At 35.1% G+C, this 68,598-nt stretch overlaps 5 protein-coding genes and 1 non-coding gene across 9 annotated transcripts; 5 read left to right on the top strand and 1 right to left on the bottom strand.

The window, feature by feature from the left end:
* Positions 1-5,955: 5,955 nt before the first annotated feature.
* Trnat-agu (transfer RNA threonine (anticodon AGU)) lies at positions 5,956-6,028 on the bottom strand. The gene has a single exon. It is a non-coding gene; the product is annotated as a tRNA-Thr (tRNA).
* A 4,158-nt stretch (positions 6,029-10,186) lies between these two features.
* LOC138321365 (histidine N-acetyltransferase-like) lies at positions 10,187-13,789 on the top strand. The gene is made up of 4 exons (XM_069265009.1): positions 10,187-10,375; positions 12,159-12,356; positions 12,647-12,877; positions 13,123-13,789. Exons 2-4 carry the CDS (start codon positions 12,186-12,188, stop codon positions 13,672-13,674), a joined length of 954 nt encoding a protein of 317 aa, XP_069121110.1. The 5' UTR covers positions 10,187-10,375; positions 12,159-12,185; the 3' UTR covers positions 13,675-13,789.
* A 2,691-nt stretch (positions 13,790-16,480) lies between these two features.
* On the top strand, positions 16,481-19,774 carry LOC138321366 (probable N-acetyltransferase 16). Its single transcript, XM_069265011.1, has 3 exons — positions 16,481-18,110; positions 18,404-18,634; positions 18,880-19,774. Exons 1-3 carry the CDS (start codon positions 17,940-17,942, stop codon positions 19,429-19,431), a joined length of 954 nt encoding a protein of 317 aa, XP_069121112.1. The 5' UTR covers positions 16,481-17,939; the 3' UTR covers positions 19,432-19,774.
* Positions 19,775-31,184: 11,410 nt separating this feature from the next.
* Positions 31,185-41,586, top strand: LOC138321364 (histidine N-acetyltransferase-like). Of its 4 annotated transcripts, XR_011208324.1 has the most exons (6): positions 31,185-31,849; positions 32,144-32,331; positions 32,681-32,911; positions 33,179-36,334; positions 36,639-36,881; positions 37,720-37,947. XR_011208324.1 is itself a non-coding variant. In XM_069265006.1 (4 exons), exons 1-4 carry the CDS (start codon positions 36,303-36,305, stop codon positions 41,511-41,513), a joined length of 999 nt encoding a protein of 332 aa, XP_069121107.1. In that variant the 5' UTR covers positions 35,719-36,302; the 3' UTR covers positions 41,514-41,586. The 4 variants fall into 4 exon arrangements, 3 of the variants coding, with proteins under 3 accessions (XP_069121107.1, XP_069121108.1, XP_069121109.1); XM_069265006.1 differs by lacking the exons at positions 31,185-31,849; positions 32,144-32,331; positions 32,681-32,911; positions 36,639-36,881; positions 37,720-37,947 and adding exons at positions 39,221-39,401; positions 40,445-40,675; positions 40,959-41,586 and having other exon boundaries at positions 35,719-36,334; XM_069265007.1 differs by lacking the exons at positions 31,185-31,849; positions 32,144-32,331; positions 32,681-32,911; positions 33,179-36,334; positions 36,639-36,881 and adding exons at positions 39,221-39,401; positions 40,445-40,675; positions 40,959-41,586 and having other exon boundaries at positions 37,243-37,953.
* An 813-nt stretch (positions 41,587-42,399) lies between these two features.
* LOC138321362 (probable N-acetyltransferase 16) lies at positions 42,400-48,744 on the top strand. The gene is made up of 4 exons (XM_069265005.1): positions 42,400-43,120; positions 44,338-44,523; positions 45,862-46,083; positions 46,661-48,744. Exons 1-4 carry the CDS (start codon positions 43,034-43,036, stop codon positions 47,210-47,212), a joined length of 1,047 nt encoding a protein of 348 aa, XP_069121106.1. The 5' UTR covers positions 42,400-43,033; the 3' UTR covers positions 47,213-48,744.
* Positions 48,745-52,922: 4,178 nt separating this feature from the next.
* On the top strand, positions 52,923-57,892 carry LOC138321361 (FMRFamide receptor-like). The gene is made up of 2 exons (XM_069265004.1): positions 52,923-54,703; positions 55,103-57,892. Exon 1 carries the CDS (start codon positions 53,206-53,208, stop codon positions 54,250-54,252), a length of 1,047 nt encoding a protein of 348 aa, XP_069121105.1. The 5' UTR covers positions 52,923-53,205; the 3' UTR covers positions 54,253-54,703; positions 55,103-57,892.
* The last annotated feature ends 10,706 nt before the right edge of the window (positions 57,893-68,598 follow it).

Here is a 68,598-nt window from a genome sequence, read left to right as displayed (position 1 = left end):
TTTGAGTTAGTAAGGCAATAGGTAAAAAGAGAAATTCATTTATATCAGTCTATACTATGAGATCAAAAAGGATTCTATGTAAATAAAAAAGTGAATACCAAGTTCCTTACACGATGGGGTGGGTGGCATTCCTTATTTGAAAAGGGAGAACAAATTTAAATCACATGTGATATGCATATTGGTCTTGTGTTGCACATATATTGTTTGTCACCTTAGCTATATATGTATGTTAAATTCATTTTATATCAATATAGTCAAGTGTAATACACATGCAATAATAGAAATGTATAGTGCCTGTTGTATGTATAGTGTAAGGTTTAGTTTTGTCCAGTATAACTGTGCTGTGTATGTTATGAAAATCAATAAAAAATTAAATTGTTTAAAAAATAATTTATATCATAGAATAACTGATAATGATTAAAAGAAATCTGTATTTTCTTATCAATGACGATTAGACGTCGTGTATTGTTTTGGTAAGGGGTTTAACTAACTACCATTAACCTTGACTATCTCTGTTGAAACGGACATAACGTTTCTTTATAGTCTATTAGTCGCATTCTCATCCATCAGAGTTACTTCCCTTCATTTCACTCTGTCAGTACAGTTGGTATAGCGATAGCTTGACAGCCGATGAGTGCCGAGAATGATTAGTCGTGTCTTGATCCATATTTTGGACTTCGATAAGAGAGCTTTTTCTTCTTCTTCTTTTTCTTAGTATCCTCAATCATCACATTGTTTATATAAATTGACATACCAGGTGTACACATTGTTGAAAAATAAAACATTTAAAAGATAAAAAAGGATGAAACATATGGTTCTAAGACAGCGAGGTGGACAACCTAGATTTAAGCATATTCAAATTATCCGAGGTGATGGTGTCAGCTGGTAAGAAGTTCCATTTTCTGGTGATGCGTGGGTAAAATAAGAACTTCCTCTAGTCACTACTACAAGTTGGTAGATGGAACTAAACACATTGTTGACAGTCTACTACAATACACGGGATAAGAATGCTAGAGCTTATGGTGGATTATGAATATCATACATAATCTAGGTCAGTATTGCCAACCTTTGGTGATGAAAAAGTGATCACCATTGAAAGTAATAGTGAAAGGCCTAGCCGGGTGACTTGTCGTCTGCCTTGCAATGATGTCCAGCCTAGATGTTTTAGCATGGTGGTAACGCTTGCTATTCCACCATAGCTGTTGACTAAATACTTGGCGATTCATAGTTGCATCATTTCTAATCCCAGACAATATTGGTCTTACTAAAGTGCCTTGGAGCAAATACATTCGGATGTTGATGTTTACTTTTTGTTTCAAGAATCCGATGGTCCGATCAGCTTTTCCGCAGATACTGCTGATATGCTGACTCTATTTTATATCATATGTGATGGTGCATCTTAGGTATTTGGCTGATGTTACTGCTGTAGTCATGGAAAGTGTACGTGTGGTTGATCTTCTTTCTGATTTGGGTGATAGAAGATACATGACATTTTCGGATGAAATTCCATCTTCCATTGTTATTCCAACAACTTCCAACATGTAGAGACCTTTCTGTATGGTGTTGATGTCAGTGCCTGAAGTGATGGCGAGATATAAAATTGTGTCGTCTGCAAATATTGCAAATGAACGCAGTTTTGATAGGATGTCAAGTGACATGTCAATGTTGCAGAGGATTTTACAAAACGCTGGGTCCGATTATTTTCTATTTGCAACTTACAGAGTTGTCTGCCCTTGCGGGTAGGTATTGATTGTGACGTCATGTGTTTGATATCGAAACGTCATACTTTTCGGAGAAAATGACGTGAATTGCGCTCACAAAATAATGACGTAACAATCGATACCTACATGCAAGGGAGCTAACTCTGTAATATGCAAAGACGGAATAGGTCCTTGAGATACTCCGGATGATTCATCTACAGGATCCGACCAACTACCACAGATTGAACTCGGTCAGATATAGTGGCGCCTCGATCCAGGTGTTAACTTCGCCTATAACGTAGTTTGAAGTTTACGGATGGACAAGTTGTGACAGACTTTGTCGATGACATTATAAAATCTCTAAGAACATCCTGTCTGCTTCTTATCTGCCTTGTGATGTCGAATTCTAATAGTTGCGCCTGAAGGATCGTTTCTTACTGAAACCATATGCTACAGGGGATGTTATGCCTACCTGCATGGTTCATAATGTGGCTGGTGACAATGTGCTCCAAAAACATACAATAGATACATGCCAAGGAAATGCAGAAAATTGTTTGAAAAGGTCAAATAGTTTTTAGTTGTTCCCCGTATTTTTCACAGAAATATATGAGATATAAGAATATTTCATCTTATATACCACAGTGACCTGTTGTTTTATATACATGTGAGGCATTATGCCTGGTTTAAATTTGTATGGTCTATGGCTTTTTCTCATTTTGTCATAGGAAAAACTTTCTACACATTTTTCTTCGCCTCTCTAAGTTTTAAACTTCCCATATTTACCGAGTCTTGTAAAGTTCGTATTCAGGCCCACTACCTTTCCAGAGCAATTTAAAGGTTTCTACCAATCATCGATAACACAAGAAGATATATATCGATGACCTAAGATAAGGTTACATCATGAAACTTATGCAAGATATCCTGCGTAATATATGATAACATTTAGGTTTTATTTCGCTGTTTTGCCTTCTGGCACAGTGATAATAAACTACCGCGCGGTATTTAAGACAACAGCGGGAAACATAATACGACCCGTGTTATGAAAATTAACATTTTATTTATTGGAATAAAACTGTGCAGAAAGTTATGATAAGTGTAGTATTAACGGTAAGTTCAAAACTTTTGCGACTCTATAAAATTATCGATCTCGCCATAATAAAATATATTTAATCTATAGATACTAAACCAGAGTTCAACTAAAGACAGACAACTCGTATTTACCAAATTTACTTGTATCTTACTTAACAGAAATAGATCTCAAATCCACACTGAATACCTTTCCAGAGGTAGTTACAACAGGAAAAGATGGCAAAGCCAAACTAGACTGTTTGATTTATTTTAGGTTGCATTATGGTCATTCAAAGACGTCAGGAATGAGATTTCGATGATAGAGAAAAAGAAGTTTACAAAGAAAAAAAATCCTTATCAAGATTTGACTAGTACTTGGCACAGCTTCATGAAAACATTTTGGTGAGGATAACGATCCGAACAACTGCAGACTGCACAGCATACTGATCAACGAAGAATTAGCCGTCCCTTAAATACCCAATCTATTGTTTACATGGTACTATGGTTACTGCCACTTTTATAGACTTTCTTGTCGAATAGCACAAACAATTTAAATACTTCCTCACAACTGAGATTAAGATATCTAAATCTCTGCTTACAGGTATCAACACAAAATGCGAGAGAGAGGACGGTTGAAAGGTAGAAAGTAATTAATATAGCCTATATTCAGTTGCCTCCAGTTATTCTCTACATAACCCCTTGTCTAAAAAAAAACTTTTTTCACTTCAATTCTAAAACAATTCCCTCACACTAATAAAGTCAGTAAGCTTTGTTTGCTCAAGAGAAAATGACTCAACAAGGTATTGGCGAAAAAATGGCTCATCTCTTGGACGGCCGTATATTTTATATTTACCAATTAGATGCAAATATTTTCATATTATCATTTTCTCGGGTAAGGTAAAAAAATCTGTTCGTGCCTTATAGCCTGAGTGCGGCAACGAAATCACAACCCTCGGGGAATCGGAGAATTCATGAATTAACACTTTCGAATGCTTCTTTTGAGACTGATCACTTCCTTTCTTTTGTATGTAGGAGAATACCATCTGTGTTAGCAATTTTTTGTTCGACTGACCAGTGGCAATATAAATCTGTTCTTTTCATTTGTTCAATGTAAACTATATTCAAGATATCGAGAGTGATCAAAATAAAGCAAACAATATAATTACAGTAGTACATTATTAAATAACACTCACACACAAACAAAATCATAGAAATGTTTCTCTTGTTATTCATTGCACATTAACCTACATGCTTATTTCAAAACACAGATTAAAATATCTATTTCACTTAATCAAAACACATTGTTGATCAAACATTTATGAGATTTTGATCTGACAACCCCAACAATGGCACAACTTTAAATCACAATCTTTAGTCTTTTTAGCAAAATAGAAACCCTCAATTATAATTTGTCGGAATTTTGATAATGTACGATTTCGGTGAAGGCATTATAAGATTTGAAGGAATTTAACGCAATGTCTTTTTCGTCGACCTTGTTGAGAAAAACAAAGCGTTTCAAAATATTTGTGTTGTAAGTTCGGTATAAAATATTATTTAATTATGCTGTATTACACAGCAGAGATGCGTAATCCATATGTAATCATAAGCATAAGCGATACTTTGAAATTTCCCAGTTTCATGAACATTCCTTAACTTTATGAAAGCATGACAGAGTTAAGGAAAACTCTAAGTTAAGGAGCCTTCCTTAAATCCGTACTGCTTTCCTATGGAAAGTTTAAGTAAGGAATGTTCATGAATCTGGGCCATGATAATTATTAAGATATAAATTGATCATAATTTTAAAAACATTTATTTTCTTATAATTCATTTTTATTTGTTTTCATGCTAAATCCAACTACTCTGATTGGCATATTCTTTTTCTGATATAGACGTATCAACATAACTTTTTTTGAGTTATCGCCCTTTGTAAAGCGATAGTGGCGCCGGGAGTAAAGCAACTTCCGGTTTACGTGGACAGAGCATTGCATGGTAGTAGATGTCAGCTGATCTTTTGCGTAAAACACTTAAATTACGAAATTTTAGAGGTACATGTATGTTATGTTTGGATTTTGAACTGCTGTTTAAACCAAGTGAAAGAATATAGTTAACTGTCAAGTCATATTCACTAGAAAAACTACCGACTCTAAGTCCCCGGTAACGTGATAATGGCGGTATTACACTGGTTACATACACGTACATTTCGCGTAGATACATTACTGTTGACGGTGATTTGACAGCTGTATTAAATGTACAGATATAACGTCTACATATCCTGTTTGTTTGTAAGCATATGTGATTTAATTCTAACACTTAAAAGTAGCCGTTTTCAGTGAAATAGGTCAATAAATATTGTGTCTTCGACCATAGCACATGAAGGAGTTTGATGTCTCACGATTTGTATACATCCTACAGTATCGACATAAATATACCACTCTATAAATTATTATTAACAAAACTTATGTTTTTGAACTGAATAAAGTATTTAATGTCACCGTAACAACATTTTGTTAATTTGTGTTATGTACTTTAATTGTATGTATGTAAATTAAAATAAACATTTCCCACTATCATAACCATATTGGAACAGACTACAAATATAAACCTGTAGACTGAATTTGTCTTCTAATAAACCATCTGAAAACATGCTTAATGTAAATAATTAAATGAATGTTGTTACTACATGTATGTACATCATAACATGTTCAAATGTAGATGTATACAACATTCAAAAGAGTATGTTTTTGTTTTTACAACAATTACATGTACATACAGGTATCAATCTAGCTCTGATTTAGAACCGTTTATGGTTAGTTCCCCTCAAGGATTGAATTCCCCTCTAAACTTTAAAAAAATCCCATTTGAAGCTAAAACTGAACACTTTTTATGACAAAAATCCCCCTTTGTCTTATTTTTCATCACATTTTAAGCCTTTGGTTGTAAATGTCTTCATGTTTATTATACATCTGCTACATATATCTATGATGATGGAGCTTAAAAATCTGTTTACTGAATCCTGCAATAACATTCTAGGTGTTATAACACTTCAAAATGATTATTTCTACCAAAATGAGAATGGTCAAATATCCGATAATGCAGCTATTATAAACTTTTCCCAATTTTGAAAAGGACCATAGTTTTCCCCACAACCTAGATTTGATCCCTGGTATATATACAGGAGAAAATGTAGCGGCCAGACCGGGATTCGAACCCGGGACCCTCAGAACACTAGCCGAGTGCTCTACCAACTGAGCTATCTGGTCACCGATGATCGCCCCAGTCTAATCCCGCTACAAATATATAATGCATATTTGGTTATTACAATGTACATGTATGTTTACTTCTAAGACTTTGGTTTATACTAGTCCTAAGACAATGTCACAGCCAGCTGAAAGCAATAAAATCTTCAAACCAAGGGCTTGAACACTTATAAACTAACCTGAAAAATAATTAACCATTTCTGGAAGAAATGGGTGGGAAAATGTCACTGATTAGAAAAAGATCATAGGTTATGTCTGAAAGTGTACCTAAAAGAATCATTTTCTCATAAATTTCTAATGTATTTTCCATCTGTATTCCAAATCAAATAACAAACAATTATGTCTTCAAATTCTCATACAATCATCATTATTTATGATGTTCGTTACATAATACGCATAGTGTAATTTTGTTTGGCAGTTTTCCTATGTGTCGCTGTCATGGCCATATCCCTTACTAAAGAGACAATGCAGTGAGGCTAGATACACAAGATTTCTGTCAGCTTGAAAAAATAATTGCAAATATCAAGATTTGAAGATAGTTTTCTTTTGGTTTGGGCAGTTTGCTAGCATCAGTAATTTCACAAGAAATTTACAATAAAAAATCTCCTAAGATGCATATCAATCACTAAAGAAGTTTGATTAACCTGAACCTGAGTGTATTGTACATGTATTTATATCCAACAAATAACAAATATATACAATACATGTAACGTGTATATAAGCCAGGTTTTCTTTCCAGTTTTTTATATATAGGATCTCCGATTCTGTGTTTTCTGAAGTTTGAAGGTACCATTCTGGCTAAAATGTGATTAATGTATAGATGGATTTCTAGCATAGTTACAATGTACTATGTTCTAAAAAGTAAAAAAAAAACAACTTTATTATATGCATTTTTACATCAATAGCTGCAGTATCATGCATCATCAAAGTGTATTTGTAACACAGTATGGTTTGATGTATATGCATTTATCATTTGTATATAGTTATCATCAAATTATAAATAAATAATAATTTGCTTAATTGCTGACAATCTACTCTAATATATAACCACATAAAATGAAAGAGATAACGGTTTAACTTCTTCATGAAGGCGGTGGAATACAATTCACATAAACAAACACACATAAGTACAAACATGTACATTCTTTCAGCTTCCTCTTCATTTAGACAGCAACACCTACCACTGATTACCTTTTGTTGTCATCAGCTTATCAACTTTTTAAGATTTACATGTAGGTCAATTCAAATTGGTTTTATTTGAAACTATGTGCACATAAGGATTCATACATGTATATCTAAATAAAGTGCTATGAAGTATGTGTAAAGAGTGCATGTGTATTTCATTTTGAATATAAATAATAATAATACATTTATCTACCTAAAGGGATCATGATATGGCATTAAATATTTCTGATTTGAATGAAAAGACTATCATCATTTACCAAGTCTTTCAGAAGAAAGCAAACATTTCAAAGTACAAGTCAAATAATCCATTTAAGATTTGTTTTCACATAAACAATTGTTTCAAACTATTCCAAGTAGCAGAAACATTGACAAAACAGTGATGGTAAGTTTTAACAGTTTTATTTCCAGATCCTAGGGTGCAGAAAAGAAATCTATGTATACACAAGTGTCATCCTATTTAGACTTTTGGATTGAAGGGTGCTGTTTATAATGAGAAAAAAATCCTTAATCTACAGTATATTCTCTCTGTGTCCACTTCAAATACAGCAACTACACAGTATTCATTTGTTTGAATGATGACACTTACAAGATATGGACAAGTTGTATTAGGTTTTGAGTAAATATAATTCCAAGTGACATGAAAGAATCCTATATTATAATAGCCATTAATTGCCTATAATCAATGAAAGGTACATGTCCATTTCCACAGTGCGTTCTAAGTTGTCAGTTACTAATTTGGATCGAATTATGGTAATCCCTTACCCATTCAATTTCGTACCCAAACAAACTCGTACCCACATTTGGCGAACTCGCAACCAATCATGGCTAACCCGTACTCATGGAATTTGGCGAACTCGTACCCATCATAAAATATATAGTTCATGTATTTGTGATTGATATATATAAGACTTAATATATTCGTGTTCGATCAGATACTACAAATAAGTGATAACAGCTCGTATATGTACATGTTCAAAAATATATGTTTACTCCTTGGTTTATTTGACTTCCTCCTTTGATAAAAAATGATGACCTATTTGCTTCATTGGATTTTTTGTTTACAAGAGTGTCAAACAAAATGGAAATCAGCTTTTATTATTATTGCATGTGGAGCATTTGTCGTGTAAAGTCACAACCGGAATATATGTTTTAGAATTATATTTACCAGGTAACTTTTACAAAATTATTACAGATGTTAAACCTTGTAAAATATACCAACTTGAAGTCCATGTGTATGTAAATGTAACAAGCTGATTAATTGTTTTGTAGTGTATTTGTGATTATGCACTTATAAATTACTTTTAAATGTAACCATCAACTTGCACTACATGTATAACAAAAACCAGTGACCATTGCACTGATCAATAGGCCAAAATAGTTTGCAGAGGGACATCATAATTTTCAAGTTGCTAGTGAAACCACAGAGTTCTTTTTTTAACGTTGATTTTTTACAGTGATCAGTGGATATTATCACATGCTAATTTCACCATGCTTTAATACAGTCTCGAGAAAGATGGAAGACGTAGGATAGGACTCATGAAGTCGAATTGACCCTCCACTAAAACTTTTAATATCGGCCACGCCCACTTAAAAAATGAACGAAAAAGTGGGGAAACTATCCAATATTTACGAGAAAAAAACACATACATATAAAAAAATATGCAGTCCAAACAGTATTACCAACAACACGTGTCACAAATCGGGGAAAATCGTTTCAAAGTTACTCAAAAATGCAGGTAGTTGTAAGCTGTTTCTATATTGCGCAATGAAAACCGGAAGTGTCTTTACTCCGATCAAGGGGAGGATAACTCTAAAATTTCAAGATGGCGGATTGATGTTGATACGTCTATATACTATGAAGAAAAACTTCGAGAGTGGCGCAAAAATCCGACGTAATCATGACGTCACAATAGAGACGTCGACGTTGCGGATTGATTTAGAAAAAATAATCCACTGGAAAATCAATGGAATCGTACGTTTAAACGTATTTCATATTATCAAGTAGTCTGAAAAATTAATTATAAGCATTGATGTAATAATGTTTTAATTTCATCGGATTATGAAATAAATTTTGTTTGCAAACTTTTTGTGAGAATCCGCTAAGCCGATTCACTGTTTGCTAACAAAATTTCTTTCATATCTCTATGAAGTTAAAACATAGTAACATCAATGCTTAATTGAACATATCCGACGAATTAAACATTCCGAACCGTCGTATCAATACGTCAGAAGCATTTGATTTCTATCATTGGTATCGATGATGATTTGATTTCTAGTTATACTTTATGGTATGTTATGATATTTTGGTCACGGCATGATTGCATTGAATTTTATTTATACACAATGTATCTAATTGAAAGAAAAAAAGAAGTTTTTAAGGATTATTGGAACTATTATAACATTTTGTTTCTTTTGTGAACGTGTTCTTGATTTCTGCTTGAATAAAATGTCTAAATACAACACATTTCATCATTGACAGATAAATCGAGGTGGATTTATCATAGATGACACTTTTCTAGCCAATTCAAAATTGTAGTGAGGACACAAAATAAACAAACCAGAACTATTTAATATTTTCTACATTCTGTACAAACTATAATCCCAGCCCGATCATCAACATATTTTTCATGTCTTTTCATTGCTGTTTTTATAAAAGATGATACAAGGATTATATTGTATATAATACATGTTATCATTTCCAGGATTATGGTAATTTCAGGGGTCAAAGTTCAAAAGTCTAATACCTAATCCTTTAATCTGACCAGAAAAAATCCGATAATAGCATAAAATATGCATTTGACCTTAAAGTATCTTCATACAAAATACTTTGGAAAAAAAACCAAACTTAACACTGTGTGACCGTAAAACGCTACCTCTTCTTTCACCGGATCGGACAGGGGTGCGGGCTACATAAAAGCTACCAACATACATTGTAGATGTTTGTATTCATAGATTAGATATTTTTAGCAGAGGATGTCCCCGAAAAGTAAACATGTGACATCGGGTAACCTGACAAGTCACAGCATTACTTACCTCATCAAGGTTTATTAAGACTTTATTTAGTACTGTGAGAAAGGTTTGGATATAGTTACTAACCACCAAATAGAGCACAACACTATAAGGAGAGAGAAACACTTGCTTGCCTGATTGGTATTTTTCAACGAGGTCAGTATTTACGAAAGGTATACGTAATAGGTAAAATGATTATCACCACAGTCTCGTAAACACACACAGCCATCACACACTGACTTAATGCTGTCTTCGAGATGGCTGTCTAGTAATATCTCGTTTTTATTTTGTTGTAAATAAAACACACCGACATATAATGTACAATTACATGTGAATATCTTATTGTCTCTTTGAAATGGCTGATTCGCTTGGATAGCTTTAAATTTACACAAAGTGCATGCAATTTTTATCATACTACACACGGTATGCGCCGTGAAAAGATTATTAAGTCGCGGTGAAAATTGACAATGAAATATTCTATACCTATAACTATATCTATGTTAATGATACATGATACATGAATATGTTATCACTGTACTTTGATAATGGGTCAAGGCCACAAAAACTAGTCTAATTATGTTGACGCAAGGATGTATATGGACAAACAGCATTTTGCAGACGATATTTGGCCTTATTGCACATTGTAGATACTTAATATATATATGCTTGATCAACCAGGACGGAGGGGGGTGGGGGGGGGGGGGGAATAGATATAAAGAACTATGCACATTGTCGCTGGTTTTCCATAGACAATGTAAACGTTTGCCACTGTCCAGGTTGAATGAAGTTTTCAAGTCCGGTCATTCATCACTAATTTTGAAGAGGGTCATCTCACAACTGTGAATAAAAATTGGTTAAGAAGTACTACGTTATCTTGCTATTGCCACTGTCCAGGTTGAATGAAGTTTTTAAGTCCTGTCATTCATCACTAATTTTGAAGAGGGTCATCTCACAACTGTGAATAAAAATTGGTTAAGAAGTACAATCTTGCTAATTTTTTATGCTGGGGTTCCACCCTTCGTTTAATTCCGCACTAAAATGTGACCATTTTTTTTATAAAATTCCTATCTTGATTATCTTCCCTGTAAAAACCAGAATTCAAAGAATTCCAAAATTTTATTTACATATTTAACATCTAAATATATTGCCCTACCCACAGGTTAAAGATTTGAAACTGATGCAACATTAATACCCAATCAGCAGGCTCCGAAACATTCCCTTCTCTATGAAATATCACTAGGGAATTTCCAGAAATCTATATTTGGTTTGATTCTGCTGTCCATATAAGGAGACATCTTACACATGATATGACAACGTATCATTTGTTTGTATAACATTTTTGTTGGTTTATTTTGTCGAAGGAGATAACAGAAAGCTACTTATTTACTTAATTAACACAAGCATAATAACATTTTGTTTATTCGACCTTCTGATACCACAAATGTATCAAATATAAAATCTAAGGCAGTAACATCCTCGATATTCCAGTGGTCGTTCGTTTATCGATCACTAACGATCTCTACACCCCTGGACTATCTCATAGTAAAGCTGGAGGCAACAGACCAGAACAGGTAATTTAGTCCTTTGGTGTACATCAAAAGAGCTGTGTAACGGTACACTGTGGTTGACTGTTGCTTTGATGTTAGGCGTCGCTCTCTCTGTGATCTTCAAAGGAAATCTTTGCTAGCCTGTGATTGGTCAAATGTTTTCCGCTGAGCTGCCTTCAATTTCACTATAAGATAGTCCAGGGGTGTAGAGATCGTAAGTGATCGGAACCCCTGGAATATCGAGGTTACCACACATAAGGAAATGATATCTTTGCGGTTCATCAATATATCAGGAAGTGCTTATAAAAAAATTGATACACTTTTTAATTTCAGTTAATCTTGGATTAATGTCTGACTTAATTTAGTAACATAAAATCTTTCCTCCAATTTAGTTACTAGGCTGATATGAGACACGGTACATGATGTCCGGCGCGGATGTTATTGAATGTCGTAAAGTTACCTTGGATGACTATGACGAGGTCATCAATATCCGGAAGGACGTTTACGACGGTCTGGACTACCTGCCCGCCCTCTATCGGACAATGATGACCAATCATATCGGATATGTTCTTACCCTTAATAAGAAAATAGTGAGTAACCAATTGTAACGATCAAAGTGTAATTAGATTTAGGAGAAGATAAATGAATCAATAGCAATTTAATATTATTTAACCTATCAATGATTTTATTTTCATTTCCCCCATTTTCTGAAGAAATAGATTTTTTGATGTACAAAGTAGTAGTAATTACGAAAAAGTGACACAAATTTCGTTATTGTCATGATTGTCACGGTAGCGCAAAAAGAATCACCAAATATGAAACTTTCTCATCGTCATATCACCTGATTACTTTCGTTGACATTGCTTACCCTTTTCCACAGATAGCATTCGAAAGCATTTCTGTCATCGATGATGGAGAGTCAATAGTTGGGCGAGCACTACGGATTAGCAAAGCATATGAGGGTAGAGGCCTGGTGCATCAGATGGAAGACTTCATCCGCAAGGACATAGCGGGGAATTCAAGACTCAAACATAATGTCTTTACCACGGGGAATAAAACAATTATGGAGAGAAATCTCAAGGTGAATAAAGGCCAACTCATACTACAAAAGGTAAGATTTAACTTTATAAAGATTACAGTATAAAATTTGGCTCTTTGTAATCAAAAGAATTATTAATTTGTATGAACAATTTTAATGTACGGACACAGAGAAACTGATATGATTTTCTTAAGTAATGTTTTATATTCACACTATGCTAGAAATATTATATTCATTTAACAATTTGTTTTTTGGCTTCGCACCTTTTACCTTAAGTTATCAACGTAATTATCATGATAGTCTAATGTCCTTTTTAGGGTATTCTATTATACAAAGGAGATATTTCGAAGGTAGTCCCTTTTCTCCTCAATGTCGACATGCTGACAACTAGGATTCTAAATAAGGACGACTTAAAGAAACTAATGACGTCAAAGTTAGACACAGACAGGTTGTTTCCACAGGGACGGATTATTGTCGACTGGGTGCCTTATCGTCTGCTCGCTTCTAATGTGGATCATTTCTTCAACGACTTCTGTCACATACTCGGCAGCGGTGACGGGAACTCCGACAGAATAGAGTGTATGACGGTAGCGGTGGGCTACACTGCACCTAAGGGGATAAGATACATTGTAGAAATGTATGGCACATTCACCGAAGAAACTTTCTCAGATCATATTGTGCAACATCTTAAAAGGTGTTCCACACTCGATACGGAACATATTAACTTTTCGTTGCATTACGAGACAGGGAAGCACAATCCAGACACCATCACAAAAACTATGCATCAGTTTAATATGAACAAGTCTGATACTCACTTCACCATTATGTATGGAGTGGAAGAACCACTCGATCTGTTGTCTAAGTATTAATTTGTCCAAATACTCATCACGAGATTGCGTCCTGAAGGCAAAGGGGTTTGAAAGCTATTGAATATTACTCCAGAATTATGTACCGGTATTTATATATTAAAATCATCATAAAGCAGTTAAGTTACGTTTTATTTTTCTCTCTCGCAATTCAATTAAAAAGCAGTCCTATCATACGATTTAAAATTGTTCCAACCTTATTTCTATGCATCCGTTGTCTTTTTAACAGATTCACATTTAAATAGGAAGCAGTTAAACTATTGATTCCCATGTCCGTCTTGTCACGTTACATCCCGTCGCACGCCGTCGCTATCTTATATATATGCTGGAGTAATAATGTCTTTACAAACATTTCCAGTTATGATGACATTTAATTATGAAGAAATAGTTGTCATTATGGCAAGCCAACATGACATTTATTCAAAGAGCAATGTCGATCCTTAATTTCACTGCATATATATAAGATATCTTGATTGAGATATAAGATATCTTATTTAGTATATGAGATATCTCATACAATATATAAGATAAATTACTTAATATATAAGATATCTTATATACTTTATAAGATATCTTATATGTTATATAAGATATCTTATATAATATATGAGACATCTCATATATTCTTTAATTTAATCTTATATATCTTATATCGTATATAAAATATCTCATTTAAGTTATCTATATAAATTATCTTATATAATATATAATATATCTTATATAATATATATAATATCTTATATAATTGAAATCTCGCTGCTTTATAAGATATCTTATAAAGGAACGAGATTTCAACAAAGGCCCAGAAATGAAGTCTCTCTACCCGGAAGTCGTAGGGAGCTGTACAGTATACATATACTACTACTCGTTCAGCCAGACTCTTGTTGGCTTCGCACGCTACGAAGTATCAAGTGTTTGGTTGTACGAGACAAAAGTTATCATGTATAGGTCACCATTATTCGAATTGACAACTAGAGTGATGGGAATTAACTGCTTCTGTGTTTTCAATACATCGTTGAATGCAACCACACAGCGGTTGATTCTCCCTTTCAATGCCATCTCTGTTATTGCGAACAATTCTAAGATGCGTTCCGAAGTGCTCCGAATGATGCTCGAGGGGGAATTTAGTTTATGGTTTTAAATGTTACGAAATCTCATTCTATATAAGATATCTTATAAAGCAACGAGATTTCAATTAGATATATATATTAATTAAGATATCTTATATACGATATAAGATATCTTATATAGAAAATGAAATAAGATATCTTATATACTATATGAGATATGTTATATACTTATACAAGATATCTTATTTAATTTCTATATGAGATATTTTATATGCTTTATAAGATATCTTATATAATATATGAGATATCTTATATAATTTATAAGATATCTTATATAATTATGTAAGATATCTTACATAATTCGATTAAATACGGGATAGGCCTTGCTCCTTCAATAAATGTTAAAATGACTTGCCATATGTCATTGTTGTGAATTATTTTGACTCTGAATTCAATGTTTATTCTATACAGATTAATATTAACATTATTAGACACCTGCGTTATTAGTTATGGGGTATCAGTAGAACTAAATTCAATTTATTTCTAAATTGACCTACATTGCCAACTGGGGCCGTGGTGGCCGAGTTGTTGATATTTCTCCACATATTGCCACAAGCCCTATACCTCTGGGACGCGAGTTCGAATTTCATGTTGGGCAATTGCCAGGTACTGACCGCTGGTCGGTGGTTTTTCTCAGAGTCCTCCGGCTTTCCTCCACCAACGAACCTGGCACGTCTTTACATACCCTGGTTGTTAATAGAACGTTGAACTAATGAACTACGCATATTGCCAGCTAATTTTGTTGCTAAGACATTACATGGAAAAGCGAAAAAAAAAGGTTCAGAACATTTAGAACTCGGTTGTAAGTCATAAGATTTCTCCTGAATATTGTCATAGCACGCGTTATGATAGTTGTCAGCAAAGCTCGGGCATCTATATAGACCATTTATTCCATAGGAAGACAGTTTATTGCTTAAGTAGCCCCGCTCAGACTACCTGTATATATGTGTGACGACTGATTCTCCATTGATCGGTCATCAGAAAGTGATGAGGTCCAATCGAGTGTACACTCGCTTGTAAATATGCAGAATAAATGACATACAATATATCCGAAACTAATAAGCAACTTACAAGTTAAAAATGACAATGAGTTTCATATATAACTTGAATCCATCAAAACCAAAAGTTATCCCGATTAAGAGAGTATAAGTAAACTGTAAATGTAAATTTTATTCAAGATATCAAGGAGTGATCAAAATAAAACAAACAATAATACACTAATACATTACTAAATAACACAAAAATAATTTATAAAAATATTTCTTTCGTCATACATTGCGCATAACCTACATGCTTTGAAATATGAATTAAAAAGACACATACATTTGTGCATTTAAGGTTAGCAAAACATATTGATGATTTTGATTTAAACATATTTTATTGCAAAATGTGCATAAAAATTATCATATTTTCATTTATGTAACACTTTGTTGAATAAAAATAAGCTGATGCTTCTTTAGATAAAGCTTTAAAGCATTTAAGATTATGAAATGAAATGATTTTTATATCGACTTTTTAAAGCAGATTATCTTTATTGTTACGATTTCAACTAATTTCCACTAAAACTTTTACATATGTTGTAACTATACATTTGCTGCTTGCTTGATATTTTTATGTTAAAAGTCTTTCTTTATGTAACCATCATTCAGAAGAAATAAAGAGAATAATACACCTGTAGTTGATACACACTATAACTCAAGTAATGCTTATACGACGAAAACACAATATTGGCTGGGTATGAATGAACCACAAATATATCACCCGAGCAGTAGATATCAGATGGATTAAGTGATTAGAGATTATCTGCGTAAAGTACCGTTTGAACAAAATGATAGCTAAGTAAAATTCCTCCATATTATTGTCACAATTTTTAGGTCGAAATTTATTTGAAAATTGATAAATACTGCACACCTCTCTAAACCCTGATCTGTTGTTTTAACAAAATAGGAGTCCTTAATTGGCCGGAAATTCAGAACTGCTTTAATTACAGTGAAGGAATTATAAGATTTGAAGTAATTTAACGTAATGCCATTTTGTCGACCTTGTTCAGAAAAAAAGCCTTATGTGGCATAGCAATTCAGAAAATGTTATACGTTCGGTTTAAAAATGATATTTTATCATGCTGTAATATGTTTCAGAGAAACGTAATCCATATTTAATCATAAACATAAGCAAAACTTTGAAATGAAGATCTGATAAGTTTTAAGATATATCTTGAACAACCTCTTGTTGGAAAGAGTAAACTGGAGTAAACATAAATTTCTGTTTTGCAAGCTTTCATTTTCTTCTGAACAGGTCCAGTGTATTCAACATTTCGAACCGACGTATCAATACGTCAAAAACTGGTGTCACTGATGTATGTATATTTGTTGTTTTCATCAAGTTATAAAATCCTACATGAAAACACTTTTCTATATTCTGTACCAACCCTAATCCATACCAAATGATCAGCACATTTTTCATGTTTTTTTCATTGCTATTTTACAAAAGATTTTAGGATATTCAGATTTTTTTCTGGGCTCATGTGAATTCAAAAAGGTCAAACAAACCACATCTTGGTATAATATACAGCTACATATACATGTAACTATTTTATTGTCTTCTTTGAAATGGCAGTTACTACTCACAGCAGGTGCCTATAAACGATCATTAAATTGCTGCGAAAAGTGTGAATGAAATATTTCATACTACCTGTAACTATATTATCGCTTGATCAACCAGAACGGATATGCGGGTTGAGATAAAAAAAACTATGCACATTGTATGTGAAAACTATCAGGAGACATAGCTTTTCTCTGGTGTAAGTACACAACTTTCTCATGATTGTAACAACGTAAGATTTGTTTGTATAACATTCTTGGTGATTTATTTTATCGAAGGAGATAGCAGTTAAATACTTAATTTCTTTAAAATATACCACAAACAAAATCACGTATTTTTTATTCGACATTCTGAAACCACAAATGCTGAAATGATGTCTTTGTAATTCATCAGCTTATCAGAAAATATTTTATAAGCATTTTAATACACTTTTTTGATAACTGTTGATCTTGGATTAATTCTTGACACCAGTAAAACTAAAGCCTTCGTTAATGCTGTACTCCAATTTAATTACTAGGCTGATATGAGACACGGTACATGATGTCCAGCACAGATGTAATCGAATGTCGTAAAGTTACCCTGGACGACTATGACGAGGTCATCAATATCCGGAAGGACGTTTACGACGGTCTGGACTATTTGCCCGCCCTCTATCGGACAATGATGACCAATCATATCGGATATGTTCTTACCGTTAAAAAGAAAATAGTGAGTAACCAATTGTAACGACCAAAGTGTAATTAGATTTAGGAGAAGATAAGTGAATCAATAGCAATTTCGTTGATATTATTTAACCTATCAATGACTTTATGTTCTTTTTCCCCATTTTCTGAAGAGATAGATTTTTTGATGTACAAAGTAGTCTAATTACGAAAAAGTGACACAAATCCCGTTTTTATCATGATTGTCACGGTAGCGCAAAAAGAATCACCAAATATGAAACTTTCTCATCGTCATATCACCTGATTACTTTCGTTGACATTGCTTACCCTTTTCCACAGATAGCATTCGAATGCATTTCTGTCATCGATGATGGAGAGTCAATAATTGGGCGAGCACTACGGATTAGTAAAGCATATGAGGGTAGAGGCCTGGTGCATCAGATGGAAGACTTCATCCGCAAGGACATAACGGGGAATTCAAGACTCAAATATAATGTCTTTACCACGGGGAATAAAACAATTATGGAGAGAAATCTCAAGGTGAATAAAGGCCAACTCATACTACAAAAGGTAAGATTTAACTTTGTAAAGATTACAGTATAAAATTTGGCTCTTTGTAATCAAAAGAATTATTAATTTGTATGAACAATTTTAATGTACGGACACAGAGAAACTGATATGATTTTCTTAAGTAATGTTTTATATTAACACTATGCTAGAAATATTATATTCATTTAACAATTTGTTTTTTGGCTTCGCACCTTTTACCTTAAGTTATCAACGTAATTATCATGATAGTCTAATGTCCTTTTTAGGGTATTCTATTCTACAAAGGAGATATTTCGAAGGTAGTCCCTTTTCTCCTCAATGTCGACATGCTGACAACTAGGATTCTAAATAAGGACGACTTAAAGAAACTAATGACGTCAAAGTCAGACACAGACAGGTTGTTTCCACAGGGACGGATTATTGTCGACTGGGTGCCTTATCGTCTGCTCGCTTCTAATGTGGATCATTTCTTCAACGACTTCTGTCACATAGTAGGCAGCGGTGACTGGAACTCTGACAGAATAGAGTGTATGACTGTAGCGTTGGGCTCTCCTGTAGCTAAGGGGATAAGCTACATTGTAGAAATGTATGGCACATTCACCGAAGAAACTTTCTCAGATCACATTGTGCAACATCTAAAAAAATGTTTCACACTCAATACGGAGCATATTAACTTTTCGTTGCATTACGAAACAGGGAAGCATAATCCAGACATCATCACAAAAATTATGCACCAGTTTAATATGAAGAAGTCTGATACTTACTGTACCACTATGTATGTAGTGGAAGAACCAATCGTTCTGTGTTCTAAGCATTGATTTGTCTAAATATTACGGGATTGCGTACTGAAGGAAAATGGGGTTGGAAGCTGTTGAATATTACTTCAGAATTATCTATTTCTATTAAAAGTCATCATAAAGCAGTTAAGTTACGCTTTAATTTTTCACTCTCACAATTTTTCAAATTAGCATTTCAGTCAAGAAACAGAATGTTCTATTTAAGTTCAACACAAAGTAATGAAGTTACGCTTTATTTTTGCAGCCTCCAAATTCAACCAAAAGTAGACCAATATATATGTAATTCAAAATTGTACCTCCTTATTTTAATGCCTCTGCCGTTAAGCTCTTGATTCCCATTCCGTCCTGTCCTGTTACATCCCGTCGCCTCCCATCTCGATGTCATATAGATTCTATAGTATTTCATCCTCGGTAACCCAGGCGATATATACACTAATGTTAATATCCCGTGGGTCTCCGACGATGAGAGTATCTTTGTCTTTGCAAACATTTCTAGTTTTCATGACATATAAAATAGTGTCCATTCTTATGAATTGCCTTGGCTGATTTAAATGTTTATTTGTTATGAGGCATATAACTCAATTTTACAAGTTCATACATTGATTAAGTTTTAAGACCCTGTTTAAACTAGTGATTTTTCGTTTGTCTATCTATCACTTCTTAAGTGTACTTGAACATAACTTATAATTAGTTGATAGGAAGTATCCATCCTATCTTAGATTTTACTGTTTACTCATAGATAATTGTATTGTGTTGGCAAGATGTGCAAAAAATGTACATTTCAGTGTAGTCAGTCCACTAGGTTCAGTTCATATTTCTGTAACCAAATAACCATACCATTATGTTTACTAGTGTTTAGAGCAGGTAGTAGGAGCGCTGGTTTGACCGGATTCGACCTTATTATGGGCATACACATCGAGTCTTACTTTTGCCTTGTCAGGAAAATGGCGAGCGTAGACTATATTATGCAAAAATGGCGAACAGTAATATCTAAGATTAGGATGGATACATAGACACTTGTTTTTAGTATCTAAGTTATATATCACCAAAGAAGTAATATATATGCATACAAAAATCAAGTTTACACAAAGTCTTAAACCTTAGTATATTTTTGCGTTATTGGTCGTGGTTATCAATAGAATTAATTTCCTTTTTAAATTTACCTACATTGCCAGCTAAATTTGTTGCTAGGACATTACATACAAAAACAAGCAAAAATATACGGAACATTTATAACGTGGTTGACGGTACTAAGACTCCCTCGAGTACTGTCATAGATGTTAAAATTGCAAAACAGTACTTGTTTAATTTTTTTTCTAATATTTTCACTAAATTTCCTCTTTGAGAATTTCTATATCGTTGTTGTGTTGTCTAATCGACAAATAAAATACTCAACGCCATTGATATCTTCACAGCAACACATGTATTCAGAAGACTGCAAGACCCGGATCGGATAATACATTTTACAGATTGGACAGTACATACGTAACGCACTATCATAACATACGGAACGCACTACTAACATATACAATATCTCCCCTTTTAAGTAAAGAGAGATTATCAACATTTAAACTTAAATGTCTTTTCAAAGAATATTTTCTATATTCTTTTAATTTAACCATTTCACCATTTAACATATATTTATCAAATGAGCACAGTTCTATAATTATGATTTCAGAAAATTAACCACGTAATCGCGAAACCTTTCTGGAATTCTCACTTGTCTTCCCGCGCGAGTCGCGATAGGTTCTGTAACACTCTCTTCATTAGAACTAGTACTGTTTATATGACCATTGTCCGAAGGCTCGCTGTCCAAGTCAGATGGCATATATGAATCCACGAATTCCTCCTCCTCATCTGTTGACATATGATCATCATTTGTTGACACATGATCATCATCTGTTGACACATAGTCATCATTTGTTGACACTTGATCGTCATCTGTTGACACCGACTCTTCGTCCGATAGAGAATCTTGAAATTCATCGTCCCCTATTTCCTCAGTTACCCTTTGTGGTTGTGAGGGCGTCAAATGAACTCTGTTCCTCCTTAATGTCTGTCCATCTGTTGTGCGGATAATATAAGACCGATCCCCATACAGATCAATAACTGTAGCCGTTTTCCAGTTTTTCATTCCCTGGATTTTATACTTCACAGTGTCACCCCTCCCTAAAGGTGGGAGTGTTTTCGACTTCTGGTCATAATATTGTTTATTTTGTTGTTGTTGTCTCTCCATGTTTTTGAATGCTTCGGCATTACGATCGCTATTTGACGGTTTTAGTAGTTTCGATGACATAGGTAGAGACGATCTTAACCTACGTCCCATCAACAGTTGAGCTGGTGATGAACCTGAATCTCCAGGAGTATTCCTGAATTCCAGTAATGCTAAGTAAGGATCTTTCCCGTCTTTCATCGCTTTCTGGAGCATGTTTTTGACAGTTTGAACCGATCTTTCCGCTGTGTCATTACTTTGAGCGTGGTGTGGACTACTCGTTATGTGCTTAAAATTCGACAGTTTTTTTTGTTGTGTCTCCATGTTTTTGAATGCTTCGGCATTACGATTGCGACTTGACGGTTTTAGTAGTTTCGATTGACATTCGTCCCATCAACAGTTGAGCTGGTGATTACTCTGCTGAATTCCTTGAAATCCCTTGAACTATATTGAGGACCATTATCGAATACTACTTCCGTTGGAGTTCCATATCTAGCAAAGATTGATTTCATGTGACTGATTTCTGTAGTCGAGCGTGTATCACTCAATATTGACATTTCTACAAACTTTGAGTGGTAGTCAACAACCAACAAGTATGAATGTCCATCAAATTGAAACAAGTTTGTCCCTATCTTCTCCCACGGTCCAGCAGGTATCTCGTGAGGTTTTAAAGGTTCCCGCGTATTGGCGTTTCTGTAGGAACAGCACACGTCACACTTGGACACAAAGTCCTCTATTTGACTATTCATACCAGGCCAATATACTGCTTCACGTGCTCGAGCTTTACATAGCTTCATTCCAAAATGACCTTCATGGATTATTTCGAGTATCTGTTTTCTCATACTCACTGGCACTACAATACGGTCATGTTTGAACACAATACCTTCATTTACGGTAAAGTCAGCTTTCTCATTAAAGTATGGTTGAACACACTGTGGAACTTTACGTTTGTCGTCCGGCCAACCAACCTGAATTGCTTTGGTGAGTTCTTGCAAAGTAGTATCTTGAGCGTTTCTCTCTGAAACTCCTCCAACTTTGTAGTAGTTACAGGTAAACTATTCATCACGAGATGAATTTGTGCTTAACATCCTCTGTAAGGTCATCCTCATTTTCACAATAAGATAATGGTGATCTTGACAACTGATCTGCGATATGCATTTCTTTGCATGGCTTGTAAACAACCTGAAGATGATATCTCTGTATAAGTAGCCGTTGTAGTCTAGGAGTTGTCTCCCCTATGGCCTTTTTAACTATAGTCACCAGAGGTTTATGGTCGGTTTCCACCAAAACCTCTCTGCCATACACATATTGATGAAACCGTTCACAGCCATATACAATCGCCAGTAGTTCTTTTTCAATCTGTGCGTATCCTCTCTGTGTATCATTGAGAGTTTTTGACGCATATTCCACTGGTCTGTCTTGTTGTAGTAGTACAGCTCCTACCCCGTACATAGACACATCTACAGATAATGTCACAGGTTTTGATACATCATAAAACTGTAAAACTGATGCATTAGTAACTAGTGCTTTCAGATCCTTGAAGGATTTTTCCTGACTTGACTCCCATACCCAAAGCACATCATTTTTCAACAGTTCATGGAGTGGTGCAGCAATTGTTGACATATCCTTTACGAATTTTGCTAGGTAGTTTACCATGCCTAAGAATCGCTATAATTCTTTTTTGTTGTTAGGTGTCGGCATTTCCCTTATAGCCTTGACCTTTGTATCATCTGGCTTTATACCTTCCCCAGAATATTTATGTCGAAAATATCCTACTTCTGTGAGCCCTATTTGGCATTTATCTTTTTGCAGACTCATTCCTTTGTTTTGTAACCGCCTAAGGACTTGTTCCAGTCTACTGTCGTGTTCTTCACGTGTTGTTCCCCATATGAGAATGTCGTCGATTATCGATTTGACACCTTTAATGCCATGTAAAATGTTACATATCATCTTGTGAAAACTTCTGGTGCACTTTTAATTCCGAACGGCAACCGTTTGAAACAATAACGCCCATATGGTGTATTAAAAGTGGTCAACTTTGAACTTTCAGTGTCTATTTTGACTTGCCAAAACCCGCTGCTAGCATCAAGTTTACTGAAATACTTCGCACCTGCAAGCAAACTACTTACTTCTTCTGATGTTGGTAAGGGATAATGCTCACGACGAATGGCAACATTAAGATAGTTAGGGTCTAAACAAATGCGTAACTTGCCATTAGGTTTTTCGACGACAACCATTGAGCTAACCCATTCGGTGGGCTGATCTACTTTCGCTATCACCCTGAGTTCCTTCATTCGTGAAAGTTCATCAAGTACACGATCCCTCAATGCTACAGGTAGGCGACGCGGTGCATGAACAACAGGAATCACTGATGAATCCACTTCAATATGATGCTCACCAGGTAAACAACCTAACTTGTCGCTGAACAAATCACTGAACTTGTCTAGTAATTTCGAATGTTTATAAGAGTTGACTGCGTTGACTATAACTTGCTGTACTAAATTCCACTCCTCACAGGCATAGAGTCTAGTTTCACCACTAAGAATTCCACATTAGCTGTTCTGTTTTTGTTTTTACACAGTAGAGTACATTTACCTAACACAGGGATACCTTGGCCAGTGTAGGTTGAGAGTTTGGCGTTGGATTTTTGTAGTTTTGTCTTCCCTTTAACTTGTCGGAACATTTTCTCAGGTATCACATTTGCCTCAGCACCGGTGTCTAACTTCAAATCAATCATATGATTGTTTACATTAAGTGTAGTTTCCCAATTCCGGTTTTTACTTCTCCGTCGGTTTACCACACCAATGAATAGATGAGTGACAGTCTGACCTGTAGTTGTCGTTGTACCTGTAGACCTGCACATGGACTTGTAGTGATTTTTAACACCACATTTGTAACATGTCCTACCAAATGCTGGGCATTGTCTGGGTGGATGGTCTGTACCACATGATTTCCCTCTGTGTGAATTGTTGGGACTAGGTTTTTTACCTCCTTTCCTCTGATTAGAACCATTTTTAGATTTGGGAGTCCCTGTAGACTGACTTGACTTCTTCTGTTTGACTACGTGAACTTTGTGATCATCATGACTAGTCGTTTCATTCAAGTCTTTTAACTGTGCACTTGTTGTCTCCGCAACACGACAGATATCGACTGCTTTTCTTAATGATAGTTCAGGTTCCCTTAACAATCTGGCCCTAACCGTGTCTGACGTAATTCCCCCGACAATTCTGTCCTTAATTAGACTCTCGTATAAGTCTGCAAATTCGCACTTTTTTGCCTGATTTTTTAACTCTGTGACAAATTGGTCGATTGTCTCGGACTGTCCCTGGAGCGGGAAAAAATTATGTCTCTCATATGTGACATATTTTAACGGAGCACAATGAGCTTCATACCTTTGTAGAAGGCGCACGATTATATCAACATCTTCATCCGGAAATTGGAATGTGTTGAACACTTCTATCCCTTCATCTCCGACCACGTGGAGTAGCAGCGCGCACTGTAGTTTTTCCGATTTCTTGTCAGACTCCGTGGCTTCTAAATAAAACTGGAACCTTTGTTTCCATTTTCTCCAGTTCTCTGCCACATTCCCCTCAAAACTCAAAGGCGGCGGTGGTTTTAACGTCTCCATTATTCTGACACCATGTTGTTGTTGTCTAATTGACAAACAAGTTGCTGTCCTTACAAAAAAGGACCACAATACCTGGACGGGCTACACTGAGTGTGAATAAAGCAAAGTGTGTTTTATGGGCGATTTCTTTTAAATTTATAGAATTCAAAAGATAAAATATGGTGAATTTATGACATGTCGATAACAAAAAAGTACAATTAAAACAATATTGTATATCGATATTATATATAGAATACAAACATGAACCATCAGCAATACAGTGTTGTGAATTGTATCATCAACTTTTACAAAAAATAGTGGACACTTGGACAATAAGATATTTTGGCGACTTAGATACTGCTAAGAATTTAATCTATTAATTAGCCTATTTGGCCACGTGACCTTGAATAAAGGTCAAGGTCATTCATTTTGAGTAAACATGGTAGCCCTTATCTCAACATGATACAGGTCCAATATCAGGTCTCAAAGCATCTTACAATGTAGCTATTGGCAAGAACATTTAAGCAAATTCAGCACCTGTTACATTGACTAGCCATTCATTGAACAAATTTGTAGCCCAACATATTAAAATGCTACAGGCTCGATATCAAATTTCTAACTGTGTTAGCAATTCAGCCGATTTGGCCCCTTTGACCTTAAATGAAGGTAAAGATCATTTATTTTAACAAAATTGGTAGCCATTATTCTACTATTCTACATTCAATATTAAGTCACTTGACCTCATAATTATTGCTAATAAGTTGGTTAATATTGCCTATTTGGCTCCTGCGACCTTAAATGGATTTCAAGGTCATTCATTTAGCAAACGTAGTAGCTCTTACTCTTAGCATGACACAGATCCGATATGTGGTCTCTAGGCATCTTAGTTATTGCCAAGGTGATTAATAATTTTATCCTATTTAGATCTTGTGACCTTGAATCAAGATCAAGTCATTCATTAGCACAAATGTAGCATTTCGTTTTATCGTGCTACAGGGCCAATATCACGTTTCTTGACCTCTTAGTTATTGCCGAGAAGGTGTTTAATTATTTAAATCTATTCGGCCCTTATGACCTTGAATGAAAGCCAATGTCATTCGTTTACGAAATGTTGTTAGTCCTTCATCTTATTATGTTACAGGCCAAATCTCAGGTCTCCAGATCTCTTAGGTATAATGACAATAAGTTGTTATAAACATTTCAGCCGATTGGGCTCCCGTGACCTTAAATGAAACCAAGGCCATCCATAAGAAAAAATTTGGTAGTCCCTCATCCTACAATGCTATCAGTCCATATGTATCTAGGCATATTAGTTATTGCCAAGCATATTTGGCCCCTGTGACCTTGAATGAAAATCAAGGTCAATTCTTTGAACAAATTCGGTAGCCCATCATAGTGTTTCTGGGTCAATATCACGTTTCTAGACCTCATAATTATTGCCAAGAGCTAGAGTGTCTAATAATTTAAGCATATTCGGTAAATGTGACCTTGAATGAATGCCAAGGTTATTTATTTGCAAAAACTTGATAGACCTTCGTTCTATTATGCTATTGGCCAAATATTCTGGTCTCTAGACCTCTAACTTATATTGGCAATGAGCTGCTTAAAAATGATAAACGATTTGGCTCCCCTTATCTTGAATGTGAGTCAGTGTCATTCATTTAAACAAACTTGGTAGTCCTTTATGCTTTCATGCTACATTGCTAATATCAAGTATCTAGTCATATTTGTTATTGCCAAGAAGTTGTTGAAAATGTGAAAATTTGGCCATGTGACCTTGAATGAAGGTCAAGTTTACTCATTTAAACAAGCTTGGTAGCACTTTGTCCTTTCATGCTACATTGCTAATATCAAGTATCTAGGCTTATTTGTTATTGCCAAGAAGTTGTTTAAAATGTGTCTATTTGGCCATGTGACCTTGAATGAAGGTCAAGTTTACTCATTTAAACAAACCTGGTAGCCCTATGTCAGCGTGATAGAGACCGAATATCAGGTCTCAAATCATCTTAATTATTGGCAAGGAGATTTTAGCCTATTCAACACCGGTTACATTGAATGAAGATCATTCATTTGAACAAACTTGAAAACCCCTCATCTGACAATGCTACAGACTCAATTTAAAGTAAGGAGATCTCTTAGTTCTTGGCAATAAGTTGTTTTAAACAATTCAGCCGATTTGGCCCCTGTGACCTGAATTGAAGGTCAAGGTCATTTATTTGAACAAAATTGGTAGCCTTTATCCTACCATGGTACAGCCTCAATATCAAGTCTCAAGGCATATTAATTATTGCCAAGAAGTTGTTTAAAGATTTGATCCTATTTGGCCGCTGTGACCTTGCATGAAGGTCAAGGTCAATCATTTCATAAACATAGTAGCGTTTTTTCTCATTATGGTTCAAGAGCATGAATGACAGCTGCATGTTGCATGACGACAGACAAAGCACAATGTCTAAAACGCAACATGAAAATAGTTTGATTGAAGATATTGTTGTAAAAGATCTGCTAGAAGGCCTTACTGGTACTGTATTATATTCAGCATGAACTCCTTTTAAGCACATATAGTAAAGTTAAGAATTTCAGTTAACATTCTATCAGTTACATACTGTAAAGTCCCTAAAGAATACTATGTACGTTAACAAAGTCTCTTAAGAATACTAACTACCAATTTTTTTCCAGAAATATAGTTTGCTCACATTAGTTATGTAGCTGGTATGCTATCACAGACTTGATATGCTATACATATATATTAACTTATGTTTATGCTTATGTTTGTAGTTGATGTAGTAATAAAACCAATAATGGTTCGTACACGATAAAACAATTGGTGTTCAACTAAACAACTAGTAGAACTAAAGCCCTTATTTTGTTCGGATGATAGCGCCTGACAGATTATGTTCACATGTGTTTTTTCTCAGGATAACAATATCAACTTCAGCTCAGGTGCATAAACCTTACACACCTCTCGCTCCTATCATGACATATGCTGTACCGACAGGCCTTGATAGCGATTGTGGTGACAGGTTACAAAATTTAACGTTAAAATTTACTACCACTCACTCCAGCATGGTGTCAAATTCCTATTGGCTTTCGCTCATTTGCATATGAGTTGTTTGATAACTATATTGCCTGGACGCTCAAGCGTCCAGGCAATAAATACTCAACGCCATTGATATCTTCACAGCAACACATGTATTCATAAGACTGCAAAACCCGGATCGGATCATACATTTTACAGATTGGACAGTACATACAGAACGCACTATCATAACATACGGAACGCACTACTAACATATACAACAATCGTCTGATCATACTTCTATAGTGAAGTTGAACCAGGACGATCCGCGCAGACGACTAGCAAGATGAAAAGGTGATGGTGAAGTGAATTTGGACCATGTCGTTAATTGTCGACCAGGTAACTCAGTTGGTAGAACATCCGATTACAGCTTCTGTTATGTCTCAGAGATGCACTTCGATTTCTTCATGTATTTTCCCCGCTTCTTGTTTTTCGACCTAGTTTCAAATAATAAAAAAAATGTCAGTGGTGCATATATATATAGTTAACGTTCTTATGGGCACACTATCAACCTGTACGCTCAAAAAGACATAAGAACTGTTCTCCCATCTCAGTCGCATAAGGATGATATCAATTGATCTGCTGATTCCTCCGCTGATGTGTGTTAAAATAGCGTTGACACCATTGATTCCTGTCACGAGCTTTTAGACATCTTGAACACGTAACATCCTTGGGATGTAATGACGATATCACAATGAGTTTTATACTACTTTTTGTAACCCCCTGACTTTTTTTCATGAAAGATTCTAATGTTGAATCTATTACATTGGCAGCTATATGTCAAGATATTGTTGCTGTGTCGTCTGTTTAGTTTGGTGTCATCAATGAAGTACATCATAAAGTGAACACTAGTGAAACATTAGTACGACATTTGCCAGACATTGTCATTGACGGGACGTTACACACCAATATCCTGGTATATATGTAGATCTAGTCTATAGATCAAGTGTGACGTCTTAAAGAAATGTACTTTTTCACCAAATTATATAGGAAAAAAACCCGTGAGATAAAAAGGCATCTGACTGCATGTTTTGTTCTCATTTTGGGGAAAACTCCCCTGTCAGCGGCGTAGCTAGGTCTGGATAGGCCTGCATGCCTGGGGTGCAGGGGGTGCAGGGGGCGACAGCCCCCTGCTCAGGGTCCAGGGGCGAAGCCCTGGTAGGGGGTATGGGGGGCGAAGCCCCCCCCCCCCCCCCCCCCAGAAGCTGACGGGAAATTGTTACAATGTAGTCACCATTTTACTTCTTTGGTGATTTTTAACGTATATACCAATGCTTAAATGAAGGTCACGATATTTAGGTGATAACCATGAAAAACTATATACATTGTATACATACTAGACTCCCGTGACAAGTGCTCGAACAAAAACACGGATTTTGGCCGTAAATATTAAATTAGTTAGTAATGGGAGAATTTTGTGTTATTTTAACTGATGAAAAACTTATGGAGAATATTTCAAACAAAATTAAAATTAAGTTTACGTGTTGGTTTGTTTATGACAGCGAGTCAAAGACCACTTTCAAAATGGTGGAAATTGCGTAAGAAGGGACCAGTCCTCGACCACCTCAATAAGAAAAAATAAATATTGTATTAATGACCTATTTTTCAACTTATTCTGTTCTATTTCTAACAATTACAACAACAAATATTCTTTTCTAAATCATATTCGACAAAAAAAAAGTCAACTATTTCGTGACACCGGAAATCACGGATTAACACGCGTTTTAACGGGGCGGAAAGTGAACCAAAATTGATCAATTCACTTTTTCGTTACTAAGGCCAAGAACATGTTGCAATTGCTTTAAGTTGTTTTGCTATCATTTTTAAGATAATTATATGTTTTTAGAATATTTCTAACTTTTCATGCGATGTTGTTTATTTTGGTATTCGTAAATGTTTCCCGATTCAAAATCCACAATTGCTTGAAGGATTTTGGTGAAGAAGTCTTCTTCTTTAGTTTAAGTCTAATATTGTCTTCGACAAAATTCAAACATATTTAAAAACTTGGTAACCGGAAATATATAGACTATTCTAATAAATTTCCAGAATGGCCAATCTTCAAGTCTTTCAAATGTGCACAAAGTTATGTTAGGCATACAGTTGGGCATATCATATGTATTCATACATAATTTATATTCTGCAGCGTTACGCGTATTCAAATGTTGTGTTTTTTCTGACTGTTCAAAAATGTAAGTCAGATTATTTTTTGCATGCTTGAGCATGCAAGCATGCACGGGAAAACTCCCCTTGTCGCAACGATTGGTTTTAAGTCTGACAACCTCATGCTCGTATTTAAACTTATCTATAATGTTTTGGTTGCTGATTGCTCTATTAACTTTGTCACGAATGTGACACTGATAAAATACCGCATGTTAGTACAATAAAAGTTCCGTGCATTGCTCGATAACCTTGAAGAGGCGATATTATGCAATTATGGCACCGATGATTCTGGAATATGAAAGTTAATTGCCTGAAGGTGTCATATTTTCGTGATGGAAATAACATATCTGAGGCTCAAAGCTCAAATCACGCTGTCACCGTGAACATAAACTGTTTAATATACCGAATCTTTTATTAAATATAACTTTAATTTGTGATACGTTGTACACTTTGACTGCCATTGTTGTACAGTCGGAAGGGAAGATTACTATCTGTAAAAGACAAGCGTTGGCCATGGGAACACGCGCTGCAGGGAAATACGATGATTTGTTTCCCTTAAATGAAATACTATAAGACTCTTTCATATGTGGACCCGAGGGTCACAAAATGTAGTAAAACCCGAGGCTTGCCGAGGGTTTTGCATCATTTTGTGATCCCGAGGGTAGAATATCCCTATCCTTCATATCCACTTATGAAAGAGTACCTCGACGTTTTATTGCAATTTTACAACTAAAATATCCCGCCATTTTGAAATAAATTCGATGAAATCCACGACTGGAAGTCAATTTTCCATACAAGAAAACTTACGTGATACTTTCAACACGAATTCTGTTGTTTGCATCTTTTAGAGTAAAACCTGACGTATTTGTGATAAAAAATGTTAAAAAATTACCGAGAAAATAGAGATTTTGTTGACGCCGTGACGTCACGAGGCTTTATTGCATGGGTAGCCATGCAATACAGCCTCAGGCGACATGAATGTATTGCTCTGGACCAGCCAGTATTACATGTGTAGGTATGAAAGAAAATGTTTTATTTCTCAGACATGTGCTATATTGTAACTACAATGTAATCACATACACCGTTATAAACATGAAGTATATCAATACGGGTAAGCACGTATCCTTCCATTTACAGATACACACACACACACACACACACACACACACACACACATATATATATATATATATCATATGATTACTACACGTTAGATTCTTGACCTCTTTGTGTCAGTATTTATACATAATACACACCCTGATAACGTGCTGAAACATAGAACAGTGTATATATAGATATTGTGTGGTCAACCTAATTGTTCTCTGCCAGGTTTAGCCGATACAGAGTGGTAGTGCACTTTAACGGCAAAGGAGTGATAATACAGGTAAATGTCTATGTTTGTTGTGTTGATATGATTATAATATTAATGGCTCGGACAGAAAACTTTTGCAGGCAAATTCAGGTTTTTGTGTTAGTATATAACTTGAAAACCTTACACCTGTTTAAATTACATTATATTTCACGATTTTCGTAATAAAGTAGCAATTACTAATCTTGTATCAACATACAAGCTTATTTTTAATGTTTCCCTTCTTAGGCAGTCAACCCGTTCCTATTTAATAGATTTTAAATATTTCATAGACTAATGACCAAGACGACGTATTGCTTCATTATCCAGATAACAAATGAGATAATCTGATTTCGAGAATGGATGTTATCGAATGTCGAAAAGTTACCCTCGAAGATTATGATGACGTCATTAGTATCCGAAATGACGTGTACGACGGTCTAGACTACCTACCCGCCCTGTATCAGACATTGATGACAAACCATACTGGATATGCTGTCACTGTCAATAAGAAAATAGTGAGTATCCTGCATCACCAACCAAGAGATGGTCAATATGACTCATTTACGGTGCAATGGTTATGTTATTGCTTTTTGGATGATTGGAACAATCAAGTTTCGTTGATGTTTACTTTTCTATCCATGATTGATTCAGAGATGTGATTCTTACTCTTTTTAGAGGAGAATTTTCTCTAATTGAACACTATTTATGAGCAACAAGTGTGATCTCAAACATCATCGAATGATCTTTTTCTAACGCTGCAGAAGTGTTTCTTGTCAATAGCCGAGACATTTCCTCTCTTTGCTGATATGATCACTTACTAATTCCTTGTTAACTTGTGTGTTGCAAATGGTTACATTTTCATAGGTAGCATTTGAATGCCAGTCAGTCATCGACGATGGAGAGACAGTGATTAAACGGGCATTACGCATGCACAAAGGATTCGAAGGCAGAGGCTTGGTGTATCATCTGAGGAAGTTCGTCCAAGAGGACAACGCTAGAAAACCGAGACCCAAACGTAGTGTACATACTACGGGGAAGAAGGCACTAGTGGAGAAGAGTTTAGCGGAGAAAAATGGTAAACTGGTGGTGCAAAAGGTAGGTTATAACATTTGTGATAGTGTATTAATTAAATCATTATAATGGATTAGAAAAACAATGTATTGGTCAATTTTAACGTCCTTATATAATTACCGGAACACAATTTTATTTGTCTCTTAGTTTATCACTCTCTTCTAAAGTTGCAACAGAAATTTACAAAAAGATATATTTGTCCTATTTAGTTTTGGTTTTGTCAATCACCATCTGTTATAAACTATTTGTGATAAATCCATGCTGTTATAATTGTAATGTTGTATGTTGAAGGATATCTTGTTCTACCAAGGAGAAGTTTCCATGGTGATCCCTTTTCTACCTGCAGTCGATAGACTAACAACTAGAGTCCTCAATAGCGGAGACATAAAGAAGCTTTTGTCATCAAAATCAGACACAGACAGGTTGTTTCCACAGGGACGTATTATTGTCGATTGGGTGCCTTATCGTCTGCTTGCTTCTAATGTGGATCATTTCTTCAACGACTTCTGTTACATAGTAGGCAGCGGTGAGAGAAACTGCGAAAGGATCGAATGCATTACTCTATCAGTGAGTTACACTGTACCAAGCGGCATCAGATACAATGTAGGAATATATGGCAACTTCAGCGAAGAAACGTTCTCAGATCATATGGCAAAACATCTCAGGAAATGTTCAAAGTTCGATACTGAACACATTAATTTTGTGTTGCATTATGATGCAAAGAGGCATGATCCAGGAATAATCACAAAAGTTATGCATCAATTCAAAGTGAAGAAATCTGATAACTTCCACTCGACCACGATGTATGGAGTCGAGAAACCAATCGTCCCGTTGTCTAAGTACTGATCTATCGGAAATGTAATCATGCATGGCGGAGTTGAACAAAGGGCTGTTCTCTAATAGATCCTATAGGAAATAAACAAAGGAAAGTAACCCTTATAGATCAGAATATTAATTAAGTTGCAATTTTACGACAAAGTTATGCTATATCTGTTTATTTCTTCGACCTTACATTTTATGTTAATAGTTCGGCAAGAACAAACTATTTCTTTTCTATGTTTTACTTAAACGTATTTTGATTCTTCAACATGGCAATTCTTGTTGCATTTATATAACAACACATTTAGCATCTTAGTTACGTTATATATACTAGAGTGTGGTTATTATCAGTCAGAAAATGTTTTCTGAGAAAATTTTCACATCAGTTAGTAGATCTTCAATGAAAATGAAAAAAAATAGAAATTATCTGTGAAACATTTGCTTTCTACGAACACAATCTTTGTCACTTAGGTTTAAGACCCTGTTAAACTAGTGATTCTTTGTATGCTTATACATTACTTCTTAGGTGTAGTTGATATAAAGTGTCTATAAATCTATCTTACCCTTAGATATCACTGTTGACTCGTCAATTGTGTTGTTTTTAAATTTTGGCAAAGTATACAAAAATTGTACACAGGGTTCAGTACATATTTCTGTCATCAAAAATGTCTACTTGTTCGAATTCGACTTTACATCGGCCAATTTTTGACCTTGTCAGAACAATGGCGGCTGTATTGGAAGGCCTTTCAATCATCTCAGATATTTCTATTACAGTGTATATACTTCTAGATACACCAAACATGAAACGAAGACTAGTTTTGAGAAAAAATATTAAACTGCATTTAGGGCCTAACATGCAGATTTGTGTAAATGCACTTAAACTCTTAGATGATACATTTTTTCTTTAAAACATTATTCCCACTGTATTCAGATGACTTTATAACATTGAATATGTACATTGGTATCAATTTAGGCGTCCCATATTATACCATATTTGCATGTCATATTCTAAAGCTGCCATTGTAATGACAAGGTAAAAAGGACTCGCTATGTATAAAGTCGAATCCTGTCAAACAAGCGCTCCTACTACATGCTATAAACACTAGTAAACCTCATGGCATGGTGACAGAAGTATGTACTGAACCATGTGTAACTTTTTAAACACAACAATCTACGAGTTAACGGTAATGTTACGTTTTAAGCAAGTATACCAAGAAGAAATATATAGCCATAGAAATATTATTAGTTTAAACGGGGTCTTAATCTTATGAAATATGACAGTAGAGCAGCTTAAAAGTCAGTTTTAGAAGTAATATATATGTCTCTTATCCAGGACAACGTTTGTGTATGCAAAACTTGTTAGAAATATTAAAGGAAAAACACCATATGTTTTGTTTATTTGTTTGGTTTTTTATGAAATATGAGCTTGTTTTAAACAACTTCTTTAGACATTATCTGATTACCTGCGAACTTTCAGTTCGAATCTTACAGGGATGGTATCAAATATGATGGCTATGATAAAGCAATGATATTTTATGGCACAACATACATAAAAAATTATTGCATATTTTAATTTCAATATATTATATATTTTATTATAAATATATCATATTCACATGAAACTGTAAACCACAATTTGGCTTCGTGGTCTAACTGTATGTACTCATTTCACTTCACTGTATAAATGTAATGATTTCTGGCAGTACTGCCGTAAATCATTTCCAGCTCTTCTTTGTATTTGTGAAATTAAAACCTATACATTGAAAGTACTTTAATTCCAAAAAGGTTGGAAACGTTTGATGATGGATCAGATATTTAAAACTGTTCTTGATTCGTGAGTAAAATTACGACACATATAACTTAAATATAGCTACGGTGGCTGATTTATGCCATTTCGTCTTTTCGTCTTTTCGCTCCGAAAAGACGAGAAATAAGAAACCTTGAATTTCGTCTATTCGTCTTTTCGCCCCGAAAAGACGAAATTTAAAAATCTCTGTATCTCGTGTTTTCGAGGCGAAAAGACGAAAAATAAAACAAGAAAAGACGAAAGTGATACACGCTCATTATCGACTTTGATTCTCGTCTTTTCGCCTTCCAAAATCTCGTCTTTTCGTCTTTTCGCTCCGAAAAGATGAAAATTCACAAACCTAACTTTTCGTCTTTTAGCCCCGAAGAGACGAAAATTCACAAACCTAACTTTTCGTCTTTTCGTCTTTTCGTCTTTTCGCCCCGAAAAGACGAAAATTAACAAACCTTAAATTTCGTCTTTTCGTCTTCCGGTCCGGTGTGGAAGCCATTTTGAATATTTTTTATCTTATTGATTTAGTTTTTCAATATGGAAGAATCAAAGTAGTTTATGATAACAATCGATTTATTGAATTGATAAGTATTACCAGGTTCTTCAACAATAACTAAGATTAGTTGTATTAAAACAGAGGCAAACATGTATGTTTACAGCAGTTACGTAGATTTCCCCCAAGTGGCATGTTCTACTAACAGATTCATCATGAGAAACGTGATCATGGAGCAACATTGCCAGGAACCAAACGTTTTGTGTATACCATGACTAACAAGACCGTCGCAAAGAAAAACATTGATGAAGGAAACCGCAAACTTGTTGTACATAGGGTAAGAAGTTTAATTATTCACGTTATGCCCATAATTCTTTCAAATCGGCATTAGATAATCGGAACTATTCAACATATGGTATACCATCAGAGAAAAATCACTGGTATTTTTTGATGGAACTAAGTTGACATCAAACAATAAAAGTATATATGATATGTTTTCATAAAAAAAGATAACAAAAATATTTTGAAAAGATTTCAATATTATCAATATAAAAGATGTATTATTAATTGTTTTAGTAGGTTTCTCTTATTCCAACATGTTCCTGAAACGAAATTTGTTGTAGAAGTTCTTGTTCTACCAGGGAAAGGTTTCAGCTGTAATTCCAAATCTCCGCATGGGTGACAGCACACCATGTCGAATTCTGAATAAAGACGACTTAAGGGAACTATTATCATCAAAAGCGGACACAGTCAGGTTTTTTTCCACATGGACGGATTATGGTAGCCTGGGTGCCTTATCGTCTGCTCGCTTCTAATGTGGACCATTTCTTCAACGACTTCTGTCACATACTCGGCAGCGGTGATGGGATCTCCGACAGGATAGAGTGTGTTTCTGTAGCAATTGGCTGTATTACACCAAGTAGAATTCGATACGATGTAGAAATATACGGTAACTTTACTGAGGGAAATTTCTTAGCAAATGTGGGACAAAATCTCAGAAAATGTTCTACATTTGATAGTGAAACCATTAATTTCTTCGTACATTGTACATCCAGTATACTTGATACAGATATCATTACAAAATCTATCCAACATTTTGGAATGAACTGTTCTGACTTAGTACAAACAGAGACAATGTATATAATTGGAGGTTCAGTTGTTCCGTTTTCCAATTAACAAAACAAAAACAAGAACGATATAACCTGTTATTAGTCAAAAGCATTTGTCGTTTGGAAGTCTAGCTTTAAATTTTCATATTGCACTGACATGCCGTTTGAACATGTGATGTATTTTCATCCTTTGTCATCAACATGAAATGTGCATTGACTTCTCCGTCTGACATCGTGAACAGCTAGACTTGTCTATAAATGCGTCCTCTATTCTCATAATCCAAATTTTCCACTATTCTTCGACCAGGCTCCAGCACCATAAAACAATCTTGGATTTGAATTAAGACTTTTGGTTACGACATTATTGATTGGCTAAGTAGAAAATAAGGCGATTTCAGACTGGTTTGAACTTAAAGCCAGGCGATCTGAGAATTAAGCGGGGTGTTTTGTAGGGAGTTTTGGTTTTGTTAATGGGTGCTCTGTCCAATACTATCAATTTTCGCTGTATAAATATTGTTAATTTGCAAACAAAATATCCAGTATACCATGTTGTATGAGGTACGTGTGCATTGGTTTGTTATGGTGTATGATTTATAATTGTATTCATTAACAGAAAAGGTGAAGACGGGTTCTCGCATATAAGTGTTTTCTACCACGCACGAACCGGAAAATGTATTAACATGTGCATTCAGAATTACTCCAAAAACATTGGTTTCCCAAAGCGCATCTCGAAGCGAATAAATTGGATCATCGTCATGGATATTCCATAGTAAATATTTACGAACGTTACGTGATCATTGCAATGCATCATATATATATACGAAAAAAAGGATCAACAGGGTCAGAGGTAATGTTCACACATTTCACAGGAGATATATGTTTCAATGTTGTTACTCTTATGAAAATAAATAGTAAATTTTATTACATGGTATATCTTTTACACATATAATGTTAAGTTCACGTTTATAATCCTCAAATGATATGACTATTCTATGATCTATTAGATGTCAAGGGTAATATCAAAATGCACGAATAATGTGAAAGAAATCGTGTTCCTTATGTGATAATGTTACATCAAAAAGAAAGATACCCCGCTGAGAAAAGAAATTACTATGTGAAATGTATATGTACACGTATACGTATCTGCTCCTAAAGACGATCGGGAAGACAAAACACAGAAAAAATCTAACTAACTTCATTTACAACTAATGAATTGTCTTGTGTTAACTACTTTTCATTACGAAATGTACACACACATATATGTATAATGTAAATAAATGCTTACGTCTGTGTGTCCCATCTATCTCTCTTATTTTGTTAAAAAGAAATTGGATGAAGACATGCTTTCTGTCTTTCATATATATGTAAAGAGCAATGCACACAGACATGAAAGTTGTAGAAAACGAGATAGATCAACCTCGAAAAGCTGAGGATGGTGAAATAGACGAAATATGGCTAGATGTAGATAGAGGACAATACGCACCAGATCGTACAACAGAAGCTGTATAGGTATATAGAAGAGTAAATACTACCTGCTCCCTCCCCCTCCCCCATCACCACCATACACAAACATATATATATGTGTGTATAGCTATACAGCAGGCTTCATCGCGAGAGAAACTCTGGTTTAGCATATTCATATTCCATAATCGTCAAAAATAACAGCGATAGTTTTAATCCTAGCGTGCACCATATGATGTTTAATCGGATAATGAAAACAACACAAATATATTATTATTTTTTCATTTTATTATATCTCGTGTCCTTTCTGCAACCCCATGAGGTGAAAGGATGTACATGTCAAACTTTGCCACTTCATAATGATGGTGCATACATTTCCCCGTCTTGATATAAGCCCATTAATCTAATTCGTCACCAGGATCTGTATATATGTGAATGTTAATTACGTCACAAAAACGCAATGTGAAGGACATCAAACAGGATATCGTCTACTGTACTGCACAATGCTGTAAGGATTGATAAAAGTGCATTTAGTGTACTCTGCTGTAGGTAAATACACCAAAACAGGGAATATTTAGACACTTCTGTTGTGCTTAAATCTGATATTTTAGATCTATTTTTATCGGATATTTCTACTTTCATTTTATGAACAGCATTTATACGAAAATGTCGGTGACGGATGTAATTGAATGTCGGAAAGTTGGCTTGGAAGACTATGATGAAGTTATCGATATCCGAACAGATGTGTTCGGTGGTCGGGACTACCTGCCAGCCCTGTACAAGACAATGATGGCCAACCACACTGGATATGTCGTGACTGTTAATCAAATCATGGTGAGTATTTGGTTTTATTAGTTTAACGTCCTACTAACAGCCAGGGTCAACAGGAATCTGAGAATTAGTTATAGATTATATAATCATAGACCCGCCAGAGTGCCCTAAGACCATTTTTAAACGTTTAAGAGGTCTAGATAAAAAACGATAAAAATCATACTCTACATGGTACTATATACGAGAAGGGTGGAAAGCCTTGGACTCCAAATTTCTATCCCGCCTACCTTTAGCGGCTATAAAAACACATTTCTAGTACATCGTCATAAAAACTGTTACTACCGTTGGAAAGAGCGATAATTTTCCTTTCAAAACCATCCAATACCTACGTCTATACAAAGTGCCGTTATTAAGACGATATAAGCCCCATCAGGACAAACATCTTGAAGCCATCTAATTAAAATTCATGCTGGCTTCGTGGCCGATATAATATGCATGAGCGAGGCTTCGGCTGCAATCTCATTGGCCGACTATAAAAAAGTCTCTCTTCACGGGACGTTGTATATCTATATATGGATTTCGCCGTTACTATTCAAACATATACAAACATGGACTTTGTATAGCCGGCCAATGATTTTGCAGCTGAAGCCTCGCTCATCTGAGAAATCATCGTCTAGTTTGCCGTTTACAATTTCTGATTTACGATAAGAGATACTACGTTATAATTATTTATCATTATTATAAAAAGACAAGAATTTATTCAATGAAACATGTAATTACGATATATTTTACTTTCGTAGATAGGCTCTCACTCAATTTTCCATGTTCAAATTTTATTGATGCTAATCAAACTTACATCACTATTACTTCATTACAAATATATTCAACTTTTATATTTTTTTACACTTATCATACATGTCAATCATTCACATCCAAACAACAAACGATGGTTATTTTCTATAACTATATTTAAAGGGGAAACAACTCTTATATAAAAACAATCAGCAGGGAGACAATTCCGTTTCATTCATTCTAGTATATGCTGATATTAAAAAAAGCATTCGTATTCCCGCTCTCTATACTACATTATTTTGATGCTGTTTTAGGTAGCGTTCGAATGTCTTTCCTTCATTGATGACGGAGAGACAGCTATAATCCGGTCACTTCGCCTGCGAAAGGGTTATGAAGGAAGAGGGTTAACCTATCGACTAAGAGATGTGATCAATGATGTTATTGTCAGGAACCCTCGAGCGAAACGATATGTTTATACCATGGATAGCAAGACCATCGCGGAGAAAAACCTTGCTGTGGGAAACTTGAAACTTGTTGTACATAGGGTAAGAAGTTGAATTATTCACGTAATCAGATAACCGCAGCTTAATAAATATGTATATAACATTATGGAATAAGAGAAAAATAATTGGTAATTATGTAGGTGATGGACTAAGAGGTCATGAAACATCAAAAGTACGTTTATATGTTATGCTTTCATAACGTATTAACAAAAAAAATTGAAATATTTTTAGTTCATTATCATAGATTATTATGAAAAAAATATGAATCATTAATTGCTGCAGATATCTCTTATCAAAAAATGTTTATGAAATGATTTTTTTGTAGAAGTTCTTGTTCTATCAAGGGAAAGTTTCAGCAGTAATTCCAAATCTTCGCATGGTTGACAGTACAACATGTCGAATTTTGAATAGAGACGACTTAAAGAAACTGTTATCATCGAAAGTAGACACAGACAGGTTGTTCCCAAATGGACGGATTATTGTCGACTGGGTGCCTTATCGTCTACTCGCTTCTAACGTGGACCATTTCTTCAACGACTTCTGTCACATACTCGGCAGCGGTGACGGGAACTCCGGCAGGATAGAGTGTGTTTCTGTAGCAATTGGATGTATTGCGCCAAGTGGAATTCGATACGATTTAGAAATATACGGTAACTTTACTGAGGAAAGTTTCTTAGCTCATGTGAGAGAGCATCTCAGAAAATGTTCTACATTTGATAGCGAAACCATTAATTTCTTTGTGCATTATGAACCCGGTATACTTGATGCAGATGTTATTACAAAATCCATGCAACACTTTGGAATGAACTGGTCTGACTTAGTACAAACAGACACAATGTACGGAATTGAAGGTTCATCTGCTCCGATGTCCAAGTACTGATCAACAAAAAAGAGATTATTTGATTTTAATGATTTCTGGTTGTAAATTCTGTAAATAAATGCAACTTAATTAATTTAGTTATTGTGTCAGCAAGATGGCAATATCTGTACCCATCTTTGCTGCTTTTGTAACTTGCCGAAGCCGGGGCTCGAACCAAGGAAGCGGTTATCTATCAAAGAGCAGACCGCACTCGACGTTGAGTAACTACGATACACATAAAGCTTTGTATTTGTGTAACCCATCTATGTATTGTTATGTTGCGATGATATAAGTCATCTATGTAAATTAGCAAAATTTATATTTGAGGCCATGAAAACTATCCTACCTCCAATCATATTTTCAGTATAGTTGATAAAGTATTGTATACTTGACCAGTAAGTTGTGTAGCCTTTGTCTAGTAAACAAATATTATTTGTGAACAAATAATACTAAGTGACTGTATATATCCACACTACACAACTCTAATGTACAGATTTAAATTCAAGCTTTGCGAATTGAATATACTGACACTCCGACATTCACACAGAAGCAAAATCTAGCCATTGAACCATGCGGCTTAAATGATCAGATTCATGTATCATCACACTTCTTATTTATAATAATGAAAAGAAATATAAAGTAATTGAAATATGTGTATGACGAGAAACAGTTTGATATGATAAATGCATCATTAATAAATGACAATTTCAGCAACATCTGTTTGTTATGTAAGTTGTCTTTGATTGCTGTAAGACAATGTATATTGTCCGTTTAAGATACTAAGACCGTGAATATCTGTTTCTAAGTGGATTTTTGATCAGGGAAAACAACTGACTGACTGAATTTTTTGGAAAATTGTTTATTGAGCTCCGTTTTGTGTTTTAGTAGGATGCGTAAAAAATTAGCTAGGACGCTAATGAAGCATTCATTGGTTTACTCAAAACCTAGATTAATATTAATAAAAACTACTGCGTTATACAAGCTGTCAGCACAATTACCAAGAAATGGCAACTGGAATCAAGAATCAAACAGACGTATAAAACGAAACCATTGTCCGTTCAAAAGTAACTTACAGTTCAGAATTGAATCCGGTTGTAACAACACGCAAGTACTACGTTTTAAGTGAATCACTTTAATTTCGGAGTCGATATGTTTTAGGGAGCATATATTTTGTTGGGAATCATAAAACTAATGCAATACGTAGTTAGATAATATAATATAATATAATATACACATTTGCCAAGGTTTCATCGAAATACGTCACAACACTTACAGTCATGTAGCTATAAGTCCACTAGCAAACTAGTTTGTAAAGGAAACGTTCAAGTGTATGGGGTATATGCTGATTTTATTGCACGTACATGTTTTGTACATAAAACAATAATTGTAACAAATAAAGGAGATTGAATGAAAGATTGTTGGGAACAAAAAAGTTGTGAATGCTTAAAAACTCATTGGGAGATAGCAGCTTTATACAATAATAAATGCATCGAAATCGAAAGCGGAAGTGTTGTTAAGTTACATATAGAGGACAAACTGTGATGACCTCGTTACAATACTTGGAGTATGACATTACACAAAATCACAATAGCACGCCTGTATCAACTCCGGTTAGTGTGAGTGTTATGGTAAGTATAAATTACAGGTAAGGGCACTAAGTAAGGATATTCGATATAAATAGTACATAAGGCATTAATCTATATTCAAATGATCTCTTAGCTGGAAAACAAGAGCTTATTAATTAAAAGCTTACTACGTTAATAATGTGTTGATTATCCAACTGATAAGTGTATCGTTTACACAACTAAAACATGTAAGTTTAATTTTAGTACACATGTACCAATGGAACTTTTTTGTCTGAAATTGCCGAAATTTTATTCATGTTCATCTGGGTATTTTGTGCTTCAGAATAGGAATGCTAATGATTTCATAGATGATTTAAATTTAAAAATTTAAAATTTGATAATTTGATTTAAATCAGCCACATATCTTATATGTTAAAGAAGAAAAACAATGACATGATAATTATGAATATATATAGATGTAGTACACGTCTTGCCTTTCACAGTCTAACATAATAGAAACTTATCTTGGCTTAGATTTACTAAGATCGAGGAAGTAGGTCATTGTAATATTTTCCATGTTTACAATGACACACTACTGCGGTAAGGCCCCGGGTTCATAATATCATTGGCCTGCGTTCTTGATTGTGTAGTGACAATCGGGTACCAGCAAACATTAAAAAAGTTTGTTTTTCTACACCGACACTTTCAGTACCCATACATTGTCCATTTAGCAAAAGCATTTTTATTATAATGTAGACTTATGTAATATTCCATGTTAAATGCACAAAATTATTATATATTTTTATCGACAAACTCATCTTCTATATCTGATTACTTGTACATCGAAAAAACGTTATTACAGATGAATCATTTTGAATTAAATATTTGGATAGTGTATAATTATACTATCTTAAACGACTCTCAACTGCAAAATCCCCATGGGTAATTCATTATTTGATTACAGATTACCGAAATGTGCGCTACGAATTCAAGAGACATTTAGCGATATTTAACATATTTACCGATTTCATGTTGGTTAAAATAGTTTTCTTTAATTAAAAATCCTTAGTAGAAATTAGAATCAGAACAGCTGTTATTCATTACAACGGTGATGATTTTAAACTAACATAACATATAAGAGGGTAAACATTATATAATATAGTATATTATATTAGGATATGTTTATAATGAAGTAATAAGTGGTTATGATCATATAATCAAACTGGTATTTTGTTATTACAAAATATACTGTTCACCTTTAACTTATCCACTTCCGGAAGGCTACTTCTGACGACTATGACGTCACCACGGACGATGTCAACTTCCGGAAGGCGACAGCTGCTGACTATGATGACGTCATGTCACTAAGACCCCACCTATACCACGGTATGGACTACCTACCGAGTCAGTATCATCATCTGTTACACACACACACTGGCTTCTGTGGTTTCATTGGCAACCAAATGGTAGGTTATGTACAGTCTGATCTATGAAGATGTAGAAAAAATACGTCATTAAAATCTAGCTCTTAGAAAAACAAAACCAGAAAGATTTTTGCATTTACTTATATAATATCTACCGTTATCATAATTCATTTTTAAAGAATACGTTTCGCTATATCCATCAAAACATGAATCAATAACGTATTGTTATTAAGATGAACATGTAGTTCAACTGACTACGTATAGTACCCAGAATCAAATGAAAACCTCTCATTTCTGTATATCTTTCCTTAATGCTTTTATCAGTATTCAATATTCATCAAACAAGGAAGAAATTAGAAAAAATAAAGCTTTTTGGAAAGAGTTCCAAAAATGTTGAAAGAAGTCAGGTGCCCAAGTATAGCAAGCATTAAGACAAATCTTGGTCACAAAAAATGAGAAGTTAGCTGCCACAACGAAATCACAAATCTTGTTGAATCACGTTCCAACGCTGGACTAAGATCTCAAAGAAAAACAGCAATTTTTTGAGTAGATAGTTTCTTTGTCAGCTGCCTCCACCTCTCTTAGTAAATAATGTTACACGGACAAAACATCTTCAGGTAAATTCAGATCAATTAAAAGACACACAGATACAAAAGAAAAAGAAACTCAGTGAAAACGTTATTGATATGAAAAAAATAATTCAATTAATTTTGAGGAGAAATTAAGCTAAATTTCAGGTGAAAAATTGAGCTGAATTCGCATGAGCATTATTTGACCTGAAATTTCCTTAAAATTGACTCGATGCTTTTTTCATCTAAAAATGACCAAATTTTCATAACAGATTTATGTAAATTCCTGAAAAATTTTCATCCAAGTTGGTTCCAGGTCTCCATCCTCGATATTTCAGAGGTAACTTGCACTGTCGTGATATCGACTGTGAAAGTAACCCATGGAGTATCGAGGATATCAGGTGATGTGAAGATATCTTGTCTGTGCACACTGATGATGAAGAACTATATCTACATCCTAAACACTAAGTCATGTTCTTGATGTTTCGGAATAAAAGCAAGTATTTAATTTTGATTTTTCCTTACGTTTATGTTTAGTTTGGGCATTCATTTGTTGAGGGGAAAAATCAAATATTCTGTTACAATTAATCATAAAAAAATTTATTGAGTGTAAACATATTTGTTTTTAATCACTTAAAGTTCACGAAGATGATATTTCAAACAGGTTAGCTGCATAATGATAAATCCAAGCAATCGCAAGCAATATTCATAAATTATGATAGTACAAAACATTAATTGTGATTTAACGGGTTTTATTTTGTTTTATTTTTCAATATTTGGTCTTAATTATGATCATATATTGTTTTGATAGGTTGGTTTTATCCTTGCCATCATCATCGATGACGGGGAAACCATCGTGATACGAGCGGGCAGAGTGAGGAAGGAACACGAGAACAAAGGAATATACTCGAGATTGAGGAAATTCTGTCTAAGTCACTTTCCAAGAACTGTGAAGAGGGAATCATTTTCTTTGTTTTCATCTGATCACAAAGATAGTTCTATCCTGAAAGGAGGCATTCTCGCCTGGCAAAGGGTGAGTGATCTTAAATTAATGTACTTTGGAGGAAAAAAGGGCCTAAACCATACATTGTTTATTACTTCAGTGTAATGGATATCGCCGAGTAGTTAAGAAGTCCCGACATATTACCACAAGCCCTCCACCTCCGGGTCGCGAGTTCGAATCCTATGTGGGGCAGTTGCCGGGTACTGACCGCTGGTCGGTGGTTTTCTCCGGGTACGCCGGCTTTCCTCCACCAAGAAGCCTGGCTGTTAATAGGACGTTAAACTAATGAAACCGAAAGTAAAGGATATCGCGAAATTGTGACATCGCGAAAAAAAAACATATGGCAATTTTATAACAAAGATCACATGTACTGTCGTTTATGGTTAAAAAAGGCCTTATTTAATTGATTTTGTGTTCTAATTTTATATTAATTTATGTTGTAGTCTTACTAGCTTGCCATGGTGAAGGTTCTGTGTAAATATGTCTTGTTGAATTCTTTTTTTTTACATCCAAATGTTTTAAAAGTAGGAAAACCAAACTACTCCTACAAATACAATACAAGGAGAACATTATGATTTTAACGTAATTTGTTATCGTTTTGTTTCAGGAAAGGATCACACTTACTGCTGGGACAGCAACAATTAAAAACATAATCAAATCTGTAACGGTTACCAACGCACTGAGGGTAGTTAATAAAAGTTTACTTTCAGAATTATTTTCCTCAAAATCATCACCTCAGCTATTTCCAGGCGATTTCATAGTTGTCAATTCCGTCCCATACAAAGTCAGGATGTCTAATATATCCTACTTTCTGACTCCAGACCGAGTGATGTATGCTAGTTATTCTGAAAGCGTCAAAAGCTCAAACTCACCTCCGCCAGTTTTAGTTTCTGTTGCTAACCAAATTAGGTGTGAAGCTGGGACAAGGTTTAACATCGATTTCTATGGGGATATTTGTGTTGAAGAGGATGTTACCAACCATATTATCTCACAAATGGCGAGGTGCTTGTCTGAGTGTGCTGACAATATATTGATGTATGTAACGTACCCAATGAACAGGAGCGATGCGATTCTTATGAGTGTACTTGATAAGTTAAGATGGAAAGTTAAACTTAGAGGGTATCAATATGGTATTGAGCAGCCTGTTAGTTCGGACTGAACCGCAAGGTCGAAATGGTCTTGTTGTTAAGATGACAACATTTGACCACCAGTTTCCTTGCCGCACGTGTTAAAAATTACGAATTATATAGAGCAGAAATTAAGTACTGACTGTTGGTCGACTTATTTCTTACTTTATACCACAATCAAACTTAACACGTCCTTGCATAACCAAAGCTGTTAATGAGGGACAAATATTGAAATAAACGTAAGATTGATTCTTAAACAATTCAGCATATTTTAATTTACCACAGTACAAAAATGATATATCAACAAGGAGATATGGTAAATAAAGCTAATTTACATACAACCTTGTTTATGTATTTATTTTTAGTTAGCATGCTTTTGTTAGCAGTCGATGATAATTACAAAGAAACACAAAATTAACGTCATATTAATTAACCACAGAATCTGAAAGATTATTACTTACATCATGATAAACTGTACATCAAACGTCATCATGAAAATTGTTTAGTTGCTTTTAGAAGTTTGCTACCATAGACTAGTCAGGATTCCTATGAGCTAGGTTGAAGTGACTATTTAAGGTATTTCATGTTACCTCATGAGGTCCTTGCTTCAGCGGTTGAATGGCGGCAGTGAACGATGATTATGTGGGCAACCTCTAAGAATAACTGGCATACGCATGTTAGCAAAAGAGAAATCAAACAGAGACGGATTACAGGTACATATAATAACGAAAATGTGAAATAATATAGACTTCTTGTAATAAATTAGTGGTGTTTATCAACAATAAATAAATAAAAAATAAAGCAATGATTGAAAGTTATAAAATATTGATGATATTAGTCATATATTGATAACATATCAATATTTCAAATGTCAAGGCACCTGAAGAAATAGATCACTTTATGATGTTGCTGAAGAAAACAAAATATGCAAAAACAATACATAACCACCAGCTGATGACACTAAGCATCCTATTTGAACACCATGTTTACTTTATCAATAAATAAATAAATAAACAAGCAAGAATCGAATATGTAGCCCCAGCTGATTGTGAAATCTAAATAACGCATTACTGAATGTTTTTTTTCGTCAATTTTAATGAATAACAAAAAAATCAATATCAATTTAAATAAAGGCAAATCTAGATAAAAATGGTGAATTATGCGAATATTTCCAAATCGTACAAGAGAAACCAATGTCCTCCCAAATTTATCGAGCCTGTCACCTTGGAAATTTAGGTCGACATCCTTTCACGGCATAAACTCAAATAATAAACGTCTAAATTAGCTGTTACACGACAGCGAAACATGTGAGGAATCCGAAAGCAAAAACTATGATTAAAAGTCATCAGGCTTTACGACGAGTATAATGAGTCACAGTGAAGACAGTTTCTCTCTCCTTCGGTTGTCAACATTGATCACAAAACCCCTCATTATCAGTTTTAAAAAATCTCAATAATTTCTATGATGACTTGATCTTGGTTGCATTATGAGTGTTTTTAATTATTAGTTCATGGATAATTTATTCATTTAAACATATCATGATGAAATAAATTACCAAAACATTTTCTGTATTTTGTTCCTTACCATCCTCAATACTCCATGGGTTACTGTCACTCTCGTTATATCCAACCCTGGTCTATCTCGTAGTAAAACTGTTTCTCTACATTGTTCGATGTAAGATCTCTGCAGGACCTTAGCTGCGATGACGTAGCTCTGAACGACAGGACGGAAGATTTCTGACAGGATGTCGTCGTCAGGAGCTACGATTCGTCCATTGCCGTAGTGTTGCAAAACTTCAGCGGTGGAAAATGTTGCATTTCCGTGTGTAATGTTAATTTTTTAATTAAATTCACAATTTCAAACTATTTTACATAAAATGATTATTTATTTACCCACCTCCATGTCTACAATGGCTCACTTCGCGACACGGCTCACTTGGCCGCCCATGATGCTTCTCTTAGAAAGTTGCATATTTGGCACCTAGTACCATAAATGGAATTGACCTACAAATTTTCCAACGATAGAAATAAATGTTACAAAGTTTTTAACATGAACTTTAAAATTCTTTTTTGTTAATTCTTAATAGTACTTACATTTGTTCAGTTTCACCATATTTTTCTAGTTTGTGCTTTTTAAAATTTTAAAACATATTTTACTGTTGAGTGTTTCATTTCGTCACGGTTTCCGGTAAATCAAACTGGCGGCGTATTTGAACAGAATTATACATGTGTTGTGTTTGCCTTGGATTTTTACCATATAGTTGATGAAAGATTATACATCGAAAGGTGTGTGAATTGAATATTGATCATAGTTGTCAGAACTATACTGTTATACATAAAGGATAATGACCGAAAAAATATTTTATCAGTCTCAACGGTGTTCTTGACTGCATGGCTTTGAAGTCGGACGTTGTTCTCTCCAATGTTCGATTGAAGTCTCTGCAGACCTGTGATTAGTCGTTTCCTGAGCTGCCTGCAGTTAAACAATGAGATAGTCCAGGGGTGGATATAACGGCAGTGATAATAACCCCAGAACATTGAAGATTATACCTGATATTCGTATATTTATACAAATATCATAACTAGTTGAATACCTGTTGGTGTTGATGTTAGGCCTTTTTGATAGGTTGTTTTTTATCCTTGCTATTATTATTGATGACGGGGAGACAATCGTGATGCGAGGCCAGTGTGAGGAAGGAACACGAGAACAAAGGAATATGCATGAGCCTGAGGAAATACTGTCTACGTAACCTTCCAAGAACTGTGAAGAGGGAATCAATGTCATTATTTTCATCTGATCACAAAGATAGTGCTATCTCAAAAGGAGGCAAACTTACCTGGCAAAGTGTGAATAATTATGTAGTTTATTTTCATAATTTACTATATAGTATCGTCTGAATACTGTAAACCAACCTTCAGTCGCGTGCGATTTACTTTCGCTAATTTCGCGATCCAGGTAAATTCGCGAAAGTTTATCTTCGTGAATTAATATCTACGTTATCTATATTGGTGGAAATTGTCATTCAATTGTTAATCCGCGAATATTTATCTTCGCGAGCTTGTTTTGAAATTGGAAATCACAAAATTTAATAGCCATGAAAGAAAGTAGGTTTAGAGTATAACCCAAAACCCTAAATAGTTCGATGTTTTTCATATTTTTATCGTATTCCATTACTTACTTGCGGAACGGTATTTCAGAGAGGTCAAATTGCTATACATGTATCAAGCACTTTTTAACTTTTATCGTCTATGTAATATTGTATATTATCACATAACTGGCCTTTCTAACCATGTCATACGGCCATGGCATGTGTAATAACACTATTGTAACGTCACAGATAGTTTTGGCGTCATAATCTATAAATGACTTTGCATGACTATCTCGATCAGTAGACGGAAATGTCACATCCAAGCCGGATTTCTACCGTTGTATATAGAGACGATATCTAAAGTTTTACTTATATTTATATTATTAAAAGTAATGGGATAAATATAATCTTACACTCGTGACTATGTGATATGAATTTAACAAACTCGTTAAATAATCTGATATGCCACGAGCCTTATATCAAATTATTGAACTCGTTTGATAAATTCCATATCACATAGCCACTCATGTAAGATCCTGTATTTTTGTTGGCTGTAGGAGAACGTCTTACTGAGAGCCGAGAAGACCACGATTGAGAAGACAATCAGGTCTGTAACGGTTCCCGACTCACTGAGGATAGTTGATGAATTTGGTCTTGCGAAACTATTTTCCTCGCCAGAATCAACATCTCGGCTATTTCCATGCGATTACATAGTGGTCAATTCCGTTCCGTACACAGCCAGGTCATCCAATATGTCCTACATTTTGACGACGGACAGGATTATGTATACTAGTTACGATAATAAGGTGGAACTGTCGAACTCATCACAACCAGTGTTACTTTCTGTTGCTAACCAAATTAGGTGTAAAGCTGGGACAAGGGTTAACATAGATTTTTATGGGGATATTTGTGTAGACGACGTTACAACTCATATCATCTCACAAATGGCGAGGTGCTTGTCTGAGACTGATGACAATATATTGATGTTTGTGACGTTCCCAGTGGACATGAGGGAAGACATTCTTTTGAATGTACTTGACAGACTTGCATTGAAAGTTACACTTAGAGGACCCCAGTATGGTGTTGTTCGTATGGTTCGTTCGGATGGAACCACCGAGTCGGGATCGCCTAGTGATAAGGATGACTGGCTTTGAACAACTGTCTTCAATATTTTGGTCCAGGATTAACTTCTGAGAAGAAGAGGATAATAGTGGTTCGTTCAGACATGAAAAAATTAAAGACTGCTCCATGTCTCTTGTTTCAAAGCGACTAGGTTACACCAATATGAAAAAGTTTTATCAATGATATAAACTGTTTCAACTAGGCCCCGTCACTACACGCCACACCTCCATGCTGCTTCGACAACAGACTAACAAGTGTAGGAGTTATTCAATAACCGAAATACTGGAGCCAAACCACAAAATTGCTGATCATTCGACTTCATGAGTTTCCGAAACACTATGAAATGAGACCAAAGTGAAAACATCTTATTAGCAAAACGAAATATTGGTACGACCAACAATATTAACAATATGAATTCAGAAAGAGAGTTACAAATAAAGGTGTACCGAATGACCTTTGATTACGAATCGTTATGGTTCTTTTATATTGGCAGGTAGGGCATTAGAATTGTACCAGCTGTCCCTATTGCATGATCGTAAAAGGCGACTAAATTTAGGATCTTATCTTTTCTCTTCTTCCTAACTGACTTTATCTTTCCTAATGACTCCCTTGGCTCCGCCTTAATTTTGGAATTGAGTTGAGCGTTCGCCCCTGTTAGGAAGGCTCTGGGTTCTGTCCCCTGGCCGAGACACACCAAAGTCTATAAAAGTGGTAGTTTCTGCTCCTGCTTAGCGCTCAAAATACAGGGAGTGGGACGACTGGTTCGCCCGTTGTCAGTATAATGTGACCGGGTGTGGCGTGTTGCTTGGTGTCTTCGGCGACATGCTTCAGTGATATAGCACTATAAAAAGGTAAACAGTTCCACTACACAAGAAGACACTACATGAATGTACCACAGTCTCCCAAAACACGCACCTCGGACAACATACACGCAACACACAGCATTCATTGGGGGCGTCCTTATATGACCATAGCTGTTAATAGGACGTTAATCAAACAAACAAACAAACAATGGATAACAAAAATGTCTGTCAGAATGATGAACCTGCGATATAAACCTTCCAAAGAACAGAACAGAATGGTTTAAAACGAAATATACAATATACAATGGAAGTTTCCATTAAACCATTGATTTAATCTCCTCTGTGAAATAATGTAGAGGAAAACAATGTATCATGTTGGGACGAATAATAGTAAAGCGTAATATTACAATTGAAATGTATCTTCACTGGCAGATGTGTTTATGCAAAATAACATCAAATATTGATATAACTATTGGGGTATGCCCTTGATATTTCATTATTACAATGGTTTTCATTAACAGTCATGCATACAAAATCATACTGGAATCAATAATTTTATATTTTATGTATTGATTATCGATATTCTAGTGTAATTAGATTGGAAATATTTAAATCAGGCTGTATAAGGCTACCCAGACCAAATAATACTGTTATCATTGCCAGAACAAAACGAGTGAGGATATGTGAGCCTTGGAACATTTACGTGTTGCCTTCTGGGTAAAGAGTTCGCATCAGATAAAGAAGTGTCTATTGCTTAGCGGAATTGGACTGGGACGCTCATTAGTGACCAGGTAGCTCAGTAAGTTGAATATATCCAGCTATTGGTGTCGCAGATTCGAGTGCCGGTCTGGCCGCTACATTTTCTCCTCTCTTGTTACGAATGGTTAGTAAAAAGTATAAAGGAATGGAGATTCACACATTTCAATACTATTCAATATTAGATGGTAGATATGACTTCAATTACCACTGACGTTTACACGTAGTACATTTGTCTGGACAGTCCGTAGAGACAATGAACTCTTCAAATAATACAAACACATCGGGAAACAACGACATCTATGAACACTTCATGTATATTCTTATTATATATGGAATAATAACACCAGTCATTGTGGCCTTTGGATACTTTGGGAATATACTGACGGCCATAGTGCTATGGAGAAGAGTAAAATCGTCCACGAACACACTCCTTCTCCGTGCTCTAGTTCTGTCTGACATCACCATGATAACGGATGTGTTTCTGGTTTTCTCTCTTCCGACACTGATTTCTGCATTGATAGAATATGACCTTGGAAATAATTTAATGCACAGTCATTTTTCCATGGTGATGAATTACGTAATAATGACGTCACAGCAGATCAATATATATATTCTTGTGTTGATATCTGTCGAGCGATATTTCGCTGTTTGTCATCCACTAAAGTACGCAAATAACAAGAGCGGAAGAAGAACACTAGCTAGTATATGTGGGTTTGTCGGTTTTTCTGTAATTTTCAACATCCCTCGTATTCTAGCATTCACTATACATCCTACTGGATGTGTAAATATACACTCCTCTTTAACGTGTTATAAAATAGTATATACAGATTTTGGAGAAGGTTATTTCTATCAGGAAATTTACACGGTATGGATGTATGGTGCATTATTCTTTGTGCTTCCTCTCTTCGTGTTGTTAATCATGAATATTTTCATCATTAAAGAACTTGCTAAAATGAAAAGAGCTCGAAAAAACCTGGGGGTAGCAAATTCCACCAACAAGACCGACAGTATTACCGTTAGTCTTGTCATCATCATGGCCGTGTTCTTTGTTGTACAAAGTCTGGGATTTTTTAACCAGTTCGTAAACATAGTGTTTAATAATATTGATCAAGAGATATTTGTAAGTGTTGTAAATACATTATATACTGCAAACTCCAGTACTAATACATTGATTTATGCAGCTACTGGGATGAAATTTAGAAGGGATGTTTCTGGACTTTTCAAAAAGTGTTTCAGATGCTCCAAGTTACTAACAATGTCGTCAGACCAGTACACAGTGACAGACATCAGTGTTGTGTAATCTTAAAAAAAGATTATATGCTTAGTCATGATTATTTATATCAATTATGTATTGGAATATATTACAAGCGGTCTAGCCGGCTTTTTGTACGGGGATGATAATTTTGATATTGTATGACACATTTGCTATGATCGAGAAAATGCGATCCATGAAAAATGGGTTGGTTTTTTTAAATAAAAGTTTATTCATAATAGGCATGTAATCATTATACATGTAGTGTCCTCTCACAGGAGGAGATCCATTCATCATTCCCACTTTCATACATAGCTAGGCCTAGAACCTATAGATTTATGTCTTGATTATATTAAGGGAGGTAACTCTTAATACCACCCGGAAGTCAGTAATTTCACGCGAAACACAGTATCCACATGTTGGCGTCTACACGTGGTCCACTAAGCTAGCTATAGTCTACACTTGGGTGGTAAAGATAAACAGTTGTCTACTATTTCAGGTAAGTGAACTGCATGATTTATATTATTACAAAAGACCCTTTTTCCAAAATACATTTTTGTATTGTTATTGCCATTTCTAGCACAGGGTCCTGGGAGTCTAGTAAGCTAACACTCTAGCCCTGGCTGCTCTCTACATGCAAATAAATACTTCATACTCCAGCAGTCTAAGATACAAATTACCGGTAAATTGTAATTTAAATAATTTCTACGTTAATATCCAAAGTTTCTGTACATTTTATACCAATTAATGTAAACAAAAGTACTTCACAGTGAATGTTACACATTGTCATACATGCAACTAAATGTAGTTCGTATGAAATAAAACAAAATTATATTCAGTTTAAAATGAAATATAATTGACACTATAATTATTTTGATTTGCTAATATTTCTTTTCAGCAACAGTTGGATTTATTCCAAAAAGTGCCTGTTGAAGCTATGTCGATGCTGTTTGTGTTATTTCAAGTGATCCATTGCCATTGGGATTTATTTTCTAAAGAAGTTAGTGATGTTGAAAAAATGTTTGAATGATATAATCATACCCTCATAGACAGATGGCGAAAATTGAAAACCGCATTTTAAAAAAAAATGTTTATTTATTCATTTTTTGTAATTAAAATCACGAAAATTTTGAAATCTGACCTATCGGAGACAAACAAAGGAACTATGCTTATCATCACAAATAGATAAAGTATTCACTTTACAAGTGAAGCAACATCAAAACTGATATACATGTACCTTTTAATATTCTCTGGCGATACAAACTTGTGTGTGCCCTGATTAATCACTATAAAGCAGGTCCCATGTTTAAGTATACTATAGTTAATCGTTTTATTTACTATCGGGTTCCACGAACTTTTTAGGAGATAATGGATAACGCCAGTGAAATGTAAATGTTTTATAAAGTGATTATCAGATCCTGCTAATGGAGAAGGCATGAATAATTCAGGTGTGGCGATACTGCTAGATGGAGAATATTGTCAGCATCGGTTAATGGCATCTATCAAATATTCCGCCACATATGTCATAATCGAAGAGGTTATTGTACCCAACTAAAGTTACATGTGATTTTCAATGGTTTAAAGGCCCACTACCGTTCCGAAACGGCTTTAAATTTTTAAAATGGGAATGTAAAACAAGATCGATAATTTTGTAGAGCCGCAAAATTTATTAACTTACCGTTAATACTATATTTATCCTCACCTTCTAAACGATTTGATTAAAATAAATAAAATGTTTATTTTCATAACGCGGGTCGTATTATGTTTCCCGCCGTCGTCCTAAATACCGGGCGGTAGTTGACTATCACTGCGCCAGACGGCAAAACAGCGAATTGACTCTCCACTGTTTTCATATATTACGCAGGAAATCTTGCATATGTTTGGTGTCGTAACCTTATTTTAGGTCATCGGTACGCATTTTCTGATGTTATTAATGTTTTTTTAAGAAACCTTTATATTTTGCTCCGGAAAGGTAATGGGCCTTTAAAGTAGGTTCTGAAATTGCGACGATATATAACGCATTGATTCAATCGAATGCTGAGCTTATTGTTCAGTATGAATGCTTTAAACTATTCTGGTTCTTCAAACTTTACCGATATGACGGAAAATTATTACACCGTACCACAGAATGTTTTCATTGCATTAATCCCATATGGAATAGTTTCTCCCGTCATCGTGGCCTTTGGACATCTTGGAAATATACTGACGGCTGTAGTAATATGGAAAAAGGAAATGTCCTCCACGAATACCATTCGCACCAGTGTTCAAGTAGCTAAATTTGTTTGAGATTGTCGTCTGACTTGACGATATTACATCCTTCGGAGCCATGTGATTATATAATATACGCTTAGATCCATCGCCATCTATGGAACAACTTCACTTGTATGTATTTGTGGTGACGCGTAACTGTCAACACGTGGATTACTAGCGGTGCATGTTTTATAATACACATGATTAAATTCTCAAAGAACAAAGACAAGAGGATATGTTTATAACTGACCTCTATCAGAGGGTCTCACGCCCGTCCACCCCAAAGACTCGATCGTAGGACGAACATAGGCACAGAGGTAATGTTTACATTTGACACCCATCATTTTTAACAAAAATGAAAGCACGTCGGCCCGGTCGGGATATTTTTCCGTTTCTTTATACAATTGTTAATTTAAAAATTGTTTGAATCATATATAAATATAAAACATGTATATATTGTTTAGATTTTTCCAAAATTCTATGAAAAACAACAATATACACGTAATGTTGCGTCAAAATGTAAACAAAGCCATGTGTTTCTTTTTTTTTTTTAAAGTAGTCCTTTTACGTTGCACAGAACATTTTCATACGCAAGTTCAAAGTTCAATGTTACCATGCAGTTATGGTAAACAAAATCCGCTAGTATTAGAGTATAGTGACCAAGCCTAGCAAGTGTAAATATATAATTATGGCGTCACAAGTATTTAAGTCGAGCGAGAAAAGTGGTAATAAGGGAAAAGCTACTTTTTGAAAAACCTTTCTTATATCTGATCAGCCAGGAAATGTGATGATGATTGGAAATACGTTAGGGTACCAAGCAGTAAATGGTATAGTGAAATTGATGTGAAAGCGTTGTATAATTGATATTATTTTCAAACGGACAAAACTGACTGATTTCCATATTTGATACACAGCCAATGGCTAATGAAAATTGGTATCGATGTTATGGACATAAATATTTAAGTAACAATGACATTATGTATATGGTAGTATTAGTGTAAATAGTTTGTATTGATATTTGCGACTTTGTATGACTGAAACTAGTGCTAATCGAACTGTACGATATGAACATTTCAAATCTATCAGATTCTCTATGTGATTTCATCAAGGGACACAATGAAACATTTGACAGCAGCCTTGAGTATATATTTATTGTATATGGGATAATTTCTCCAATTATCGTAGCCTTTGGATACTTTGGGAATATACTGACAGCAATAGTGTTGTGAAAAAAGGAAAAATCTTCCACGAACACACTCCTTCTCCGTGCTCTGGTTCTGTCTGATATCACCATGCTAACGGAGAAGTTTCTGGTTTTTTTCCGTACCTACGTTAATCTCAAAATTGTTAGACTATGATCTTGGTACAAATGTGATTGAAAGCCGAGGATTCACAGTCATGGATTACTTAATGATGACGTCACAACAATTTAATGTCTATAGTCTTCAGGGGCGTAGCTTGCTCTTTAAAAAAAAGCCCGGGCTTGCACATAAAAATCCTAGTATGGGTTACTCATTGTCTTGTAAAGTTAAAACATCTATGTAGATCCGTCAAAGTCTTGAATGTAAATTAAAATCAAAGTAAAATAACCTAAACGTTTACGTAGATGATTTATCTAAAATTAATAATACTGAAAAATACGTTATGCGTTAATATGAATCTTCTAAGACACAAGATGGCTTGTTCAATATTAAAACGAAAGACACGCAAAGTCAAAGGACGACAGATGAAATATCGAAAGTGACACCTCGCAAATTATAGTGACACAGAGTAGATTCTACTTAGATAGTCCGCTAAAACCTGCTTATATTATTAGGCTTTTTATTTATTTTTTGCCAAATATAAAGTCTATATATTAGACAAAAAAACTTATAATATAGGCGGGCTTAGCGGAAAAGATTCTATTTAGTAAATGCACAATCTACTGACACATACTCTTGTTGGAGCGATACATTGTATAGAGAATTAAAACTTCCCGTCAAGAAAGACTTTAAGAAGACAAAATACTATTTTTTCAATCAGTGCGACTTTTATGCCTTACAATATGAGGCGCTGTTTTTATATTCATTCATTTTTTCACATATATGTATAATTCGATTTTTACACATAAATAAATTCGATAACGTAAGAAAGTTCCGTCAATCTATCATCAAATCGCATTAGAGTCACTCAGGATTCACAGTCATGGATTACTTAATGATGACGTCACAACAATTTAATGTCTATAGTCTTATGTTCATCTCAGTCGAGCGGTACACCGCCGTTTGTCATCCATTGAAGTACATTAAATACAGAAGTCGAAGAAGAACATTAGCCCTAATATGTGGAATCATCGGTTGCTCAGCTATTTACAATATTCCTCGTTTGATAGCGTCTACAGTTCAACCTATCATGTGCGTAAATGTAAATTCCTCTTTGACGTGCTATGAAAGAATTAATACAGAATTTGGAGAAACTTATTTCTACCAGGGCATTTACAATGTATGGATGTATGGTGTGATATACTTTATGATTCCCCTCATTGTTTTGCTGATAATGAATATCTTTATCATAAAAGAATTGATAAAGATGAGAAGGATGCGAAATCACTTGGGTGTAATAAATTCAGCCAAGGCCAGAAAAGACAGCATCACTGTCAGTCTCGTTATCACCATGGTCGAAACATGCGCAATCAGTACTTCATTCCATATAAGACATAGTGCCAAGGAATATTTTGGGAAGCAATTAATGATTTTAATTTTTTTATCTTGAAGTAAAATAAGAATCTCAAACTTTTCAATGGTGGTAATGGTGTAAAGTAACTGAAGAAAATACTAAATCATCTGCTCCTGTTTTTGATAGTGAAAAATACCATTTGTCAGCGGTGTAGCATCTTTAAAAGCTCCTTTGGCTAGATTAACTTTGTTGTCCGTAGTTTTGGTAAAATGTCTAATGAAAAATTCTCACATTTATTTATATGCATTCATATGTGATATTTAATGAAAAAAAATATGAAATTTTGAAAAATGAAAATAAAAATTCACTATTACCTACTGGTGTCAGACTTTTGCATCTCCCGTTTTCATGGAACTGTAACTTTGCAAAAGAAAGAGATTGTCAAATGCCTGTATCTTGCCGGTACAAGATAAAAATTGTCATATCATCCGTCATATTTCAAAGACTCAAAGACTTAATATTATTGGTCTACTGTACCCAATAGTATTTACTCCATTACTTGGTTTACTCGCCGCTGACTGAGCCATATTTATATTACCGCTGATGTAAAGATATAAGTGTACTCTATTGTAAATATTGATTATATCATAACCAACTATTAGATAATATCTCGGAGCCAAATCCTTTGTGAATACGCGTGTCTTGTACATGATTGGGGGACTGACCTAATCAAGAAACAATTGAAGGAATGGTTTAATATCAGCCAATGACCTTTCAAAGTAATACGAATGTCCTTCAAATTAAAGACAAGTCATTTTGGGTACATATTCACTAACGTCACTTGCTTTGTTCGTTTTAAACAATTACAGTACAGTGAATATTGAAAAGCTGTTACTTCGTGGAAATGCATCCATCATAGTACAACATAATACAACATAAACATAATAGTTGACTGTGGATCACTCATCACAGAAAAGTGATAATAAGGGAAAAGCTACTTTTGAAAAAAAGTCTTATATCTGACCAGCCATGTAATGCAGTGAATGGTACAATCAAATAGATGTGAAAGCGTTGCATTTTCTTATTTTAAACGGAGAAAACAGACTGATTTCCATATTTGGTGCACAGACAATGGCTTATGGAAGTCGATGTTATTGACATAAATGATTCAGTTATTTTGTATGATTGGAACTAGTGCTAATCGAACTGTCCGATATGAGCTTTTCAAATCTATTAGATTCTTCAAGTGATTTCATGAAGGGACACAATGAAACATTTGATAGCAGCTTTGAGTATACATGTATATATATTATATATGGGATAATTTCTCCAATTATTGTAGCCTTTGGATATTTGACGCCGATAGTGCTGAGGTAAAAGCAAAAATCGTCCACGAACACACTCCTTCTCCGTGCTCTGGTTCTGTCTGATATCACCATGCTAACGGAGAAGTTTCTGGTTTTTTTTCTCTTCCAACTTTAATTTCTGAATTGTTAGACTATGATCTTGGTACAAATGTGATTGAAAGCCGAGGATTCACAGTCATGGATTACTTAATGATGACGTCACAACAATTTAATGTCTATAGTCTTATGTTCATCTCAGTCGAGCGGTACACCGCCGTTTGTCATCCATTGAAGTACATTAAATACAGAAGTAAATACAGAAGTCGAAAGAAGAACAAAACTTCAGACGGTCCGTGCCAGGCAGCAATCACGTTCCCCGAAATCCCACAGTGATTTCAAGTTTTGTGACGTTCTGCTGCGTTTTTCCACGTTTTATCACGGTTGATGCAGATTGGCTGCACGTTTTGTGCCCTTTTATTAAGGTTTGTCAAGGTTATGACGGCAAGCCAAGGTGGATGATAACCGTTTTGATGCGTTGTCAAGGCATATCACGGCTTGTAGCGTTGAAAGCCCGACGTGATACGGCTTGTTACGTCTTATTACGGTCTTACGTTGCAAGCAATATATGATGGAGTATCCTTGCCTGGCCTGATACATATTTGCTACTTCATGAAATTATTTGTATAAATAAATAGAAATAGCCATTATCAATTTAAACCATCAAATTATACCAAAACTATTATTGCAAAAGGTAGATTAAGTGAGAACCATTACAGAAAAAAAATTTGCATAGAAACACTTGGCTATAATAATTATATATTTATACCAAATACAGTTAAGATTTTTTTTCTTTTAACACATTTGTAATTAAAACGTGTTTGAAATGACATTTTCGGCAATATATATTGTTTCATTTGCTCCAAAAAGCCCGGCATCAGACTTTCATTCCTAGTAAGCCTTGGCGGACCGTGAAAAACGGTTCGGAGCTTAATCAAAACGTGTAAAACATAGCAGACCTCATCAGATCGTAACAGGCCTAGAGAGAACGTAGTGGTATCCTTGATAAACCGTGCTAAAGCCGTAGTGTACCTTTAACGTCCGGGAACAGCTATTTCCCCTATATCAGCGGTCCATCATCACGTAATCCGTAAAAGACCGTGGTAAAACTACAGAGACAAAAATAGCCAAAATTCCACGGCGCACCACGTTTCGGGCAAACGGGGTGACCGTGGTCGCCGGGAACAAAGTGTAAACCTAGCATAAACCAAGCGAAATATTTTGATTTATGGAGCCACAGGGAAGAATTTTCGAAGGAATGTTTCTTGTCTTTTCACATCATGATTCTAGTGTCCAACCGCCTCACGCCAAGTGATAGAAATACGTGTTCTGTGAATTTCAAGACTGGTTGTAGGCTATGTTTCAGCTTTATTTGAATTCATTTAGATATACTTATCATTTTATCCATTTTACAAATATATTGTAATAACATATTTTCTTAACTGAAACACGTAACTCACCAAAAATGCATTTAAATACAATTCATTCTTGTGATTAATTTGATTTCGATTTGATGCATAATTGAAAAGCTTATGTGGTAACTAGGGCACCAATGCTACTTGACACCATACAACGCCGCTGATATTTGGGTTGACTGTACAGGTAGTAAGAACAACATGACACGTTTCTATTATTTAGTCATATACAAAGGGATTTACATATTTCATTAAAATAGTAATATGCGCACTTCTGTTCCATATTTTCAAGTGACCAAGGGTGTCAGCTCTGTCGCATAATTGCACCCAAAAATATCCATTTTTTCCAGTGCAAAGATTTTATTCTCTCACGTGATTTACTATTCACTGACTTGAACACAAAGTACTATATTAATAAGACTTATCTCGTATGTTATGTAATAAATTATGCATTTTAATGAAATTCGATTTTGAGCCTTAAAAAAGGAGTGCGTATCATGGGATTAAATTCAGCATTGAACTCTTTCAGTTAGTATTCATAGCCAATATGAATGCCAAGCCGATAGAGGCAAATTCAATAAATCACTCTAGCGCTTCATGTATAATTTGCCTCTGTCCACTTGACATTCATACTGGCTGCGAAAAACGTTCAATGGTTATTATTTACATTTGGATAAAATTTAATAATGAAATCCCAAGGAATTTTGCATCTATAATGATATCATTCGTTATCGACAAGGATGGAAAAGCCATTTGAACAGCCATATCCGCGATCGTTGGCACAATGATAATAACGTTATTATAAGCGGTTGTACTTCATATGAATGCAAACTGCGCTTGGTAAGGTAACATAGTGGGACTGCAGTGAAAATGTAAATATTGCTGTTTGAACTCGTCTACAACATATGGAATAGGGATGTAGTCAACTCTTCTGATCATTAAATGTTTTCATATAATTGTGAGCGAGAGATATTTACCTATATCACGCTTCAGATATCACGCTATCGCCACGAGGCCCCCATAGTTTAAAGCCCAACTTTAGAGCACGATTTCCACGAGATATTGCGCAAGTAAAATTAATTTCGAACATCCCTCGTACACGCGGGTCAACGTGCCAGGTGAATAAGACCTGAAGAATTCGATCTTTACGTTCTGCAAAACCATAGTTACCCCAACTTTACAAGCAATTCTCATAGGTCACGTTTGACAGCGATAGGACTTGACAGCTAAATTAATTATAATATTTCGTTTTGCTTTAATGATTATAGGTTTGTACACAAGCAAACTGTGATGACTTTTTGTTTGTTAAATTCATATTCAGATCAATCGCAAAAAAAATCGTGTGCGTGAAAGCCCTAGTTTTTGCAAGTTTCAAAAGTTCATACTGAACTTCTAACAGGATTTGACTGCTTTAATAATATCGGTTACGGTTACAGAACTTTGCTGACTTCTGCTTCTTCTTATCCCTTATGATTCTTGTAAAATCCTTTGAAGATCAACACATATACCCGGAGTATAAACCTATGTACGTGTCTAGTGTGTTTTCGAGGGCAACTGAGACCAGAAAGGTTCCAGGTTGTAGATTGTCAAAGAGATAGGCCGATTTCATCGGCCACTAGGCCAGCCATCCGTCCAGAGTATTTGCTAATCCGATTCGGTGTGTTCAATCAGCGAATTTGAGTTGCTACATTTTCATCTTTCATGCATATTATATGTAGCACGAGCTTTTTGCGTAGTTATAAAGTTACGCCAGGTCGCATTCTCGAGTAGATGAATGATATTGATGTCCTGAATTCTACATGACATAATAAAACAACGCATTTATACTAAAAAATCTGGGGATTCAGAATCAGGTATATTACAACAATCTTTACAGGGGCGATAAGCGGGGGTGGGGGGGGAACGTTCCGCAGAATGGGGGGGCAAACATGTCTTTTTGCCCCCCCCCCCCATTTTTGCTGAGGTGAAATTTTCTAAAATTGCACATTTGAAAGAAAAAAAGGGTCCTCCTGCACACCGATTTTTATACTTCATTTTTGAAAATTTTCCGCTGCGCGGCGCTATTCCTAAATGTTCAAGCGCGTAATGTTCAAACCTTTAATAATGAAAATTCAATACACTCGAACTAGACTCAAAACGTCCATTAAGGGATTATACTATTTCAAAAAATGATAAAAGATGAATTTCTTTATATATCTTGGCAAGACAATCAAATCATTATTATTTTGAGTTACACAACAATGTGCCGATGGTGTGGATCCGGGTATGTGTTCAGATCGAGCTGGTTTGCATATATGACGACATTTACAATAATCATTTCTAAATGCAGGTAACTTAAATCGAAAAATTGCCGTGTTAAGAAGGCTTTAAAATCATCAAAATACAAATTCGTATTTTTTTTTTTTTTTTTCACTCAGGGGAGACCCCCCGTACCCCACAAAAACCGAAAGGTAACTTTAAAATCGAAAAATTGCCGTGTTAAGAATGCTTTAAAAATCGTCAAAATACAAATCGTAACATTTTTTCTCAGGGGGAGACCCACGTACCCCACAAAAAAACCCACCAAAATCTCGCGCCTACGGCGCACGCAAATTCAACAAAATGCAACGTAAAACTCATCTCAGCCGTTCTAAACTGTCAAAAAAAATTCCCGGGGGCATGGTGGCTGATTACGGCCATCTCGTGTTGTTGTGTTGTCGCCTTGTCGTGTTGTCGCCTTGTCGAGTTGTCGCGGTCTCAAACCCGAGATTTAACAGTTTAAAATGTCGACTAGTCGCGTTTTCGAACCGCGACAAGTCGACAAGACGACAAGTCGACAACACGACAAGTCGACATTTTCAAACACGCTAATTAGCGCGTACAGAATCTCGTGTTGTCGCGGTAAAATGTCGACTTGTCGTGTTGTCGAGTTGTCGAGTTGTGTCGACTTGTCGTGTTGTCGCCTTGTCGTGTTGTCGACTTGTCGTGTTGTCGAGTTGTCGAGTTGTCGACTTGTCGCCTTCCTGTACACATGCGCACACAATGGATAACACTCGCCATAATTGGATTGCTAATGGAAATAATTGTGTGCATGTGTTTGTACCTAGATGAAGAGAATTTTGATAGCAATTTCTTCACCGAGAGTTGTCAAAGTATTTTTCTCTGAACTATGAATTTTATGGTGGCATATTTCTGCCATCGAGTTAGTTTAGTCGTCGACTTATGGTTACTCATCAACTTTGACCAGATAGTTATGTCGGCAAGTCGAGTTATAAGATGACTTTTTGATATAGTTACGTTGACCAGTCGAGTTATAACATGACGTGTTGAGATATATAAGTCCACATATTCATATTGGAAAGTCGAGTTACACTATCGCGACTGACTATCGTGGATCTCGTCGTAATAAGGTAAGTCAATTTTCCAGGATGTATGATGTAAGTCGACTTGCCGACATAAATATCTAAACAAGTCATGATATAACTCGACAGGTCGACATAATTATCTCGGCAAAGTTACGTTACATAACTCGACCTAAAATAACACAATGGCAGATCCTGCACATCCCGGCCATGAAACTGTAGCCTGCGTGTACGTAGCTGTTAGCCCGAGCTAAGGAAGTGTACAACGAATTATTAATATATATATAACCGTGGGTTGAAAATTCGTTTCAAAGCTGTGTGTGTGTTTTGTTGATTTGCATTCGTACCAAGTCCATGTAGTACATACCGTACTATACTATATTAAAAGAATGAATGAAAATAAAAATAAAAAAATAAAATAAAAAAAGATTTTTTTTATGTTGTATTTTCTTGTGAATCCCGAAAAAAACCAGTTACGTAATTTAAAAGCCATAAAGGTCACAGTACAGGTACACAATACACGCTGGGAAACCAGATTTACTTGTTAGCTTGGCCTACATAAATATGTACATCCCTCGATCAGAGATTTAAATGTAAATCTCTGCCTCGATACACTTATATAAAGGCACAACGAATTTTTGTTACGGTCTTAATGTTCAGATTCAAACTTTGGGCTGAAAATCCTTCAGGGACGCGGTTTTAAACTCCCAACTCGCGATACATCTGCATCTATTTTTCGTAGTAAAAACATGCGTTCTTTGTAGTCAAACGTAGTAAAAAAAAGTCACGTGCTTATACCTCATTCATGCCATTGGCCGGAATATACAATTGTATTATGGGTAACTAGTGATCACGTGATTTTGTGTTTACTTCCAAATATGGTGATAGTTTGCTTGCCATTTCTTCGGAGAAATTGATTTATTTGAAAATATTTAGACTCCAAAATATTATTAATATTGCGTGTTTATCATTTGACTTGCACATATGCACTGTTTTACTATAAATAATGAACTGAAATGAGTTGTGAAACTGCCATTTTCACGTTTTGTAAATAAATGATATAATGCGAATTGACCAATTCAATAGGTCTAACCGTCTAATCGAAAATCAGCGAAGATCGGCTACTCCCGGCTAAATTCGTAGAATTCTAAATTTATATTTATATATATTATTACCTGCTTTAGGGCTCAGAACATATACATATAACACAGAGAAAATAAGGCCAAAGTATGTATAAATACCAGGTCAGAGAAATCACTCTATTTGGAAGTAAACACACACTCATGTGATCACTAGTTACCCACTAATACAATTCCATATTTATTTCGGCCAATGGCATGAATGAGGTATAATCACGTGACTTGTTTTACTACGTTTTACTACAAAGAACGCGTGTTTTGTACAATTATGGGGAAAATCCTCCGCGGATCGTGGTTTCATTTCCACCATTTGAAATTGTTAGCAATACTTATGGTGGCATATTTCTGCCATCGAGTTAGTTTAGGTCGACTTAGGGTAACTCAACTTTGACCAGATAGTTATGTCGGCAAGTCGAGTTATTACATGACCTATTGAGATATTTATGTCGGTAAGTTGACTTTTAACACGACAAATCCACATATTTACATTGGAAAGTCGAGTTACACTATCGCGACTGACTATCGTGGATCTCGTCGTAATAAAGTAAGTCAATTTTCCAGGATGTAAGTCGACTTTCCGTGATGTAAGTTGACTTGCCGACATAAATATCTCAACAAGTCATGAAAATAACTATGATATGTATGGTGGCATATTTCTGCCATCGAGTTGCCGACGTACGACTTAATGAGATAATTAAGGTATTATGTCGACATCTTATAGGAAGATGTCGACATAAACAGAAGAATATGTCGACTTACAACATGTACCTGCCCACATAATGATTCCAAGATATTTATGTAGAATGTCGGTAACTCGGCGATTAATCGTGTTTATGCTCGGGTGTGACACCGACTTGTCAGTTATTGATGTCGACATCTAAACTAAAAGATGTCGACATCTGGTCTTGAAAGTGGAAATCAAAGGCCACTCTTTCATGACGCACTGTGTATATGCAGCAAGGTACCATACAGCAGAGATCGACGTTGATTTTGTTAATTCAGGTTTTTATTTATTTGATTTCAAAATTAAAAATTGTGATCCTGCACATCCCGGCCATGCAGCTGTAATTAACATACGTGTACGTAGCTGTTAGTCCGAGCTGAGGAAGTAAGAGTGCAAGAGGACTCTGCTTTGTACAACGAATTTCCATCCTCTTGACCATAATAATTTACTAATATTGGGGTATAACCTTGGGTTGAAAATTCGTTTAAAAGCTCTGTGTGTGTTTGTTGATTGGCATTCTTACCAAGTCCATGTAGTACATACCGTACTATACTATATAAAAAAGAATGAATGAAAAATTAAAAAAAAAAATGCAAAACAATGATTTTTTCATGTTTTGTTTTCTTGCGAATCACGAAAAATACCAGTTACGTAATTTAAAAGCCATAACGGTCACAGAACAGGTACACAATACACATTGGGAAACCAGCTTTACTTGTTAACTTGCCCTGTCCATATATAAATACATAAATATTTACATCCCTCGATACACTTATATAAAGGCACAACGAATTTTCCTTACGGTCAACCTTTCGACTAAAAATCCTCCCGGAACGCAGTTTTATTAGGATTTATTAGGACAAATTGATGGATGCAGGCTGGAAGCCTCTATATCCATATCAACAATATATACATTCATAAAATAAGTGAATAAATTCCAGTATATCAATGGCTATTATCCTACAATATAGACTATTAGATTTTAAAACAAATGTTTTTCTAGTGTTCATCTAACATTACTTCAAAGTTGTATACAGTATCTGCATCTATAATGTGTTGCGGCAATTTATTCCATATGTCTACTATTCTGTTACTGAAGATATTTCTATCTTAATTCTAAATTGCAACGTTTCTTAAAAAATTTTCTCAGAGTGACCTGTCGTTCTGCCTGTACTGTCCATTTGCAAAAAGTTCTCAGTTACTCTACGATCATATTATAATTTTTTATTTTAAAAACATTTATAATGTCCCCTCTAGTTCTCCGATGTTGTAAAGTTGGAAGATTTAGTCTTTCTAAGCGTTCCTCGTATGTTAGGTTTTTGAGGTTTTAAGCTCCAAACTCGCGATACATAGATCTGCATTTATTTTTCGTAGTAAAAACACGCGTTCATTGTAGTCAAACGTAGTAAAAAAAAAAAAAAAGTCACGTGCTTATACTTCATTCATGCCATTGGTCGGAATATACAA

The sequence above is a fragment of the Argopecten irradians genome, chromosome 4 (assembly GCF_041381155.1).
Source record: "Argopecten irradians isolate NY chromosome 4, Ai_NY, whole genome shotgun sequence".
Lineage (NCBI taxonomy): Eukaryota > Metazoa > Mollusca > Bivalvia > Pectinida > Pectinidae > Argopecten > Argopecten irradians.
The sequence above is the reverse complement of the archived record's forward strand: the minus strand, read 5'-3'. Positions and strand labels throughout refer to the sequence as shown.

Excerpts from the sequence above, each read along its gene's own strand:
- LOC138321361 (XM_069265004.1), top strand. The coding sequence starts at position 53,206 with ATGAACTCTTCAAATAATACAAACACATCGGGAAACAACGACATCTAT.
- LOC138321366 (XM_069265011.1), top strand. The coding sequence starts at position 17,940 with ATGATGTCCAGCACAGATGTAATCGAATGTCGTAAAGTTACCCTGGAC. Across the intron at positions 18,111-18,403 it reads TTACCGTTAAAAAGAAAATA|ATAGCATTCGAATGCATTTC; the intron begins GTGAGTAACCAA and ends CCTTTTCCACAG. Across the intron at positions 18,635-18,879 it reads GCCAACTCATACTACAAAAG|GGTATTCTATTCTACAAAGG; the intron begins GTAAGATTTAAC and ends TGTCCTTTTTAG.
- LOC138321365 (XM_069265009.1), top strand. The coding sequence starts at position 12,186 with ATGATGTCCGGCGCGGATGTTATTGAATGTCGTAAAGTTACCTTGGAT. Across the intron at positions 12,357-12,646 it reads TTACCCTTAATAAGAAAATA|ATAGCATTCGAAAGCATTTC; the intron begins GTGAGTAACCAA and ends CCTTTTCCACAG. Across the intron at positions 12,878-13,122 it reads GCCAACTCATACTACAAAAG|GGTATTCTATTATACAAAGG; the intron begins GTAAGATTTAAC and ends TGTCCTTTTTAG.
- LOC138321364 (XM_069265006.1), top strand. The coding sequence starts at position 36,303 with ATGAAGGAAACCGCAAACTTGTTGTACATAGG. Across the intron at positions 39,402-40,444 it reads TGACTGTTAATCAAATCATG|GTAGCGTTCGAATGTCTTTC; the intron begins GTGAGTATTTGG and ends ATGCTGTTTTAG. Across the intron at positions 40,676-40,958 it reads TGAAACTTGTTGTACATAGG|AAGTTCTTGTTCTATCAAGG; the intron begins GTAAGAAGTTGA and ends ATTTTTTTGTAG.
- LOC138321362 (XM_069265005.1), top strand. The coding sequence starts at position 43,034 with ATGACCTCGTTACAATACTTGGAGTATGACATTACACAAAATCACAAT. Across the intron at positions 43,121-44,337 it reads CGGTTAGTGTGAGTGTTATG|GCTACTTCTGACGACTATGA; the intron begins GTAAGTATAAAT and ends CACTTCCGGAAG. Across the intron at positions 44,524-45,861 it reads GTTTCATTGGCAACCAAATG|GTTGGTTTTATCCTTGCCAT; the intron begins GTAGGTTATGTA and ends TTGTTTTGATAG.